Genomic DNA, 72,089 nt, shown 5'->3' with positions numbered 1-72,089 from the left:
TGTCAATTTGTTGCTCAACAAGTTCTAGACTGATCTGGAGACACTTTAGGCTCATCACTGCATGCTACCCTTGGCAATGAATCTGCCTTAATGTGTCTCTAAAACTTTTTCTTTATTGACCTAATGTTTTCTCTGCTTTCCCTCAGAAATAATGAACCCTTCAAATTCTAGGATTTCAGGATTTCTGTTCTTGAGCTGCATCTTGCTATTCATGGCTTTTTAGGCTTTGAAGAGTTTCTGTCAATTTGAAATCACTATTATAGATTTCTGCTGAGGCTGCACAGGGAACTGTAGAAGAACTGCACTATACAATAAATAATCTAGGGTAGGGTGTCCCTGCCCATGGCAGGGGGGGTGGAACGAGATGATCCTTGGGGTCCCTTCCAACCCTGACTGATTCTATGATTCTATTTCATTACTCTAATTTGAGTAGCCACTTTACTCAAATCACAGTGAAGAATCATTTCATGTTTTCCCTATATATGTAGGACATGCTGCTGCACTTCATTCCAGGTTCAAAAGTAAGCAGGTATCATTCATATCTTGGTTACAAAGATGAAGCTCAACAAGCAGCAAACCTTCCATAATTCTGCTGTGCAAAGATGTTAAAGATATCACAAGTCCACTTTTCAATAGGTCTCAATCCACTGCTTTATTCGTGAATACTAATATGATTTTGAGTCATGGTGAGCCCGTGTGTATGAGCCTATGTAAAAATTCTTGACTGGATTCTCTTGTGGTTTAAGATTTCTATTCTTTATGTCTGTATAAGTACAGGGACTTGTGCCAGTTAAGCCAAGAGGACATCAGTCCTGAAGTATGACTAGATAAAGGCAATTTGCTAGCCTGCTATGTGATGCATTTATTTCTCATTAAAAGGTGTAAGGAAGAAATGTTTTATGATAAGGTGGTGAAATACTGGCACAGGTTGCCTGGAGAGGTAGTAGATGCCTTATCCCTGGAAACATTCCAGGTCAGGTTGGATGGGGCTACAAGCAACCTCATCTAGCTGAAGATGGAATTATAGAATCAACCAGGTTGGAAGAGACCTCCAAGATTATCCAGGCCAACCTGTCACCCAGCCCTATCCAGTCATCTAGAACATGGCACTAAATGCCTCATGGAGTCTTCTCTTGAATACCTCCAGGGGTGGCATCTCCACCACTTCCCTGGGCAGCCCATTCCAATGCCAATCACTGTCTCTGTGAAGAACTTCCTCCTAACATCCAGCCTATATTCCCCCAGCACAACTTGAGACTGTCCCCCCTTGTTCTATTGCTGGTTGCCTGGCAGAAGAGACCAACCCCCACCTAGCTACAACCTCACTTCAGGTAGTTGTAGACAGCAATGAGGTCACAAATATGTCCCTGATCAGTGCAGAGAGATTGAACTAGATGACCTTTAAAGACTCCTTCTAACCGCAAGCATCCTATGATTCTATATGATAGAAGAAATGAGTACTACTCTGCTATGCCATGCATGATACAGGCTTGGCAATGTTAACTTCAACTCTATCTCTTTTTAGTCTCCCCTGAGTTTTGAAATCAGTCTAATAGAAGACACAGTCAAAGATCTCTGAGTAAGAAGTTCATGTTCAATACGTCATGGAGTCTACCATCATTTTAAACACCTTGGAGGTGTTTAAAAAAATAGTGGATGTGGGTTTAGTGATGAAGGATGCTGGGATGAAAGTTGGACTGGCTAATCCAGGTGGTCCTTTCCAACCATAGTGATTCATAGTGATTAGATGTTGTGCTGAGGGATTTGGTTTAGTCAAAGACTTGCCAGTGTGAAACTAAAAATTGGACTTGATGATCTTGAAGGGGTTTTCCAATCTAAGAAATTCTGTGATTCTGTGGTTCTGTGATCATCTCTGCAAACCCGTTGCATGACTTAAGCCAAAGTTGGCATTCTTCTGCAGGAAGGCCAGAAAATGGAAGCCAGCTTGAGCTGAGTCCCAAGGGATCTCAGCTCTGTAATTATGTCGCCACTTAGCAGAATAATGAACACTGATGGATTGAAATGAATCCTTCTCCTGACAGATTGAACTTTTTAGCCTGTCCTGTATCAGTAATCTCTTCATTTTTACATATAGAGTTTCAGTAAAGTAAAGGGCAAGGCCAAGTTCAGAGTGGCACCCTGAGCAGAGATTGTGTGGCTGTTTGAGCTAGATTTCTAGCTCAGACACAGGGGAGAGGTGAACGTTCTAGGGATGGGCCATAAAATGGCAGCAATGGATAAGTTAATGTAATTTCATTGGAGCATCAAAGGCTTTATGTCTAGAAGCACAGCTTGTACCTTCCCTGGCTTCTGCTGCTTCAGCTGCATCCGCTGCTATCTCCTCCCGCTGCTGTTTCGGCTGCTGTTTCGGCTGCTGCTGCTTTGCTGCTTCACCACTGCTTGACCTTTTCCTCATTCTCTAGTAGTTTATTTCTCCTCATACTGTTATGTTTAAGCTATAAGAAACACAATTTAATTTTCCCTGACTTTCCAAAAACATCTCTGTTGTGGTGAGTTTATTCTACCCGGGGAGGGATCAATGCCAGATTGGCATTAATAACATCAGCTTCACTCATTTCTCTGAGAGTGGGGTTTGCTTTTTTGTCTGCTTGTTTGCTTTCCCCTGCTGTTTATCCAGCTGGCCTGCAAACCTTCTGGCCAGTTTTTAAACCATTTAAAAAAATAAAATTCAGAAATTAATCAGAATAAAGCTGGATTTGCAGATTTGGTATGGTTGATATTCAATGCAAGTTATTCATTTCCAAGATCATTGTGAAACTTTTCTGTATTATATAATCTCTCTCTAATAATGGCATTAATGATATTTATCTTGCAGCTTAGCCCAGTGTTCATTTCTGATAGTGGCCTGATAATTTAAATTGCGGCATGGCAGAGGACTAGCATTTTCACTGTGGTTAAGGTGGGACCAGTTTACTCTCTGAGTCATGGTTTTGACAGCTCATCTCCACCCTCCCTTTTTCATGTCAATGGAACAGACACCGTCCACTGAAAATCACTGATGTGTGGCTAAGTGTGTGGCTGCATTGCCCTCTAGTGCTGACCCTCAGAGAAGAGCTAATGTTACTGCAATCAAGGACCAAAAAAATCAACCTTTTACCCAGATATGAGTCCTCAGGTCCACTAAGGAGAGGCAGTCAAGCTTCATCTCAGGAGATACTGTATGTCCTGTAGGTAAGATGTTCTAGTGTAAGTCCTAGCAGCCAGCGAAGAAATACCTGAGACTTGAGTGTCCTGTTGCACAAATGAGAAGGGGTATTTTGTTTGGTTGCTTGGTTGGTTTGTTATCGTTGTTTGGGGTATTTTGGTTGGTTGGTTTGGGGTTTTTTTTCCCCCTCTTGGGATTAAATAAAAGAGATAAAGGATTTTCAAATGTTTCTATTTTTTTTTTTTTAAAGAAAACACTGACATCTGAAAGCAGATTTTACAAGTGGGGACCATGGAGGGAATATATTGTTTAACAAGGATGGGATTCCTCATCGAAGTGGAGATCATCCTTCAGTAGCCCTCTGTCTCATTTCCCTAACCAGTATCCACAAGGTAAGAATATCAAAGGTCAAATAATTTTTCTGTTTGATTCAGCATAGGAAATTTCACCTTCTCTATCCCAAACACAGCACTCTAAATACAGGATTGATGGTGATTGTAAGAGTAAAGCTAGCAGTGTGTGGGGTATCTCTGGTTTTGAACATGAGTTCAATTTTTTCTTTCTTTCTGTTTTTCTTCTGTCTTTCATCAGTCTTGATTTTTTTCCCCCTGAAATTTTAAATTCTATTCAGTTCTCTAAGGAGAGCCATGACTTGTACTAAGATAAAGTCTCACCAGCTGTGTACTTAGAACAGTCTCCTAAGAGTACTAATACTATTGTTTAAAATCTGTCACTGCTCAATACAAGTACTACATAACAAAGATAGTTGTTTCCACAGTGAAACACAAAATACCTTTCAGAGTTCAGCTATGGTGAGACATGCCTTGGCCCAATGGAAGCCAAGAAAGGCTTTGTTGGTTGTTCTATTGGGGCAAACACAGCAGCTAAGTCTCAGACAACCATTTTGTGTTTCTTTTTGGCTACACATCTGTTTTCATAGCTTGAGACTTTAGCTGACCTGAATATTTGGTTTATTCATGTGTCTGAATATCTGAAAAATGGATAGATCTGTTCTTTTCATAGAATCATAGAATCAACCAGGTTGGAAGAGACCTCCAAGATCATCCAGTCCAACCTAGCACCCAGCCCTATGCAGTCAACCAGACCATGGCACTAAGTGCCTCATCCAGTCTTTGCTTGAACACCTCCAGGGATGATGACTCCACCACTTCCCTGGGCAGCCCATTCCAATGGAAATCACTCTCTCTGTGAAGAACTTCCTCCTAACATCCAGCCTATACTTCTCCCAGCACAATTTGAGACTGTGTCCCCTTGTTCTGTTGCTGGCAGAAGAGACCAACCCCCACCTGGCTACAACCTCCCTTCAGGTAGTTGTAGACAGCAATGAGGTCCCCCCATGAGCCTCCTCTTCTTCAGGCTAAACACCCCCAGCTCCCTCAGCCTATTCTGATAGGATTTGTGTTCCAGGCCCCTCACCAGCTTTGTTGCACTAGAGACAAGCTTCCCTGTCTCCCACCATCACCAAAGTGAATCAGTACCATCAGCCCTTACTCATTTAAGATTAATATATTTTTGTTTAACTAGGATAAACTCTCTATGGTAAGGAGTATGTCTTTTTGTGCACCACTTCCTTAAAATGCATGCTTTGAACAAAGGCAGTACAAGCCTCTAACATCTGCAGAACCATATCCAAGGGAGCATTTTAAAGTGTAGTGTTTCCCATAACAACCTCTCCTCCCCTTCCTCAAATCAAGTCAATATTTTTTTCATTTATGTAATTATGCTTTTTAGAATTGTTTATATAGTTACAGTATTATCAGGGCACATGCAACCAGATCTGATTAAGGGTCTTAAAGTCATAAAGTAATAGAATCTTTTCACATGAAAAAGATCATTAGGGTCAAGGAGTCAAATCTTCACAGTTGAGAAGTCATGGCTGTGCCACATACAACTCTGGTCAGCCATTGTGATGTGATGTTCCTAGTGAACATCTACCTGAGATTCAGTAAGTTTTTTCTGAATGAAACTAGTAATTCCAAGTGCCTGTGAACTTGAGGGTTCATTGAGAGCTACCTCAAAGGCTGAAATATTGTTGTTAAAAAATAATTCTCAAAAATAATTTTGCACAAATCATAGAATGACAGAAACATAGAATCAGTCAGGGCTGGAAGGGACCACAAGAATAATCTAGTTTCAAGTCCCCTACCATGCCCAGGGACACCCTACCCTAGATCAGGCTGGCCAGAGCCTCATCCAGCCTGGCCTTAAACACCTTCAGGGATGGAGCCTCAACCATCTCCCTGGGCAACCCATTGCAGCCTCTCACCACTCTCATGCTAAACAACTTCCTCCTCACATTGAATTTGAATCTCACCACCTCCAGGTTTGCTGATATCATAGAATCACACAGAACTTTAGGGATTGAAAGGGACCTCAAGAGAGCATCGAGTCCAACCTCCCTGCCAAGACAGGATCACCTAGAGTAGTCCATACGGGAATGCATCCAGGTGGGATATTCCACACACCATCCCCCCCTCTCTTTTTTATTTGTTTGATCTCACAGTGTCATTTTTCTCTGCACCCCTTAATTTCTTATCCTAAAAAAATCCCTCCCCAGCTTTTGTGTAGGCCCCCTTCAGATACTGGAAGGCCACAGTAAGGTCACCTTGGAGCCTTCTCCTCTCCAAACTGAACAGCCCCAACTCTTTTACTCTGTCCAAATAGGAGAAAATAATAATAAATCACTATTGTCTAACTTTGTTTCTCTTTTCTCTTTGGCTAAAAAAACCCACCCCAAACAAAATGAACCAAAACAACAAAAAGAAAACCCCAACCAACCAAACCAAACCAAAACCCCCCAAAACCCCTCACAACCCAAAAACAAGATGAAAAAAAAAAACAAATCAATGCTCAAAAAACTATTGAGAGAAGGATAATCTGTTAAAAATGAAAGAAGAAGAAGAAGAAGTACTATAAAAAATCCACATAAAACCAAACATATCCTGTAAGAAATTTTCCCCCCCACACACACACTCTACATTTTCACAGCATCACAGAACATTAGAGGTTGGAAGGTACCTCCAAAGATCACCGAGTCCAACTCTCCCACCAAGGCAGGATCACCCAAGGTAGCTCACACAGGAAAGCATCTAGGCACGTTTTGCACGCCTTCAGTGGAAGAGACTCCACAACCTCTTTGGGCAACCTGTTTCATTGCTCTGTCACCCTCACTGTAAAGAAGTTTCTCCTCATGTTGAGGTGAAAATCTTCTGTGCTGAAAATCTTTGCTGAAAACATGGATTATTTTTTTTCCCCCTAAATCCCCATTTTTTCATCCAGAAACAGTAGTACTCAACTATCTTTACTAGCCCCACCAGTGTTATGCTTTTTAAAATGGCAACCATTCACTTGATGTGATTATCACTTTGAGGACACTTTGCCATAGAGTCACAGGATAACCACCACGCAGGTTAAGTCACAGCATAACAACTGAAGACCCTTCAGAGGCTTGGCTATGTCACATAAGAGAAATGTAGGAGGAAAAAAAACACAAACATTTTCTCATGTTATCTGAAAGGTTCTCAGGGGAAAAATTCTTAGAGATGCTACCAGTGAACATGTCTGCACAAGACATACTGACTTACACAACAAGTTACTAAACCGTGGAATAGTATTTTAGCAGTTTGGTTATTATTAGCAAGGGACCATACCCCACATGAAACATGACTCGGCCAGCTGCAGATAAACCCCTCTTCATCCTCTGAGGTCTCTCTCTTTGATGCTCAACTTATTCCAGATACTTCCCACTGCCTGCCTCCAGTCTTGCTTTCGTGACAAATAGTTTAGAAATGATTTAAAAACACATTATGGACTATGGAGTGAGATAAGATGTACATCAAGCTCATTCAGTCATTCAATCCAAAAATAATAGGCTAGCATGGTGAGATATTAGGACTTCTGTAGGATCCCAAGTGAGAAGCCTTGAAATAAAATCAAAGGTTTTGTTGTTGTTGTTATTATTACGCTATGTTGAAGTGTGGAGGATCCTTTCCTATCTGCAATGGGCATCTTGTGTCAGGTTTCCCACACTTTGGAAGCCAAAGCAAACTCTTTGACTAGAAAGAATAATACACAGTGGTGTGGTCTACTGCTGCCTTGCACTGAATCCATGTTAACAAGAATGATGGGCAGGTTGACTTGGGGTAAGTGAAAGTTGAAATAAATTAAAACTACCATAAAAATCATCTGAAATAGATTAAAATTATCATAAAATTAATTTCAAACTTCCTTAGCTTAAATGCAAAAAAAAAAAAAAAAACCAAAAAAAAAGAGACAATCATGTCACAGGCTCACAGGATGTTAGGGGGTGGAAGGGACTCAAAGAGATCATCGAGTCCAACCCCCCTGATGGAGCAGGTCAATACTATCTAACACAGACCACAGAGGAACACATCCAGACAGGCCTTGAAAGGCTCCAGAGAAGGAGACTTCATGACTTCCCTGTGGAGCCTGTTCCAGTGCTCTGTGACCCTCACAGTAAAGAAGTTCCCCCTTGTGTTGAGCTGGAATCTCTTTTGCTGCAACTTACACCTGTTGCTCCTTGTCCTATCACAGGGAGCAGTGAGCAGAGCCTGTCCCCCCACTCCTGGCCAGACTTCATATACTTATAAACATTCATCAAATCCCCTCTCAGTCTTCTCTTCTCCAGACTAAACAGCCCCAGGTCCCTCAGCCTCTCCTCATAAGTCATGCCCTCCAGTCCCCTAATCATCCTTGTAGCCCTCTGTTTGACCCTCTCCAGCAGATCCCTGTCCCTCCTAAGCTGAGGAGCCCAAAACTAAACACAGTATTCAAGATGAGGTCTCACCAGGACAGAGTAGAGGGGGAGGAGAACCTCCCTTGATCTGCTGGACACACTCTTCCTAATACACCCCAGGAACACATTGGCCTTCTTGGCCGCAAGGGCACATTGCTGTGCCATGGGTAACTTGTTAGCGACCAGGACCCCCAGGTCCCTCTCCACAGGGCTGCTCTCCAGCAGATCACCTCCCAGTCTGTACTGGTGCTGTTAATTATTTCTCCCCAGGTGCAGGACTCTGCACTTGTCCTTGTTGAACCTCATCTGGTTCCTCTGTGCCCAGCTCTCCAGTCTGTCCAGGTCTCTCTGGGTGGCCACACAGCCTTCAGCTAGATCAGCCAAGCCTCCCAGCCTGGTGTCCTCAGCAAACTTGTCGAGCCGACTCTCTGTGCCCTCATCAATGTCATTGATGAAGATGTTGAACAGGACTGGCCCCAGCACTGATCCCTAGGGGACACCACTAGTCACAGCTCTCCAGCTGGACCTGGCACCATTGATTACCACTCTCTGAACTCTATCTTGCACTTGAACTCTATGCCCTGAAATTATTTGGTTCTTTATCAAGGCTGTAAGTTTGGAGGTTATAATAATAACTTGGTAGAAAAACATGATGAAAAGAAAGCTAAACCCAGTGCTGGAGAGCATTGAAGCTAAATTCACCAAGAGTAAAGATGAGTTATGGATAAACAGGATAAATATAATTCACCTGATCTACAACAGCAAGCATATTGAATGTTATATTTTACATGAACCATACAAACTATAATATAAATTAACAATGGACTAGAAAGTGGTAAGGACTGGAAGCTCTTTCCTTATAACTCACATGACTTATTATTTCTCTATTGACAAAGTCATCACATGTTGGTAGACATTCCTGTGAAAATAAAGCATAGAGTCATAGAATTAAGCAGGTTGGAAGAGACCTCCAACATCATCCAGTCCAATCTATCACCCAGCCCTATCCAGTCAACTAGACCATGGCATCAAGTGCCTCAGCCAGGCTTTGCTTGAACACCTCCAGGGATGGTGACTCCACCACCTCCCTGGGCAGCCCATTCCAATGCCAATCACTCTCTCTGAGAAGAACTTCCTCCTAACATCCAGCCTATACTTCCCCCAGCACAACTTGAGACTGTGTCCCCTTGTTTTGTTGCTGGTTGTCTGCCAAGTACAGAGAAGTCACAATCTGGGAAAGGATAATAAGAGGAAATAAAGGAAAATAAGAGGAATAGGCTGCATGTTAGGAAGAAGTTCTTCACAGAGAGAGTGATTTGCCATTGGAATGGGCTGCCGAGGGTGGTGATGGTGTTGCTGTCCCTGGAGGTGTTCAATAAAATCCTGGATGAGACACTTAGTGCCATGGTCTATTTGATTGGACAGGGCTGGGTGCTAGGTTGGACTGAATGATCTTTGAGGTCTCTTCCAACCTGGTTGATGCTATAATTCTACGAACAGGATTCTCTCACCTACTGAAAACATGAGAAAAGCAAACTGTGCCCCCTACACATAAAATACATGAAACTGAGGAGGAATCCAACTACAATCCTAGCTTTTGTGTTGAACTGGAAAGTTGTGGGTATCTGTTTGTGGTGGAGGGATGCACAGGCCTCAAATGACTATGTTTACAAATCTATTCATGCCCAGACACGTTGTCCCCCCAAAGGGTGTTGCCCTGCCTAAACTTGGGGTAAACAAGTTAAGTGGGACAATGGGACACAATAGCAGTGGTGCCTTCGAGTCTGGGTTGCCTTCTCGAAGGTTGAAGTAAACACATTGTGTAAGCTCACACACCTAGGGTGGGGAACCCTTCTGAGGCCTCTCCATATTTGGGGGTACCGGACTCTCGGACTTCACCTTATTTGGTATATTTTGGCTTGTTGCCAAGCCCTCATTGGACAGAATTGTGGCCCAAGGACCATCAATCGTGGGGTCAAAACTCATAAAAGGGACAATTCAGTGTCCCTGCTACCTCTCTCTCGCATCTCACACCTCGCTCCTATCCTGCCACCCTCTACCACCCACCTGCTGCTCCTAGTCGCTTCCAGCCGCTTTTGGGGACCACCACCGCTGCATGACTCCAGCCCATGGTGCCAGCCCAGGGAACTGACCAAGGCGCTCCCAGCCGGCCGCCGCTCCAGCCGCCGTTCCCAGCTTGACTGTGCCCATGGAAGCTCCAGACAGCTGTCCCAATAACCCTTGAGTTGAATTATTCAAACCCACAATATTTGGGACCATCGAAACTGACTCCAGCCAGTAAGTAACTGAGCAAACTCTATCTAAACCAGCATAAACTTTCAATAACTTACCAGTGGCACTTTCATGCCACAGACTCTCTTCCTAAATCCTTTCAAACCTTTGCTAAATTCCCAGTTTGCTGCACATAGACATTCTGTAAATAATCTCGGACCGCATACAAGGAACTTGTGTGGGGTAGCTGTAAATAAGTTTGGGGAAGGGGGATTCCTTGTGTATATAATATTAAATTATTTAAACCCTCTTAAAATTTGGCCTCATATTTCACAGTATCACAGTATCATCAGGGTTGGAAGAGACCTCACAGATCATCAAGTCCAACCCTTTACCACAGAGCTCAAGGCCAGACCATGGCACCAAGTGCCACATCCAACCTTGCCTTGAACAGCTCCAGGCACGGTGACTCCACCACCTCCCCAGGCAGCCCATTCCAGTGTCCAATGACTCTCTCAGTGAAGAACTTTCTCCTCACCTCCAGCCTAAATTTCCCCTGGCGCAGCCTGAGGCTGTGTCCTCTTGTTCTGATGCTGGCCACTTGACAGAAGAGAGCAACCTCCTCCTGGCCACAATCACCCTTCAGGTAGTTGTAGACAGCAATAAGGTCACCCCTGAGCCTCCTCTTCTCCAGGCTAACCAATCCCAGCTCCCTCAGCCTCTCCTCGTAGGGCTGTGCTCAAGGCCTCTCCCCAGCCTCGTTGCCCTTCTCTGGACACGCTCTAGCATCTCAATGTCCCTCCTAAACTGGGGGGCCCAGAACTGAACACAGTACTCATTCCCCCAAAACCCAGACGAACCTCTCCACGACACTGTTCCCAACCAATTGAAACTGCACTGTCGCAAAATACTTCATTAAGTGAAAAAAAACCTTAACCTCTGTCCTGCTCTGTCCAGATGAGATTGCTTGTGGTCATGCTAAAGAGAAGGTCACCTGCTCTGGTTGAGAGAAGAAACTAAACAGTCCTAACCCATATGTTTTGTTATGTGATGACTCACGCCTTAAACGGTGAATAACAGAAGTTGAATGTGATTCAACCCAAACAGAAGTTGAACTCTTTCCCAACTCTGCATTATTGTCAGACATTCCTGAATAAGTGGTACAACCTTATACAAAATCCAAACAAACCTAGCATGTGAAAATGGCATTTAAGCCTGAACAAAGTGTTAAAATAAACGTATTAGGCGGCAAGGATATGTTTTGTAAACACATCAGGATTTGCGAACAGATTGTCATATTATGTCAAAACCATTTAAAACCCCATTTGTGACTACAGCCATCTCATGACATCTTTTTCTAAGTGGCTAAAGAGACATATGTGTTTAGTCTATTAAAGGAGAAAGCAGGCATACACAGGGAGTGCTAGTTAGTGTTGCTGAGTCTGTGTTATACCCTGAGCTAAGTGTAGCCTGTGTCACCCCAGTAGTGCTGCTGGCTTACAGAGAGCACCCTTGAGCTAAGGATGGCAGCCACCTTGCTGAGCACAAGTGTCCTCTACTGCTTACATTTATTATTTTGTTTTTAACAGACTTCAAAATTGATGCTCTTGGTAAAATAGCACCCTGACTACCAAGCATGACTACTGGAAATCTGGCTCATCTAAGAAGTTAAGTATCCATACATTTGGTCCTCTTCTCATAGAATCAATCAGGTTGGAAGAGACCTCCTAGATCATTCAGTCCAACCTATCATCCAGTCCAACCTACCACCCAGCCCAACCTATCACCCAGTCCTATCCAATCAACCAGACCATGGCACTAAGTGCCTCATCCAGTCTCTCTGAGCAGTCTTTTCTGCTCAGCAAAACGTGAGCACATAAACACTCCCCTCCACACACATACATATTCAACACTATGTCGTGTATTGAATTTATATCACTTTGATGAATTAAGATCAAAGATCAGAGACCCTTCCACATTTGCAGTTTTCTTTCTCTGTTAGGATCTTTTCCACTCTCCATTAAGCACAGCTCTTTCAATGTCAATTCAGGCTGCCTCTGCAAATACTGATGAGAAAATGACATTTCCAGGGACCCTTTGAGGGGATGGTTTTCTATCCATTGCCTACCTATTGAGCGAAAGAATGCAACAAGATGAAACTTTCTGATACATTAAAATGAAAGAAATTAATTACACCTGCACATTTACTTGCTTGGGATGTTTTTGGTTGGTTTTTTGTTTGTTTGTTTGTTTGTTTGTTTCACTTTGTTTTGTTTAAAAAAGTGAAAAACCCTGTTACAGATCAAGCTTCTTAAATATCACATACTGGAGTAGTATAACTGACTTCTGTGAAGGTTTTTTTTTTAGGTGTCTCCCCCATTTACAATAGCTAAGGATCTGCCCCAGGATTTTCTTACTTAAAATGAACAGAAGTATTAATGTTAAAAGATTTAGCCATGGAGAGCTTGCTTATTCCAAGTTAGCTTTTGTCACATGGCAGTGTTGTGAATTTCATGCGCTCAAAATCAGGAGGTTGGCTTAAAACAAAATTAAATTGCAAAATAAGTGAGTAACAGGATCATGCTTATGTCAGAAGCACTTTATATACATTTAGATGTTTTTTCTGCTCACTGAAACAGAGAAATAGAATGTAAAATCTAAGCAGCAGCTGCAATGACCTTATCATAAACTTATTCCAGGAGCTGAGGATTTATATAAAATGAGGATCACCCCCATTCTCAAGCAGAATATGTAAAGACAAGTGTGTATTGCCACTCAGAGCTTAGCAACACTGGTCACTCAGCAGTGGGCCCAGAAGCAGCTCTGGCAGGTTGCAGTTTTGAACTGTGAAAGGCTTCATTACCAGTGTCTCAGTGAGATCCACACTAATTGTTTTACTCTCTTCTCAGCCTGGTGTTTCCAAGTTTGCTCAGTAGCCCCAGCCACCAAGTTTTCACAATAGAATTTCAGTCTAACTGACGTTAATTAATTTAAATTTGGCCCCAGCTCCTGTTCATCTCTCATTAAACCATCCCATTCCTCTGCCTCAGCAAAATCTTATTACCTCATTTGTTGAACTGATCCTCACAGAACAGTGTCCAGCCTGGATACAGATGTTAACAATGCCTCACTTGCACAATCCCCTTGCACAGTCTTTCAGTTATCTCTATAGTGATTTGTAAAGAAGGTTTAGAAACTTAGATTTTGATTAATTTTCTTCAGAAATGCTGGAAAAAGACACATAAAGTTTGTTTGTTTGATTACAGTACTTGCAAGAGGCATGAACATTTTAAAGGAGTCATGACAATACACAATGGCAGAGAAGCTGTCCTCAGAGGACTTATTTTGTGTTTGAAGTAAGGCTCCTTTATCTTAGAAGGTCATAGAAGGTCATAGAATCAACCAGGTTGGAAGAGACCTCCAACATCATCCAGTCCAACCTAGCACCCAGCTCTATCCAGTCAACTAGACCATGGCACTAAGTGCCTCAGCCAGGCTTTGCTTGAACACTCCCAGGGACAGTGACTCCATCATCTCCCTGGGCAGCCCATTCTAATAGCAAATCACTCTCTCTGGCAAGAACTTCCTCCTAACATCCAGCCTATACTTTCCCCTGCACAACTTGAGACTGTGTCCCCTTGTTCTATTGCTGGTTGCCTGGCAGAAGACACCAATCCCCACCTGGCTACAACCTTCCATTGCAGAATAATGCAAAAGCAGAGATACATCCTTGTACCAACTGAGGTTTCTTCCAAGGTAGGTGGGATACTGACTTCAGGAAGCAGACTCCAAGTGTCTGTTAAGCCATAGGCAGAAAATAAAAGCTAACCAATCCAGTAACCAATCCCCCTTCCAGTTCTTTCTACACCTCCTGATTCCAAGACTGCCTCTGCTTTAAATTTCCAGAGCATGCTTTCAGAGATGTCTTTGAAGCTCAGGAGCTCCTGTTTGGAATATTAACTGTAAATAACCTTCCAAGATAAGCTTTTTATGGTAAGATGGAAACACTGCCTTTGTCTTTTCCTTGACAATGCAGCACAATGTGCCCTTACTTTAATGTTCTCCTGTTCATGTATGCTGCAGATATGTCTAATGAAACGTCTTTCAACTGCACAGACACTTGCTCTACACATCCCTGTTAAACCACCCTGCCTAGCCTCAGCAGACACATCTGCTGGCACAATAGAGTGATCCAAATGAGGTGGTGTTGTGTTTCTCAGCTGCCACCGTCAGGAGGGATATACAATGTGATACAGATGAGAAGTCAATTAAAATAGCCATTTTAATTCAGATGGTTTAAGAATTTCCTTCTACTCCTAAAGATGGATAAAGAGGTTTCCTATCTTTACATTTCAACCTGCTGACTGATAAATTCAAGGCACTTCTTGTCTGCAGATACAGCTAACTACAGCAGCTGCCATGCCGTCAGAAATGACTTGAGAGAGACAGCCAGGGATTCAAGCTGCTTCTTAGCACCACTAAATAGGTTGATGCCTATAATTCCTAAAACCATAACAGCTCACTAGTAATTTCTGTCATTCCAACAATATAGTTTTAGAAGAGATTTAAAAATGTATCACCACTATTTCATCAAATGCCACATTTCACCTTCTGTAGCCACTATTTTGTATCCTTCTTTGCTATTAAATTGACTTCAGTTCTTCAAATGACACATCTGTTTAAGCCTTATCTGTTCAAAGAAAGCTAATAAGCATAGCTAGGTTTAAAAGGATTAACTTGGATGGGAATTCTAAAAGTTTTCAAACATTCTTGATAGTATTTGCTATTAAAAAGGGGGGAAATGAGAAAAAAAAAGCATTTACCTTCTTAAAAACTCTCTCAAACTTACAATGATGTGAGATTAACTCCTTAGCAGGTCAAATGGATGAGGATGACATTTCTGTGCTTAAGGAAGCCCCTGATAACTATCTAATATTTCCCTGAGTACTTTCAAGATTAGTACTGGAAAAGAGGAAAAGTTGTATTTTTTATTTTTTACTAATAAAATTCAGAATAAAACCTATATAGGTGTGAACACTCTCCTCACTTCTATTCAGACACATCTGAGTTGCTACAAAACCACAAATAAAACCGCTGTGAAATAAAATGTAGATGTTTGATTGTATCAGGAACAGTGTGGCCAGTAGGACAAGGAGGTTATTCTGCCCCTGTTCTCAGCACTGGTCAGGCCACACCTTGAGTGCTGTGTCCAGTTCTGGGCTACTCAATTCAAGAGAAATGTTGATGTTGGATATAGTAGTATTAACTGCAGTGATTTTATAGAATTGTCTCACTGTGGTGCAGTATGTTGAGGTGCTGGAACGTGTCCAGAGAAGGAATACAAAGCTGTTGAGAGGCCTGGAACACAGCCCTGTGAGGAGAGGCTGAGGGAGCTGGGGGTGTGCAGCCTGGAGAAGAGGAGGCTCAGGGGAGACCTCATTGCTGTCTACAAAACTACCTGAAGGGAGGTTGTAGCCAGGTGGGGGTTGGTCTCTTCTGCCAGGCAACCAACAACAGAACAAGGAGACACAGTCTCAAGTTGTGCTGGGGGAAGTACAGGCTGGATGTTAGGAGGAAGTTGTTGGCAGAGAGAGTGATTGGCATTGGAATGGGCTGCCCAGGGAGGTGGTGGAGGCACCGTCCCTGGAGGTGTTGAAGAAAAGCCTGGCTGAGGCACTTAGTGCCATGGTCTAGTTGACTGGCTAGGGCTGGGTGCTTGGTTGGACTGAATGATGTTGGAGGTCTCTTCCAACCTGCCTGATTCTACGATTCTATGACTTCCTTGTTCAAAACAAACAAACAAATCCCACAAAAAAACCCCACACAGAACCAAACCAAGAAAGTTATTTCCCTGTTTTCCGGCCTATGCTTTTATGCTCTTTAGTGCATAAGATGTGTTTCCAGCACGTTTTTGGTGAGCATGTGTGCCAAATTTAAACACTAGGAAGTAACCTGAAATGCATTCAGAATAATTTTAGATGTGAAAGATAAAATCATCAGTGGCAGATAAACATCACAAACTACTCTCTAGGGCCTAGATGGGGCTCTCAGTTGTGCAGGAATCAGCCTTGTCTGTCCAGTGAGTTGTTGTGATGTGATGTGGGATGGTACATAAGGAGAAAGCTCTTTACTATGAGTGATAAAATACCGGAATGGGTTTTCCAGGGAAGTGTTTCAGACCCCATTTCTGGAGACATTCAAGATCAGACTTGATGTGGCCCTGGGCAGCTTGATTTAGTTGGAGTTGTTCCTGTTCAGTGAAGCAGGATTGGACAAGGCAGCTTTTGAATGTCCCTTCCAGCTTGATGCAGTCTGTGAATCTATGAATCTGTGAGTTGATTAACACTGAAATACATTCCCCATAAAAATGCTTGGATAAGAGATGGATGAACTGTGTAGAACTGTGTATTAAAGTCACACTCACTTGAGAGTACAAGGCTGCAAAATTTCCACTCAAGATGTGTTCCTTCAGAGATCAGAAATCAGACATAGAGAAACCATTCCAGATCATGCGATAGTGAACTTTAATATATTGAACCAAATAAGAAAGAGCTGACACTTGAGAAATAGCAAATACTGCTAAATTTACTTGCTGCCTGCACCAGCAACAGATCAGCACAAGAATAAAAACCTAATTTACTTTTTGAAATGAAAATTGAAGGCAAAGCAATCGCCGCCATTTCGCCAGGAGAGACCGACTCTGATGAGTGACTCTGACTCTCTCTGTGTATGGATTTTAGATGCAATTACAACTGAAAGAGAGAGAAGCCAAGCTAGGCAAACACAGGTGCTAATACTGTATCTGTCAGTCACAAAGATGAGCGGCTCACTTCTAGCTTTAACCAAATTAACACATCAGTGACTTATGCATAACTTTGGCGCTTTAATTCACAGCTTGACAAACCACAAACAAGAAACCCAGGCACAGATTTCATTTTTTTTCACAATAAATTCTTCAAAGGCAACTGGAGTTGCACCCAGTGGTGCAGTAGATGTATTTGGAGTGGCAGAATGTCCCAAATCCTGATACTCTGGGTTTCCCTACCATACAGAGGTAGGACAAGAGACAGAAGAACAGGAGCCTGTCATATAAATCTGTTCTACATATCCATGAAGAGTCAAGATGCAGCTGTTTTGTTCACTAGTGTGGCATTTAGTTGCAAAGACTCTTGCTAGGTCTCAAGGCCATCCAATTAGAAACAGTGCAGAACATCAAGTTTTGCTGACATAAAAAAATGAACAACTGGCTGCAAGATTCAGCCTCGCTAAGTCAAAAGTGATACCAAAAACTGTCTAGCTTGCAAAAGGAAAATGCTCTGTCATCTAAAGAGGCTACAAATGCAAAACTCACATCAGGCAACTTTGGTATTTTTCAGTATGGCTGCTTTTAAAAAGAGAAATAACAGGAAACTATGGTTTCTCATGATTCCTCCTCTACTCGTGCCCTAGTGAGACCCCATCTTGAGTACTGCATTCAGTTTTGGGCTCCCCAGTTTAAGAGGGACAGTGATCTTCTGGAGAGAGTCCAAGGGAGGGCTATGAAGATGGTTAGGGGACTGGAGCACTGCCTGATGAGGCCTAGTCGACTGGATAGGGCTGGGTGATTAGACTGGATGATCTTGGAGGTCTCTTCCAACCTGGTTGATTCTATGATTCTGTGATTCTATGATAACATACAGAAATGCATGAAGACAAGACACAGCTTTTGATTCAGCTTTAGGTTCATCACAGAGATTATCTAGAAAGCTCCTTATGTGTTTTTCCATGGCAAAACTGTATAGAAAGTGAATCCAGAAAATAAACTTGTATCATTTTTGGATGTGAACAAACATATATCATAAGTTGGCTCAACTCCAAAGGTTCACAACAGTATCTACTTTGATCGGAAAGTCAGAGTGGGAGGCTGAGATCCTGCTCTAGGTCCTTATTCATGTGTAGGCACTAGGGAGAGGTATGAATGCACTGAACATCTAATCAAGAATCTTTATAAACCTTGTTTACTTTCCTTTCTTACTTCTGCCTTTTTTAACCCTCTGAGGGTTAGAGACCTTGGCTTTGTAATCTCACTACTGACTTCAGTGAGTTTATCATCATCTGTGCTAGGTTAAAGGGGCTGGTCTTTTCTTTAACCTAAGATGACTATTGTTTTCAAATACAGATCATTCAAGCAGACATTTTTTTTCTGAATCAGCAGCCTTTTGAAGTAGGCTGTAAAGCTCCATGAGAACAGTACAAAAATAAGCCTTCCCATAAAAATCTGGGTTTGGTTCAATGTTGAAATTCTTATCCATTCCTCTGCAAAATTCATCATTGTTCATCTCCAAAGATATTGCATCACTTTAATTAGTAATGGGAAATGATAATTTTACCCAGTTAATCTGGTTTGTCTTTGAAAATGTAATAAAGTGCTATCTAATAATAAACTATGTGCTTATCATCTGACCAAGCTTCTTGCTAAAGTACTGTTTACTGATCTAATGATCTGACTTTACTTTAAACAATGACATCTAAATATAAACATTGATTCTTCCACTTGTTCTCCTACACATTTGATTTTATGTAGGGCATTAATGATGTTTGTGAGAATGGGCTCTAATATATTTGAATAAAGTGGGAGAAGCATGTGGGAGAATATGAATTTAGCCCAGCAGATGAAGCTTGTTGAGTAATAATTTCAGCCAGTGTAATGTTTAATAGCTGCCTGCCCACAAGACAGGTGTGTTATTTGGATAGGATCACTCCCAGCACATCATGGGCTGGAGATGGACTGCAAACTGCAAGCCAGAAGACCCATCAGTACCTAGCTGGACATTCCTAATGCAGTGAATAGGTTTACTCATTGAAGAAAGCAGCTGCATTAAAGCATTATGTGAACAGGTGTATAGAAAGGATGTGAAATGAAGTTGAGAATAGTAGCTCTTTTTCTTGTGCTGAGTCCAAGAGATTGAATTATGGCCACTTTGAAGCTTCCAGCAAAATTCCATTATCTTCATTAAACCAAGGCACCCATGATATTTGTGCTGAGAATCCAGCATGTCAGTAATCAAGACATTGCAGTAACTTTAGCTTAGAGAAGAGAAGGCTCAGGGGTGACCCCATTGCTTTCTACAACTACCTGAAGGGACATTGTAGCCAGGTAGGGGGTGGTCTCTTTTCCCAGGAAAGCAGCAATAGAACAAGGGGACACAGTCTCAAGTTGTGCCAGTGGAGGTCTAGGTTGGATGTTAGGAGGAAGTTCTTCCCAGAGAGAGAGATTGGCACTGGAATGGGCTGCCCAGGGAGGTGGTGGAGGCACTATCCCGGGAGGTGTTCAAGAAAAGACTGGATGAGGCACTTAGTGCCATGGTCTAGTTGACTGGCTAGGGCTGGGTGCTAGGTTGGACTGGATGATGTTGGAGATCTTTTCCAACCTGGTTGATTCTATGATTCTCTGCTGTGAACCTCCTTCTATATAATAGAAGCTGAACTGTCGTGAGGAAAATTATTTGGCAGCAGAACACTTACACACCTCAGAAACTGTGTGAAAGTCTTGGAAGTCCTAGTGATGGTGCTGCCTAGCCAGCCTCTGTCCCTCAGAATGAGAGATGTGGCAGTATCAGGACAGATTCCCTGAGCCTCTGTGATGAGAAAAAATATAATTCCATCTCATCTCTATTTCCTACTTCAAAACTTCCTTTCATTAAAAGTTTGATTTAAAAAATGAACAACCCTGTATGAGATTCATACAGAGTCCCATTTAAAGGAGCTACCAGGTACTAAATCTCTTTCCAGATACTTGAGGAAAAGTGATTTGATTCCATAAGTTAAATGGACTTCTGACAACACCAGTCAAGACACTATGAAATCTGTGCATCTGGGGGAACTTGTTGCTCTTTCACAACAGACAAAGTGCAAGATTCTGGCAACACACTGAGAGCCACCTATGGTGGGACAGAATGTGGCCTTGTGAATGAAGCAGATATATCCCATACTCCCAGAAAATCTATGTCACTGTATGGCTGTCACTGAAAACACCACTGAAAGACACCATTTTAGGTCTCTTTGGAAAAAAAAAAAAAAAAAATTAAAAAGCAAAAAAAAAGGGCAAACCACAGTTCTCCATAGCTTGAGGGTCACACAGAATCTGTTCCCACAGTTCTATTTAGCTAATGAAGTCATACAAACCTTGCACAAAGTTGCACTGGTGACCCCTGTGTTGCTGGATGTCAAACTTTAAAGGTAACACGAGAATGGTTTTGGGTTTCGAAACAAAGAAAGTCTATGTGCATCCACATAAGCAAGAGAATGACAAACAAAGATTCTATAGACTGGAAACAGATAATTTCAGGCAAGGAGAATGTAAAGTAACCACTGCTGCCAGTTTCACTGCTCATTGCCATATGGGCTTGGCTTTCTGTCCTCTTCTGCTTTTTCACCTTTTATACTCAATGAAGAGATTTGTTTTGTAACACAGAACAAAACCACATAAACAAAGTTACTAATTCCCCCCCAGTTTTCACATACAGTCAAACACTCAGGTGTCCTACTCAGGGCTGTGAGACATACTGTGCTCCAGCTTTTGAAACCTTGACATGAGATAGTCCAAGACTGCCTCATTAAGCATTTATTTTTTTCTCCTTTGTGTGACAAGTGCATGTTTTTCTTGCTCTTTTTTCTTCTCTTTCCCCCCTTCCATTACTCTTTCTGGTCTCCTGATTTCTTGCTCCTTCTTGGCTTATGAACTTTGAAAATAAAATGTAATTTTATTCTTAGTAATTATCTGTAGTATCCAGTATCTGAAGAGGGCCTACAAAAAAAGCTGGGGAAGGAGTATTTAGGCTGTCAGGGAGTGAGAGGACTTGTGGGAATGGAGCAAAGCTGGAGGTGGGGAGATTCAGACTGGATGTGAGGAGGAAGTTGTTGAGCATGAGAGTGGTGAGAGGCTGGAATGGGTTTCCCAGGGAGGTGGTTGAGGCCCCATCCCTGCAGGTGTTTAAGGCCAGGCTGGATGAGGCTGTGGGCAGCTTGCTCTAGGGGTTTAAGGCCAGGTTGGATGAGGCTCTGTCCAGTCTGATCTAGTGTAGTGTGTCCCTGTCCGTGGCAGTGGGGTTGGAACTAGATGATCCTTGTGGTCCCTTCCAACCCTGTCTGATTAATTCTATGATTCTCTGATTCTAATTCTGCTATATATTTAGGCAGTTTGTTTTCAACTTGAAAACTTGAGGAATCTTTGAATGTAAAAAATGACTGGCATTTTGAAAGTAAAGGAGAAAACACATTCCCTGGAATTCAGAGTGAATACAGAAAGATGAGGGTTCTGAAGTATGTCAGAGGACTAAGAATATACAAATTTCAACAGCAGTTTTGTGAATTTGCAGGTACAACAGTGTAATTCACAAAGGAAAATACACTAAAAAAGCAAATATGATAACTTGATTGCTTTTACTTTTTGGTTTAGCACAGCATTTAAAAATGATTTAAAGTAAAGAGAATAAAAATGTTTATCTGCTTACTTTGGAAATTGTAGTAGCCTGTGATTTCAACTCACAAATAGACACTAAAATAAAGTTTTTTGTTTTCTATGAAAGTTGTGCCTTTTATTTTTTAATGGACTTAGTTTTAGAGCTCTCATTCTTAGTAAGGGTTTGTTATGGTCCTCATCTTAAAGGTGGAAGCCTGAGAGATGGCAACACTCATACAGCACCTCTGTAGCACTAAACCACGCAGGTGAACCTTGTGCTCCAGCCCTGAGGCCAGGTGGCACAGCCTGACTCATGTCCACATGCCTTACCAGGGTGGCTGGATCCAAATAGCCTATTGAGAACAATGCCTGGCTTGTGCTATCCCTCAAATTATGTCTGAACATTATTTGGGAGACTTTTAGTTCTCCCAGCTCAGATCCGTGCCATGAGGACTGGTGATGGCTGGGCCAAGCAGACAGCAGGCAGTGGCACTACCTGCTGCAGGTAGTTCAGTGGCATAGGCACAGACACAAGAACTCCTAGAGATACCAAGAGTTGAAAGTTTAAGACTCAAACTGTTATTCCAAACTGAATAATCTTTCAGACCCTTTTCCTATATAACTGGAACACCATTAGCATTGTAACACCGTTGTTAGGAAGACAGACTGAGACAGCTGAAGTTGTTCATCTTGGGGAAAAGAAGGCTCCAAGAAGATCATATTGTAGTCTAAGAAAGATGAGTACAATCCTTTTAGCAGGGCCTGTTATGACAGAACAAAGGGTGATGATTTTAATCTAAAAGAGGGCAGGTTTAGAACGTGTCCAGAGAAGGGTGACGAAGCTGGTGAAAGGCCTGGAACACAGTCACTATGAGAGGAGGCTGAGGGAGCTGGGGGTGTTTAGCCTGGGTTAGAGGAGGCTCAGGGGGGGACCTCATACCTGAAGGAATGTTGTAGCCAGGTGGGGTTGGTCTCTTCTCCCAGGCAACCAGCAATAGAACAAGAGGACACAGTCTCAAGTTGTGCTGGGGGAGGTCTAGGCTGGATGTTAAGAGGAAGTTATTGCCAGAGAGAGTGATTTGCCATTGGAATGGGCTGCCCAGGAAGGTGGTGGAGTCACTGTCCCTGGAGGTGTTCAAGCAAACCTGGCTGAGGCACTTGGTGCCATGGTCTAGATGACTGGCTAGAGCTGGGTGCTAGGTCAGACTGGATGATGTTGGAGGTCTCTTCCAACCTGGATGATTCTATGATAAGACATTTTTTTTACATCGAGGTTGCCCATAGAGTTTTTAGATGACCCATTCAAGTTCAGGATGGATGAGGCTCTGAGCAACTTGATCTAGTTGAAGATGGTCCTGCTTATAGCAGGGGCCTTGGACAGGCTAACTTTAAAGATTCCTTCCAATCCCACAGAGGGGACTGAGTGCAGCCTCGGTAAGTTTGCAGATGACACCAATCTGGGTGGCTGTGTTTACCTGCTAGAGGTTAGGCAGGCTTTGCAGTGGGACCTGGACAGGTTAGACTGATGGGGCAAAGCTAATTATATGAAGTTTGACAAGGCCAAATGCCAGGTCCTCCACCTGGGTCATTAAACATGAGTCAGCAGGTGGCCAAGAAAGCCCGTGGCATCCTGGCTTGTGTTAGAAACATGGTGGCCAGCAGGAACAGGGAGTTGATCATCCCTCTGGATACAACACTGATGAGGCCACACAAGTGTTGTATTCAGTTCTAGGCTCCTCACTACAAGAAGGACGTTGAGCTTCGGGAGCATGTCCAGGCTCATGTAACCATGCAAAAAGGCTCATGTAGGGCCTGGAGCACATGGACTAGGAGGAGCATTTGAGGGAATTGAGGTTGTTCAGTCTGGAGAAGAGGAGGCTGAGGGGAGACCTCAGTGCTCTCTAGAGCTATCGGAAGGGAGGCTGGAGTGAGGAGGATTCAGCCTCTTCTCCTTGGTGTCAAGCAACAGGACTGAAGTAAATGGTTTCAAGGTGCACCAAGGGAGGTTCAGGAGGGATACTAGGAAATATTTCTTCACAGAGCAAGTTATCAAACATTGGAATGGTGGGCCCAGGGAAATGGTGGAGTTACTGTTTCTAGAGATGCATGTGGACTTGATGCTTAGGTACCTGTCTCTAGAGATGCATGTGGACCTGATGCTTAGGGACATGGTTTAATATTGACTCTTCTGTGCTGGTCAAAGGTTGGACTGGATGGTCTTTGAGATCTTTACCAACCAGATGTTTTCTGTGATTCTGTGATTTTATGATTCTCTAATTCTGATGTAAACTGGATTTGACTCCTTCAGAACTGCTATACTCTTGTTTAAAGTGCTTGTAAAGGCAAAGAACAACTTTGCTGTGCATGACCTAACTTTAAGTTGAAAAGCAGCTTGGATTCATCATCACAATACTGCATACAATCTTATTTAGAGGCCCAAGCTGAGAGACAGCAGTTTAAGCTCACACAACTGTACAGTTTTTCCAGACCAGAGCTAACTTCCAAATGGCCATCTCTCAGCAACAGGAGGAAAAGATCACATCTGTCTGTGCTCATCTTTGAAGGTGAGTACTCAGCTTTCTAGTGTTAACTACATTGGAGTTATGGTAGAAAATAACATTTTAACAATTTTAGTCAACTGCCTAATTCTTGGATATATCTAATATCAATGTTAAAATCAATCTATATTGCTATAAATAAAGAGTCATTGTCATGAGACACAAAGCAATGTATCACTAAAACTCAACAAGCTTGTCTTAATAAGATACGTGGTGAGTTTCCTGTATGTGGCATTGAAAATAGTGAATGTTTCCCAGTGGACCATTTAACTACAATAAATCCAGACTTGTTCCTTATAAAGAAATGTTGTCAGCAACAAATTGTTTAACAGTTGTTTTAAGGTCATGCTTTCTAAACCCACTTACTTCCCACAGTATTTATGGCACCAATGTTTAGTATAGTTAAAATGTGATTGATTGTATGGGGGGGGGGGGGGGGGGGGGGGGGGGGGGGATTGTAGTGATTATTTTTATTAAACAAAATAGTTCTCTTACAATCTTATCAGAAATTGCAGAAAGAACGGAATGAAAATGAACCAAATTAATAAACTGAAGGAGGATTGTGCAACACTGGGATTGCTACTAAAGGAGAGTTGAGCTTGAACTGGAATGGTTCTCAGAACTGCTTGGTTTTGGAATGCATTTGGGCTTAGTTTTGTCTATTTTTGTTTCATTTTTCTTTCTTTTTTTTCCCTTGTGGGATAGTAAATTCAAAAATCATAGAATCATAGAATCAATCAGATTGGAAGACACTTCCAACATCATCCAGTCTAACCTGGCACCCAGCCCTAGCCAGTCAACTAGACCATGGCACTAAGTGCCTCATCCAGGCTTTTCTTGAACATCTCCAGGAATAGTGAATCCACCACCTCCCTGGGCAGCCCATTCCAATGCCAATCACTCTCTCTGGCAACCACTTCCTCTTAACATCCAGCCTAGACCTCCCCTGGCACAACTTGAGACTGTGTCCCATTCTTCTGTTGCTGCTTGCCTGGGAGATGAGACCAACCCCATCTGGCTACAACCTCCCTTCAGGTAGTTATAGACAGCAATGAGGTCCCCCCTGAGCCTCCTCTTCTGCGGGCTGCACACCCCCCTGTCCTCACAGGGCTGTGTTCCAGGCCTCTCACCAGCTTTGTGTTCCTTCTCTGGACACATTCCAGTACTTCAACACCTCTCTTGAAGAGAGATATTCTTGTGTACAGAACTGGACACAGTACTCAAGGTGTGGCCTGACCAGTGTTGAGTACAGGGGGAAAATAACCTACCCCTCTAGGGACATGGAAGTGAATGGAAACAATTCACCACTGTGAAGAAAATTAGGCACTTCAGACTGAAATTTCCTAGGAAGTGCTTGTGACTGAGTCCTACCACAGCAGGTTTTGTTTGTAACAGCAACCAACAATTCCTGTCATCACAGCAAAATAAATGTACCTGCTGCACACACCTGATCCTCAGCACACCTCTCTCAAACTCTTCATTATGCTATTTCCCATCTTTACATACAAGGCCAAAATTGTCCTAGTCCTTATCCTGTCAGACATCTTATCCTTCCAGAGAAGTTATTTGCTTTCCTGAATTTAAACAAATATTTTCCTGAGGTGTTGTTTAATGTCTGTGTGCTGTACACAAACACCAAATATTTACACACATAATAAACCAGCACAATTTTACCCTACCATGCAGCCACCTGACTCCAATGTACCAATATTTTTTACCACTGCTGTAAAGCTGAGTAACTTAAATAGCCATTTCACAGAATGGTTAAATCTAGAGCTAAAATAATGAAAATTGGGTCACACTCAGCTTTAAACTAGTCATGCATTTGCCTAGCTTTAAACTAGTCATGCATTTGCCTACTTGAGGCAGCTACTTGACACTTTTGGACTCCAGATGCTTTATTCTGCATACTCAAGTTTGAAGCTATTGCCCTGTGAATTTTGAGTGTATGTGGAGCACCTCTATCTGTCTCTGTGCACCAGACTGAAGATCCTGCAACTCTACTCACCCTCAGCCTATAATTTCTTACTCCATGATAGAACTCACAAACCATTCCCATGCACATAGGGAGTATTCAGGTGAGACAAGCAACAAGTCCAGACCTCTTCTATCCCACACAATTAACTCGGTTTTATTGTTGCTTCGTTCTTCACACTCCCAGGCCAGCCCCCACTTGTCCATTCTCTCTTGTTTATGGCATCCCCTGTCCAGTGGGACTCTGAATCTCCACTGGACTTTTTAGCCTCCTCTCTATTAAAATGAGAAATAATAAAATGCATCAAGATTTTGCACAATTAACCTTGTAGTCCTTAGTAGGTGGGAAAAACACCCAATCCTTCACATCATGTCTTTATGATTGTTTCTACTACTTTTGCAACTGTAGACCACAAACTAGACTCAATCTACTGCCATCTACCACAAATCAGAATAATTCTATCCAACATGTTTCAAGCCAAAAAAAAAAAACCCCACCAAGTTAAAATAACACCATATTTGCTTGTGTAACACCCTCACACATACAATCATCACAGAATGTTAGAGGTTGGAAGTGACCTGCAGAGATCATTGACAGAGAGAGTGATTTGGCATTGGAATGGGCTGCCCAGGGAGGTGGTGGAGTCACTGTCCCTGGAGGTGTTCAAGAGAAGACTGGATGAGGCACTTAGTGCCACGGTCTAGTTGACTGGATAGGGCCGGGTGCTAGGTTGGCCTGGATGATCTTGGAGGTCTCTTCCAATCTGGCTGATTCTATGATTCTATGACTCCAACTCCTCTGCCAAAAGCAGGATCACCCAGGGTAGCCTGCACAGGATTGCATTCAGGTAGGTTTTGAATGTCACCAGAGAAGGAGACTCCACAACCTCTCTGGGCAGCCTGCTCCAGAGCTCTGTCATCCTCACTGTAAGGAAGTTCCTCCTCATGTTGAGGTGAAACCTTCCATGTTCCAGTTTGTATCCATTTCTCCTTGTCTTATTACTGTGCATCACTGTAAAGAGATTGGTCCCCTCCACTTGACACCCACACCTCATATTCACGGTCATTGATCAGATCCCCTCTCAGTCCTCTCCTCTCCAGACAAAACAGCCCCAGGGCCCTCAGTCTCTCTTCACATGAAAGATGCTCAAGATCCCTAATCATCCTCATGGCTCTCTACCGGACCCTCTCCAGCAGATCCCTGTCCCTCTTGAACTGGGGACCACAGCTTTGCAGGTGTGATCTCAGCAAGGCAGAGCAGAGGGGGAGAAGAACCTTCCTAGACCTATTGGACACACTTTTCTCAATGCAGCCCAGGATGCCATTGGCCCTCTTGGCCATAAAGGCACATTGCTGGCCCATGGAGAACTTGCAGAAAGACCTCACACTCTGTGTGTATATATATATATATATATATATATATATATATATATATATATATATATAAAATTAGTATTTGTTTTTCTTTTTCATTTTTATTTCTTAGTTTTCCTCTTAATTCCCTCATTTTCTCCTCCTAGACAGGCATGACTTCTCTTCTCCAGCCAACACAATGAGCCAGTGAAGATGTCTTGTTACTACTCCAAGCAGAAGTGACATGAGTTGGTCATGAAAAGAGTGGTTTCAGTGCAAACACTATAGTCCAGTTTTCATTGTTATCAATAAGTCTTTTGTTTTCACTTCTCCCCCATCTTCCTCCTTTACTCTCCATTTCGTATTTTCCCTCAACTTTGTCCTTTTCTTTCCATCTCCTTCCTTTCCTTCATCTTCTTCTTTCCCCCTCATCTTCCTTCTTTCCCCCCCATCTTCCTTCTTTCCATATCCTTCCTTCTCCTCTCCATCCTTTTCCTCTCCATCTCCCTCTTTTCCACCCTGTCTGCTCCTTTCCCACCCCACCCCACGTTTGCCCATTTTTACCCCAAACCCAGAGCACCTGGGTGCTGTTGGAGACTCCTCCCACCCCAGGTGTGATCACTTTGCCCTCCCTGCTCACTGCCCTTTTTAAGTGGCTCCAGAAGGCAGAAGCCCCACGTTTGCCCATTTGGGCAGAGGGATCCTCCTCTCATCATCATCATCACTGGTGAGTCCCTGTGGTGGTCACACTGGGTGAATGGGAGTGGGATCTAAAGGCCGGGGGGCCTGGTTGGCCCCCCGGTTATACAGGCTAGAAACTCAATACTTGTTTTAACATCACCTATGGGTGCTGGCTGGGCTCCTCTCTGTTTGACTGCTGCTTTATGCTCACTTGTAAAACTTTAAAAGTGCTGGAGATAAACTGAAATATTTTGAGAAGCGTTGAGCTGGCATGGAGGGATCATAGAATTGCCAGGGCTGGAAGGGACCCTAAGGATCATCCAGTTCCAAACCCCTTGCTGCAGGGAGGGACACCTCATACCAGATCAGGCTGCCCAGAGCCACATCCAGGTATGAGGCCTCCACCACTTTCCTGGGCAACCTGTTCCAGTGTCTCGTCACCCTCATGGTGAAGAACTTCCTTCCAACATCCAATCCAAACCTATGCACCTCTAGCTTTGCTTCATTCCTCCTAGTCTTATCACTACCTGAGATCCCAAAAAAGTCCCTCTACAGCTTTCTTGTAGGCCCTCTCCAGATATTGAAAGGCCACAATAAGGTCCTCTCAGAGCCTTTTCTTATCCACATTGAATAACCCCAAGTCTCTCAGCCTGTGCTCATAGGAGAGGTGCTCCAGCTGATAACTTCACAACTGGTTGTAAGCAGTTTGACATTCAGATCACTAATGCTGAAACGTTTGCCATTCAAACACTGTCTGTAATTTGTAAAGCTCTGGAAGCAATTACATTTGTTTTGAGCTTGGTTGAAAAAAAAAGCATCAATTTAATTAGGCTTAGGTATCTTCCTATAATTGGCCTGTTAATTTAGGTTCAGGTTTCTTAGGTGTTTCTTTTTCACTTATGTCCTATTAAGGTCTTGAAGCCACAAGAGTAAGACAAAATAATATAACATTGTAAGATAAAATATGAACACTAGTCTTTCTTTGAGACAAGAATTGTGGATATGGGCTTTATGAATTCTTCTGGTGGCAGATCCCAAACTGTTGAAAGCTATACTTGAAATAAAGCCTCTGGGAATGTAAACCACAGAGACTTTCTAAAGGGTGGGTTTGGGTTGTCTTTTTACTTCGTGTGTGAGTGTAATAATCTTCCTTGACTTTGCTACCCATAAACTGGTCCAGTCTTCCCCAGAGCCTTCATAAAATTGGGGCATCCACAATAACAATATCAAGAAGCAGCATAGATTAATCAGTGCCTTTGGTTTGTCATGGAATCATAGAACGGTTTGGTTTGGAAGGGACCTTAAAGATCATCTAGTTCCAACCCCCCTGCCATAGACAGAGACACCTTCCACTATCCCAGATTGCTCAAGGCCTTGTCCAACCTGGCCTTGAGAACTTTTAGGAAGGGGACACCCACAACATCCCCGAGCACCCTGCTCCAGTCTCTCACCACCCTCACTGGAAAGAATTTGTTCCTAATATACAGTCTAAGCCTACCCTCATCCAGTATAAAGCTATTCCCCTTTGTTTTAGAAACAGTGGCCAGCAGAGACAGGGAGGTGGTCATCCTTTTGTGCTTGGCATCAGAGAGGCCACACCTGCAGTGCTGCATTCAGCTCTGGGCCCTTCACTGCAAGAAGAATTTTGAGGTGCTGAAGCACATCCAGAGAAGGGCAGCGAGGCTGAAGAAGGGCTGGAGCACCTGTGCTCTATAAACCACACCATCTGACTGGTCAGGAGCAACACTTTGAATAATGATTACACTACTAGTTTTTAAGGGAGAAATCCAGGGAAACATAAGTAGTCATTATGCAAGGAAATATGCTAATCATATCACATGTTAACAGAAAACAAATATGGGGCATCTCCTTTGATTAAACTCCTGGAGTAAGAAGCTGACTGGGGGTTTCATTGCTAGCTGTCAGGGCATAGAGCTCTCATTGTGATAGGCACTATGTATATGCAAAATGAGATGCTATTCCCTTCTCACCCAAGAGCTGGCAATCTTCAGCCATAGACATATTGTCTGGTCACACAGTCAATCTGTGCCAAAGCTTTCAACTCAGTAGACCACACTCCTTCTCTTGTATAAAATCTGTAATAATGTCTATATTATTAAAAATGGACTTTTGCCATAAAACAAACCCAGCACATTAAGCAAGACTATGTGAGGAAAGCAGCTTGCTGCATGACCTAAAAAGCTTGCAATGCCAGCTGCAACTGTAAGCTATCTCTTTCTGCTCAACAGCTCACTAATAATTCAGACAACCCTTGTTCTTGCTAAATTATTTTTGTGAGCTGAACTGGGAGAGCACTTGCAAGAGGAGAGCATTTTGTTAGTCTTCAATGCTGTTCTGAATGTGACTGGCAGCGTGTTCTGGCAGTGCTCCATTTGGATGGCACAATGGTGTCACTTCTAATAGTAAAGAATGTGCAGATGCTTCATGGGCTTTAAAGCATCATTTTGCTGCAGAGTTCAGAGCCCTCTTATTTCCTGAAAGTGTTAATAAGTATGCTGAAACAAAACCTAGGCTTTATTAAAGGGAAATTCAAGTGTTAGATAATCCAACACAACCCGGTTTTATTTGAAAGAGGATGATAATATATTTTATCTAGGGCTACCTTGATTTTTTTACTCAGACTTTGGGCTGCTTTCTAATCACACCCAAACTGTTTTGTGACTATAGGGCATATTACTTTCAAGAGGAATTTGCTTTTCCTCTTTCCTCCTGATTTTTGGTTGCTTTGTTTAATTATTTAACTAATTTGCTTAATCTTAATCTGTGGAGATACTCAAAAGCCATCTGGACATGGTCGTAGATAGCCCTGTCTGTGTTCATTAGTCTGAAGAGAGGGATTGTTACTGCATTCAGGTAGTCTGACCAAACTGTTGGATTAACTCACCTGAGAAAGGGAAAACAAGTGACACATGAGAGCATATTTTAACAAAGGGCTGATGACCAGATCTTCAAGAACATTAGAGCCCAAGTATCATTAATAAACTTAGAATAGTAGAATCAACCAGGTTGGAAGAGACATCCTCCCCCTGTCATCCACTTGCCTTTGATATACAGCTTCAAATTTCAGTGTTTACACATTTGTGGCCATATGGTTTTTTCTGAAGCATATAAAAAGCTGTGCAGTTTGCTGCAGAATTTACATTAAAGCAAGCTCTGAGCTTTTGTATCTGCTATGTTCATCCCAAAATATTTGCTCCTCTGGCCTGGCCCAAGAAAATCATAGTCTGTGTTGAGCATTAGGTATATTTTAATGATCTTCCAAGCAGTTTCCATGACCAGTGTTTTAGCAGTGGGTGTTTACCTATACCCTTCAGTCTTATTAAAGCTGGTGCTGAAGAAACCCATGTCTAACACCTATACTGTAAGAAAGACAGAACTTTTAGCCTGATGGCAACATTACTTCTTTATCACTAATTCATATTCTAATAAAGGTGAAATGCATGAAAAATAAACATACCTTGCCAGTATGTAAGGTGATCTAAAAGTGATGCATTTCCAAGCAAGGTTTTGATGGTACCCTCAGCCAGATAAAGCCTTGAGGTTTTGCATGTATTCAGACCCAAGCTCCCGTTGGTAATTCAAGCTACTACATTGTCCTTTTAACTAGCACTTATATCTGACAGCTGTAAAGGCTTTCAGCCATAATAAATCTCTCCCTGACTTCCCAAAGCAAACAGTGTTGAAGTGAGTGATCCCTCCAATAACATTTTGTCAGCTCAAATCACCACTGTGTTGTGAATTACTCAGTCAGTCTATGCTGACTGTTTGCTTCCCAGATTTCTTAAGGTGCTTTTTTTCCTACATTTTCTCTGATCCTGGTATGTTGTCAATCCTGCAGCTATACAGCTTGATTGAATGAATTACTCTGTTACTTGTAACTCTGGGAAGTTTTGACTTTGAGCAATACATCAAATGCAGGTCCTGGTATCCTCCCCAAAGACACTTAGGTGGGTTAATAGATTTTGTTGTAGAGAATCTAATCATTTAGCAGGAATTGGGGGAAAAAAGCATGAAATTAATACAATAAAGATAATTGAGTTGTTCACAACTGATCTAAAGGCCAGGGAAAGCCAAACCAAATGAACCAAACCAAAACATAACCCCACAACCAAATAAAAAACTCCTAACCACCCCAAAAAACCCAAATCAAGTCCTTCTGCTCCTGCTAATACTGCAATATATTTCACTACTTATCATAGAATCAACCACTTTGGAAGAGACCTCCAAGATCATCCAGTACAACCTAGCACCCAGCCCTAGTCAGTCAACTAGACCATGGCACTGAGTGCCTCAGCCAGGCTTTTCTTCAACACCTCCAGGGGCAGTGACTCCACCACCTCCCTGGGCAGCCCATTCCAATGCCATTCACTCTCTCTGGGAAGAACTTCCTCCTAACATCCAGCCTAGTCCTCCCCCGGCACAACTTGAGACTGTGTCCCCTTGTTCTGTTGCCTGGCAGAAGAGACCAACCCCACCTGGCTACAACCTCCCTTCAGGTAGTTGTGGACTGCAATGAGGTCACCCCTGAGCCTCCTCTTCTCCAGGCTGCAGGAGATTTCCATGTGTCAAGTGGATTTGTGCTGCTCAAAGGAAATATTTCAAGGGGAAAGAAACCCTGTTGATTGCTTTAAGCACTGGTAGCTCCTTCTCATAAGAAAGCAAAATAAAAGGTGGTTGACCTTGGCCAGGTAAGCATACTGTTCTGTTTTAGGCAAAACAGAAGGAAAAAAAAACCCATGCCCTGGTTAATTTTTTATAAGATAAAGCATTCAAAGAAGAGAAAGTGGTTTTGAGCAGTGTCAGGAAGCTGCCTATAAAAAACAATGAAGTCTAGTCCAATATTTTAGTTACATATATTTGTTTTATGGTAAAGAAGTTATAGAAATATATAGAAACTGGGATTTTCCTTGGGTGCAGTACCTCTCAGATCTATTTTTCATTCTCAGGTAAACAAAGAATTATCATGCATTTGCCCCAGGCTTAAATTCATCATTTTCATAGGCAGGTTGTATTTTTCCCCTAGTGTCCTGGATTAGGGTGGATCCCTCCCCCAGTAGAATAAACTCACCCCAATACAGAGTTTTTTTGGAAAGCCAGGAGAAAATAAAATTATAGTTCTCATAGTTTAAATGTAACAGTATAAATATAACAGTATAAGGAGAAATAAACTACTAGAGAAATGTAATAACCTTAACAAAGATAGGGAAGAGGTCAAGCAGTGGCAAAGCAGAAGTAGCCAAAACAGCAATAGGGGAAGATAGCAGCGGATGCAGCTGAAGCAGCAGAAGCCAGAGAAGGTACAAGCTGTGCTTCTAGACATAAAGCCCTTGATGCTCCAATGAAATTATTTTAACTTATTCATTCTTACCATTTTATGGCCTATCCCTAGAATGTTCACCTCTCCCCTATGTCGCTCAGCTACAAATCTAGCTCAAACAGCCACATCCCAGCAATGAACTTCCCCCCCCAACAAACCAGAAATGCATTTGTTTTATATGCTTATTTGCTCCAGAGTGATTGAGCTGGAGGTGAATGATGCTTTGTTTTTCATGAACCTGTAGAAACAGGGCTTTTTTATTCTTTAAACCAGGAGTGTATTGGTTATGAAAGAATTCTTTCAGCCTCAAACAAAATGTTGAACAGGTTGCAGCCACAAATGTCTCCCACATCTTAAGAGAAACAAAGAGAAGGGAAATCTGTTGTAACTGAAGTATTGTGCATAAAAACACATAATTTTTTACTGATCCTTCCTATAAAATTCCTTTCCTGACACATGCTCCCATGGGAAAATAACTTGTGGCACTTTTGATCAGTCAAATATTGCATCATCACCACTTGCACAACTTCACAGGGCAAAGGGAAGTTGTGCCAAATTTTGTCCCTGTCCATTCTTCTCTAATCAGAAAGGAACCTCCTGGTCACAGAGCACAAGGAGCAAGTCGTATTCATGCTGCAGATGTGCAAGGCTGTATGCGCCACAGCTGTCATCTCAGGGTGTCCTGTCTGATTGCACAGGCTAAGCTAAAAATCATAAGGCCTAGGACAAGGGAGGTTATTCTGCCCCTGTACTCAGCACTGGTCAGGCCTTGAGTCCTGTGTCCAGTTCTGGGCTCACTCAATTCAAGAGAGATGTTGAGATACTGGAACATCTTCAGAGAAGGGCAACGAAGCTGGTGAGGGGCCTGGAACACAAACCCTATGAGGAGAGGCTGAGGGAGCTGGGGGTGTGCAGCCTGCAGAAGAGGAGGCTCAGGGCTGACAACATTGCTGCCTACAACTACCTGAAGGGAGGCTGTAGTCAGGTGAGGATTGGTCTCTTCTGCCAGACAACCAGCAACAGAAAAAGGGTTTCAGGTTGTGCCAGAGGAAGTATAGGTTGGATGCTAGGAGGAAGTTGCTGGCAGAGAGAGTGATTGGCATTGGAATGGGCTGCCCAGGGAGGTGGAGTCACCATCCCTGGAAGTGTTGAAGCAAAGCCTGGATGAGGCACTTAGTGCCATGGGCTAGTTGACTGAATAGGGCTGGGTGCTAGGTTGGACTGGATGATCTTGGAGGTCTCTTCCTACCTGTGTGATTCTATGACTGAAGGAAATCTGTCCCTGGGACAAATTCCATCAGCAGCAGTAGTGAACTTTGTTCAGAGCATTTTTAACACCTACCTGGGTAGTTAACTGTGTTTTAACTAGTTCTGATAGGCAGATAGAGTCGACTCCAAAAGCATTTCCAGCTTTTAACAAAGTTTAAACCAAGAATTTCATAAATTATCAGATATAGGGGACTCAAGGAAATATATCAGCTTACAGTAAAACCTAGCACTGCTTTCAGAATAAATGTTTCAAAGGTGAGCATTTTTGGATCTAGGATTTATGTTCCTCTTCAGCTTTTAGGGTGAAGGATGTAGTAGGATGTAGGTCATCAGATTTCACCTGCTTCCAGGTTGTTCCCCTTTCCTCTAAACAATGTGGCAGCACTGACTTGGCCAGAGGCACAGTGCTGGATGTGAAGGGCACAGTGCTGGATGTGAAGGGCACAGTGCTGGATGTGAAGGGCACAGTGCTGGATGTGAAGGGCACAGTGCTGGATGTGAAGGGCTTTTCCTGCCCATTTCATGTTACTAATTGCAACAAAGCTTTGACAAATGAAAATATTATCTTTAGCCTAAGCTTTCAACCTTCTTGTGTCACCATTCTCTTTGCTGACTTGCACCAAAAAAATATTGTCCCCTGGGCCTGAAACATGCTCTCTAAAGATCTCCAGCGATGTTGCCATATGGAGGAGAAAAAAAAAGAGAGACTGTGTTAACAGAGGGGAGATACTTCACCTAAATTGGAAAGGATTCCTTTATAGGTGTTAGAAGAAATATGTGACTTGATGTCATGAACAGTTGAATATGGCCACAAGGATGATCAGAGGGCTGGAGCACCTCTCCTCTGTGGACAGACTGAAAGAGTTGGGGCTGTTCAGTGTGGAGCAGAGGAGGCTTCCAGGTGGCCTTCTTGTGGCCTTCCAGTATCTGAAGAGGGCCTACAAAAAGGCTGAGGAGGGACTTTGTAGGCTCTGAGGGAGTGACAGGACTGGGGGGAATGGAGCCAAGCTGCAGGTGGGGAGATTCAGAGTGGATGTGAGGAGGAAGTTGTTCATCATGAGAGTGGTGAGAGTCTGGAATGGGTTGCCCAGGGAGGTGGTGGAGGCCCTGTTCCTGGAGGTGTGTAAGGTCAGGCTGAATGAGGCTGTGGACAGCCTGCTCTAGGGTAGAGTGTCCCTGCCCATGGCAGTGGATTTGGGACTAGATGATTCCTGTGGTCCCTTCCAACCCTAACTGATTCTATGATTCTGTTCTATATCCTTTCAGAATCATGGAATCAGAATCACAAAATAATTTGAGTTAGAAGAGACCTTTAAAAAACAATCTAGTCCAACCCCATTACAGTGAGCAGGGGTATCTTCAACTAGGTCAGGTTCCTCAGAGTTCCACCTGACCTTGAATATTTCCAGGAATGGGAATCTACCACCTCTCTGGGCAACCTATGTCAGTGTTTCATCACCCTCAGTGTCATCTTTATATCCTATCTAACCTACTATCTTTCAGCTTTATATATTGAAGGACCACAACAAGGTCTTTTTGGAGCTGCCTCTTCTCTAGGATGAACAAACTCAACTCTCTCAGCCTATCATCATAGAAGAGGTGTTCCAACCCACTGACCATTAATGGTTCTACTTTGGAGTCACTCTAACAGGTACGTGTCTTTCTTGTGCTGAAGGTCTCAGAAATGGACACAGAGATGGGGTCTGACAAGAGCACAGAAGAGAAAAGAATCAGTTCCCATGGCCTGCTGGCCACACTTCTTTTCATGCAACTCAGGATACTTTTAGGGAAGAAGGACCTAACCTTTTTGGCTGAAACTGTTGATTCCAGTCTATGGACTCAGGTAGAACCATCAGTATTTGTTTATAAGATTCCCACTCTGTTATCTTGTACATTCTAAATAAATCACATAATTGATCAGAGTTTGTTACTTCAGTACTTCACAAAAATGTGGGTCTTATCTTCATCCCCCTCCTCTCTTTCTGTCCACGGACACATTCTGACTTACACATGTTAAAAACCAGCCTGAAACACAAAAGTTTTACCTTCTAAATACTGGTGGGTGAAAAACACTTAGTATTGTGATCCTCGTTTCACAGAGGTGGAAATGAGACACATGGAGGTTTAGGGACTTGCCCAAGGCAAGACAGGAAACATGCAGCATGACCAGGAATCAAACCCACATCTCTTCTGTGCTTTAGCTGGATGACTACTGTTCTTCTTGGTACCGAGCACAAATAAGATGGGAAGTGGCACTTTGAAGTGCTTCTCTCAAGATAACGTCACTGTTTTTGTTCTAATTCAGCAATAGATGTTATCAATGGAAAAGTAAAGCCCGTTGTGATTTGAGTTTATCCTTGGTAATGACTCACTTCTTCCATACTGCCCACAAGAAGCGAACTAATAACCAATTATTCCCCCTGGATTTCTCAATATGAATTGCCCCTGTGTTACTTGCTTTTAAGATACAAGTCAGCTTTCCAAGCCACCCCAGTAGAGTCGTATGGTAGTATCAAACCCCCCATTAGACCTCTTGATGACCTCTTGAGGGAAAGGAAGCTGCAGACACATTCAACTCTAAGATGTTGTTCCTTGATGTCCATTACTGGCCTGGAACACAAACCCTAGGAGGAGAGGCTGAGGGAGCTGGGGGGTCTTTAGCTTGGGTGTTTACCTACAACATCGTCCAATCCAACCTAGCACCCAGCCCTATCCAATCAACTAGACCATGGCACTAAATGCCTCAGCCAGGCTTTTCTTCAACACCTCCAGGGAGAATGACTCCTCCACCTCCCTGGGCAGCCCACTCCAATGCCAATCACTCTCTCTGCCAATATCTTCCTCCTAACATCCATCCTATTCCTCCTCCAGCACAACTTGAGACTGTGTCCACTTGTTCTCTTGCTTCTTGCCTGGCAGAGGATATCAAACTCCACCTGGCTACAGCCTCCCTTCAGCTAGTTGTAGACAGCAATGAGGTCACCCCTGAGCCTCCTCTTCTCCAGGCTAAACACCCCTCAGCCTCTCCTCATAGGGTTTGTGTTCCAGGCCCCTCACCAGCTTTGTTGCCCTTCTCTGAAGATGTTCCAGTATCTCAACATCTCTCTTGAATTGAGGAGCCCAGAACTGGACACAGGACTCAAGGTGTGGCCTGACCAGTGTTGAGTACAGGAGAAGAATAACCTCCCTTGTCCTCCTGGCCACACTGTTGCTGAGCCAGGCCAGGATGCCATTGGCTCTCCTTGCCACCTGAGCACACTGCTGGCTCATCTTCATCCTACTATCTACCTCCAGGTCCCTTTTTTCCTGGCTGCTCTCCAGATCTTAGTGATTCACTGAAACATAACAATATCAAGTGACAAAACCATCTGTGTTTTGCTATTCTCTTTGAGTAATCCACTCCCTGGAATATAAAGCCCTCAAATGCTTTCTAGGTTTAGAATATATTGCATTCAAAACATGTGCCACATATAACCAACTTTGAAAAAGTGATTTCTCCTAACTAACAGCTTTGAAAAACGTCACAAGCCAAGTCTGATACAGGGAATTTATGTGGGTTTTCCTTATAGGTGGTTCTTTTTCTGTGTGTGTGTGGTTTTTTTTTTGTCTGTAATATATATTTATATATACACCCACAAGTTTAATATATTCCCCATCCCCCCCCAAATTTTAAAAGGTAGTTTCTCAAAGTGTGACATTTTGCAGATTATCACATGAGTCACTGAAGATTTGTTGTGTTTTTTTCCCAGAGACTGGTAAAATCACACTGGCTCCAGATGTTCAACTTTCTGCCCCTGCTACAGGAGGTCATCAGTAGCATGGAGTCAGCTTTGGATATCTCCCAATCAGAAACAAATAGAAGTTAGCCCAGTGGGACCTTAGCTAGGCTGTGTCTGCTCTTCCACTGAACAGTTAAGCTTTGTAGTGTGCCTGCTTGAGAAACAGCTGTTTGTCTAACCTCTGAACTACTCAATACATTAATCTGAAGTATAATTTAGCTCTGTCTGAGCTTCTGAATATGACACAAATAACTGGTAGCATAGTTTTACCAGCCTTAGATATAATGATTCCTGAGGTTAGTTAAAAAATAGTTCTCTTTTGGTCTTAGATTAATTAGAAGTGATAATCTTTGGCAAGAATGTACCCAGCTGAGAGAACAGTTCCTAGGGTTCTGGGCAAGATGCTCCCCCTCAAAACCTTCATGTTACAGTTTGTCCTGGTGCTTGTGAGTCAGCTGTAGAGGCAGACCCTGTTTTTTGTTGGCCTTCTGTTTGGGGAGTGTGGTTCAGCTGTGCATCACCGCGTTGTTCCTCTGCCAGCTGAGAACAAAGTTCCAGTCAGAAGGATGGGAAAATACAGAACTGTTTCAAATGAGAAGGAGCCAAGCCTTGATCAGATCTGGCTATCATCAAGCTTCAAAGTTAGGAGGCTTCTGCATTCAGTGTGGGTTCATAATCTGTTTCTGAACTCCAATTTAAAGTCAGTGAGAGTCAGCAGGATCATTGAACCCTGTGAGAGAGAAAGTCTTATAAAAGAGAAGAAATACAGGAAAAAAATAAGGAGAGGAACAAATGTTTGTGAAAAATATTAAGTGACACACTTTTGGCTGTTGGAATGCTGAATAATGCAAGAGTCAATATTCTCTCAATCACAGATACTCAGTTCTTGCTTCATTTCATCAGCATACTTCATTCCCCAGATTGCCTCAGAGAAAAATGGCAGAAAAAGGATAATTCTTTGAAGAATTTGGCTTCTGAGAGATAATTTTTGCATATCTCTACATCTAGCTCATGAAATATCTGGGCTACTTCAGTACTGAAATGGTCTAGTAACTTGCAGTCATTAGGGGTTTGCTTCTGCACCATCAGGAGAGACAGCGGGCTCCAGGCAGAGGCAGTTTTCAGTGAGAGAAATTCAGGATGATAATTTTTCCACTCAGTATAACATGCAGGGATCAATTTTGCAAGAGGAACTGTAGATACTCACAAATGAATCTCTTGATGCCATGCTACCACATAAGATGTTGTACTGGTTCAAATAAAAAGACAATATGGAAAGTATGAAAACATTAAGTATTATGGAATTACTGGGTTCTGCTGTTGGTTTTGATGACTTCCAACAGACTGTCATTGCCAATGACTACAGCATGAGGTTAGACAGCTTGTCCTCCTTAGATGCGTGTAGGCAACTTCTGTTTCAAGTTCCTCCTCTGTGTGCTTTCTTTTTCCTAAAACTCTAACTCCATCAGGGCATTATGACAGAGCATTCAATTTTCCTTATAAATGAGTGTAAACAGAGCTGTCAAATTTTCACAGTCAAAGGAAGATGAGCCAGCAGTGTGCCTGGGTGGCCAAGAGAGCCAATGGCATCCTGGCCTGGATCAGGAACAATGTGGCCAGGAGGAAAAAGGAGGTTATTCTTCCCCTGTACTCAACACTGGTCAGGCCACACCTTGAGTGCTATGTCCAGTTCTGGGCCCCTCAATTCAAGAGAGATGTTCAGATACTGGAACATGCCTAGAGAAGGTTGACAAATCTGGTGAAAGGCCTGGAGCACAGCCCTGTGAGGAGAGGCTGAGGGAGCTGGGGGGGGTTTAGCCTGGAGAAGAGGAGGGGGGACCTCATTGCTGTCTACAACTAGCTGAAGGGAGGCTGTAGCCAGGTGGGTGTTGGCCTCTTCTGCCAGGCAACCAACAACAGAACAAGGGGACACAGTCTCAAGTGGTGCCAGGGGAAGTGTAGGCTGGATGTTAGGAGGAAGTTGTTGGCAGAGAGAGTGATTGGCATTGGAATGGGCTGCCCAGGGAGGTGGTGGAGTCACTGTCCCTGGAGGTATTGAAGAAAAGCCTGGATGAGACACTTAGTGACATGGTCTAATTGATTGTCTAGGGCTGGGCGCTAGGTTGGACTGGATGATCTTGGATCCTGGTTGATTCTATAAAATCCTGAAAATTTACCCTAGGTTCAGACATATTCTTGGATGATGCAAAAGTCTGAAATGAGATGAAATAATGTGATTCTTTTGCATTATTGTTGCAGAAGGTGTAGCATTCTCAGGTCAGGGAGCATAACAGGTAATAGACAATGCTGGAGATCTGAGAACTGGGTATGGCGTGGACTGTGTTATGAACATTCTCACCTTTGAAATGAGTTTACAATATAGAAAACGTAGGATAAGATGTCCATGGACAAGTTAACAGGGAACATGATGATATTACACTTTCTTCCACCAGATTACTGATTTACTGTCAGAAAAGACCTGAATCTTAATGAGGGATTTAATCAGGATGTAATTTTTCATCTGGAACCCCTTTGGTGGAAATGTAGGTTCGACAACATTTATTTTCCTGTGAATTTCTGGACTAAATTACTCATTAATCAAAGCTGAAAATATCTTGGGGGGGGAAAATGTAATTTATTTTTTGTAATTTTTTTTAAAATCTAAGTTTGTTTAAAAACATAGTTTGAAAATTAGGAATTAATTTCAAGTTCAGTGACGTTTGTTCATAAGTGTATTTTCAATGCCTGCTTTGTGAAAATATCTCAATCTTTGTCTCACTCAGCTTGATGATGATGATGGTAATGAAGATTATGAAAAATAAATAGCAAAGCATAAAATGTCTTATTTTCTCAGCAGGCTTTGACTTGAATAAAGGGAAGATGCTTTTTGAGAAGGCAAACTGTGCAGGTAAAACAGGACCACCTGAAGAGACTGAAAGTGAGGATATTCAGCATATCTGTTGTGAGAGGCCAAAGTGTAATGATTTTAAACTAAAAGAGAGGAGATTCAGAACAGATATAAGGATAAAAATCTTTTACTTTGATGTTAGTGAAGAAGTTCTACTTCATTCTGGATTAGGCAATTGAAAAACATGAGGAAGGCAAACAGTGACAGAGAGCCTAAGTAACTTTTACTCCTGGGTTTGTGTTTGCCTCTCATTACTTGTCCTTTTATTTTTTTTTTAAGAGGGGGTAGGGAGGCAATGCTAAAACAGGAATGAAATTTACTTGGGTACTTCTACAAGGTGTGCAGTGAAATGAAGGACTAATTTCCTTTCCTGAAGCCTTACAACCCCTTTTGAGATGGAACCGAGTCTCCTTTTTACAACTTTTTTGGATGGGAACAACGATAATCCCCCAGCTCACAGAGGAAACAAACCTAAAAGGATGAGTTTCTTAGCTGTGATGGATTCTGGATGGCGATGGGAGGGGGTAAATACCTGGAGACAGAAGATGCTTTGCTATGAAATTTCTATAGACGTGCTGTCAGTGTCTGAAACACAGAGCTCTGGGTGGGGGAAGCAGCGCCAGGCTGTCATCAGCGCAGTTACAGCACCCACACCTACTGAGCCTGACAGCCGTTTAGCCAAAGTGCATCGCTTTCCCTGCTGCCCTCGTTTTGCTTAATCTGCATTCTTGCAGCTCAGTAATCCTCATGGGAGACTTCCTATAAATAGTACTTTGGCAATTAAACCCGCTTTCCTTGCAAACTAAGCTTTAATTGCTATTGGCAGATAGCTTGCAGAAGTACCTCCCGTGGAAGAACTAGAGGATGAAACACGTTTTAAACAATAAGGGTTTATCTTTGTGAAGAAAGGAAAACTTATCTTTAATGCTAATGCTATTATCTAATCAAGCATCTAATGTTTTCCTATGCAGTTTGCCCCTCTGAGAGCACCGTGGAGCAGAAATGTGAGCTGTAAAAATCCTGCTGTGCTCTTGCACATTTCCAGAGAAACCAGGTCAAAGATTACACCTCTGCAGTATTTTTTTTTTTCTTTTGTGATAGACATTCATTATTTTTAATGCATTTTACTCAGATTTCAATCAGCATGATACTTAAAGAAAACAGCAAACCATAATAAACCATCAGCCTTCTGCCCTCAGAAAACAGGTGACTATACATCCAGGTCAAGTCCACTGGTCAGCTTTGCTGTGCAGAGCAGCTGGGGTCATTTATTTCAGAAGCAGGTTTAGCTGTTTTGCCTCTTGTTTCAGGAGCACTTCACATTCTTAAATGACACCTGGAAATCTGAACAGGCGCAGTGGAGCCTATCATAAAGGGAAAAGGGGATTTGGACTATTCAGAAGTAAATCCTGAGATTATTTTTGCATGAACCTGTAAGAATGATATAGTATGTATGTAAGTGTGTATAAACCAGATGCTGCTCCTGTCTCCTTCCATGCTGAGTGTACTTTGCTTCAAATCAATGTTCTTATGGGCTTCTAGGGGGGCAGGAGCAATCCAGCTAGGCACAGAAAATGAAGGCTTTTCAAACCAAAGTATGGCATCTGATTATGTGAGGTTTAAATAAAACCACAGATGAGACAGCCCTGTTTTAGCATTAAAAGGCACAGCATTATACCTTATTCCCAGTTTGGGCCAAATTCTTTGAAGTGCTGAATTTCTTAGGTGTGACTAGTTCTGTTGGGGTCTGAAGTCACATCAGGCCCATAGAAATGAATGGGTGATCTATTTCTGAAAGGACTTGGCACATACAAGGGGAGATACTGTAAAAACTTATCTTGTACACTGTTAGTTGAAATAACCTGCAGAATTCATAGAAATGGCACACACTCATCCATTTTCTGCTCGCTTTTAATAACTAATCAAAAGAAGAGGTAGGTCTAGGCTGGATATTAGGAGGAAGTTCTTTACAGAGAGAGTGATTTGCCATTGGAATGGGCTGCCCAGGGAGGTGGTGGAGTCGCCATCCCTGGAAGTGTTCAAGAAAAGCCTGGATGAGGCACTTAGTGCCATGGTCTAGTTGACTGGATAGGGCTGGATGCTAGATTGGACTGGATGATCTTGGAGGTCTCTTCCAACCTGGTTGCTTCTATGATTCCATGATTCTATCCAGTAGGACACACCATGGTGGCACCGAACTCCATCAACCTTCAATTGGAGGCTGCCTCAGAAAGTTCTGAAGACCAAGAGCAACCAACAGTTCTATTTTAAGAAATGGTTTTGAATAAAAGATCTCAAAGAATTTAACATCTCAGTTTTGGCCTCTTTTTTTTTTTTTTTTCTTCAAGAAATCTGGGGTTGAAATTATTCTGTGCCCTATGTGCTACCTCACTCTCTGGCCTGAGTGTGCTGGTTTGAAGCAGGCTAGAATGTTTTGGTGAGAAGAACTAGATTACAGGCTGTGGAAAGAAAACAATGGTGATGTCTACTTTGCTCATAGGCCTGCTGAGATGTATGAAAACATAAATCAAAACATAGATGACACACTCAGCACCACTCTTGCTCGAGCTGCTGGCTGAGCTGCATCTCTCTACCCTCCATTTTGGACCAATACACTTTGCTTCCTAATCATTTGGCCAAACCTCCATTCTTCCTTGGGACTGGGGTGAGGTTGAGAGGTGCAGGGGGAAGGTGAAGGGGTGGTTGAGAGCCCCTCCTGGGGACTTAGGTTTCTGGGAGGGGAGTTGTGTTTCTGTATTACCTTTTTACCTTGTATATTTCGGTCTATAACTGTCTATACTGTAAATATCTGCTTGTATATTGTGCTAGCTGTAAATATAAGCTTCATTCATATGTCCAGAGCTGTCTGAGCCTGGTCTGGGTGTTTTCTAAAGTGTGGGGGGGAGGGGGGGGGGGCAGGGAACACCCAAACCATCACACTGAGACACCTGAGATCCCATACTTTGCCTGTTTAAATTTAAAACACAGCCCTAAACCATGTTAGCACTTGTAAAGCTTTGTCCCACCCTGAATTTGCTGTATTACTTCGTGCTCCCAACCTAACCCTCAAATACCAACCTACTCCTTGGTCCGTTCACCTTTTGCAACACGGTTCTCTTTCGCCGCATAAATCTGATACCTTAGTGTGCTTCAGTTGCTAGCTGATCCACTGAGCTTTCCATCCCTAAACCTGAATTTCCCTCTGTCTCTGTAAGAATGGTCCTATTTTTTTTTTCAGGATGTGAAGGTTTGGCCCCTGCTCCCCCCACCCCCACTTTGGAAAATCACCCAGAATAGACTTAGTGGCTCTGGAAATTAAATGAAGCTTTTATATTTACAGCTTAGCAGAAGATACAAGCAGATAGTTACAATGTATACAGCCACAGACAAAAATATACAAGTTAAAAGGTAATACAGAAACACAACAGCCCTCCCAGAAACCTGAGTCCCCAGGAGGGGCTCCCAACCACCCTTTCACCTACTTCCCACCTCTCTACCTTACTCAAGATCTTGCTTTGTATTCAAGGAAAGTTTGGAGGGTTGGCCAGGGTGGGTTAGGAAGCAGATGGATTAGTCACACAGATAGCAGGTTAGGCTAGAGAGAGAGGTGCAGCCCACAAAGCCCAGAGAATGACTCTGTTATCTATATTTATGTTCTTGTTCTTATACATCTCAGCAAGCCTGTGAGTGAAGTAGACATCACCACTGTTTCCTTTTCACAGCCTGTAATCTAATTCTTCTCACCAAAACATTCTAGCTAGGCTCAAACTAGCACACAGGCTGACTTCACTGTTGTATGCAAGTACATACATAACAGAGACAAAGTAAGATTTCAGTCTGGCTTTGAGTAAAAGGCAGAAAGAGGGTGGGAATCAGCAGAGTTCCTCCACTTTTTGTGAGACTGATGAAAAAATAAATAAGTCCTTAGCACCCTGCTTCCATTGCTTAGGCACTTCTTTCCTCACATTTCCATCATACTTGGTGCCATGGTCTAGCCTTGAGCTCTGTGGTAAAGGGTTGGATTTGATGATCTATGAGGTCTCTTCCAACCTTGGTGATACTGTGATACCACAGCAAGGTATCCTGGCACAGCAAGTGTCATTAAGCTGTACTAACTCTCAGGTTGTTCCCTTCCACTCTGCAATTCACTCATTCAGTGTCAGTTGGATTGAATCTTGTAGAGTAAGGTTATCAGTTGGACTTGGTGATCCTGAGGGTCTTTTCCAACCTGGATGTTTCTGTGATACTGTGATTAGCAGCTCTTATTCTGTTCATATATATAACTTCTGGAAGCCTAAAGGTCATGTGTAGCAGTTATTTCAAAGAACTCATACTTCATTTGACTTTTTCTTTGCCACATTCCTCACACTGCAAGTATACTGTGTGCTCCTCCATCAAGACATGGACACCCAGGATATAACTACTGGGTTAGAACCTCACATAAGACTCCACATACTTTTCCCTATTACTCATTCTTCAATATGTCAGAGGAGCTGAGATGTTCAGCATTGCCACTGTTAACTCCCAGATTGCTCACCTTTACAGTGACATCTACAGTCCTGAGTTCTGGATTATGCAGCAAGTCAGACTATCAAATACAGAATTAAGATAGTATTTTATGTCCATTTGGCTCAGAGCTGCAAGAATCATGCTTTGGAAATGCTGCTTTTAATATATGAATTTATGTATTTCAAAGAGCAATCTTGAAGATGCAACTTGAGGAACAGTACAGGTTAATACATTTACTGTATTTCAGATATTGAATTGCATAGAGTACATGGAAATAGCAAACTCCACTTTAAGCTCTATCTCTTCTTAAGTGAAATCAAAGAGACATCCTCCACTTTGTACGAGATGTCCTACATCTTCTTGTTATGGCACCACTCTGGAGACATTTACAAAGATTGAGAAAAAGAGCTTTCATCATTAACATCAAACATTCCAAGCAACAGACTAAAGTCTTGTACTTCTTTTTAGCTCTCTTTCTGAATCAATAAATCTATTACTTGTGAGCTGCAATACCTTCTCGTCTAGTCTAATCTAGACTAGCTTATGTATATGCATGGAATGTGTTGAAACACTTCATAGAATCAAACAGATTGGAAGAGACCTCCAAGATCATCCAGTCCAACCAAGCACCCAGCCCTAGCCAGTCAACTAGACCATGGCACTAAGTGCTTCAGTCTATTCTTCAACACCTCCAGGGATGGTGACTCCACCACCTCCCTGGGCAGCCCATTCCAATGCCAATCACTCTCTCTGCCAACAACTTCCTCCTAACATCCAGCCTATACTTCCCCCTGCACAACTTGAGACTGTCCCCTTGTTCTGTTGCTGGTTGCCTGGCAGAAGAGACCAACCCCCACCTGGCTACAGCCTCCCTTCAGGTAGTTATAGACCCCTGAGCCTCCTCTTCTCTAGGCTAAAACACCCCAGCTCCCTCAGCCTCTCCCATAGGGCTCTGTTCCAAGCCTTTCACCTGCTTCAAATGGTTCTGTTCTGGGATTCAAAAATGTCTCATCAAAAGTCCTCAATCAGCTTTCAGGCCAAACCCTGTGGGCAGAAGACCTCTAAGTTTTGGTTCAGGTACAGTAAAAATTCTATGAGGCACCCAGCTATGTTCATACACATTAAGAATGAGCTACTCTCTGTATGCTTCTTGAAATGTTGGTTTGCTTTATCCCATCTCATTTTGTGTGTGTGTGTGTGAAAAGAATCTGCACAATATGTTTTATTGTCTTAATTTTAAGCACCCTGTGACTGCATTTCCTACTTCTGCCATAGCAGAAGTACAAACACTGGCAATACCTTTTTGTGTTAATGTGAATGGTAGAAATATTTTGTTTGGTTTTTTTTCCAGGAATATTTTTTTTCCTGTTTGCATTTGCAATTTTAAGAAGGGAGAAAACACTCAGAGAGAAAACAGAGAGGTATAGAAAGAGTCACAGAAGTGTAGTCAAGAAGAGTAATGGGTATTAAATCAATATTTGTAAGCATAACAACTAATAGAAAAGCAGACTCATAGCCATCTGTTTTAAAAATAGGTTACTGCAGAAACATGTAAATGAATATTTAATTCAATGATTTTTTTTTCTATATCAAGTATAGTTCCCTTTATAAAAGCCCATGAACAATGACAATAATGTGCAATAAATATTAATAATTATCCCTAATGGCTAATTAAAGTTTAATAATTAGTATGAAAATCAAAATAACAAGAAAGGATCACTTGATCACATTCAAAATATTCAGTATTTGAAGGATGTTGTGTAATCATTACAGCATAGGTTAATGATTGTCCATTTGAAGTCTGCACTCATTTACGTTCATGGTTATTGGAATGTAACAGTTGATAGAGCATTTTGAGATAGAAAAAATTGAATATGTAAATATGATTCCAAATATGAGTCCACTGTGATGGGGTTATCTCAGCAAATGTAGTTCAAATTGGTGGTGTTCTATAAGGAGGTTGCTTTTTGAAGTGCCTTCATGAAAATGGCTTTAATTTAGGGGAGTTCCAGCCAGCATCCTGCACAGAAATAGAGAGGTGTGGTACTTTAAAACACACCTTTAGTTTAACATGTCCTACAGGTTTACATAGCTAACATCTCTAGCATAACATATTGTGAGGACAGGCTACAAGAGTTGGGGCTCTTCAGTCTGGGGAAGAGAAGACTTCAAGGAGACCTTATAGTGGCCTTCCAGTATCCAAATGGGACCTACAGGAAAGCTGGGGAGGGACTATTTACAAGGTCTTGTAATGACAGGACAAAGGCTAATGGGTTTAAACTGGAAGAGGGGAGATTGAAACTAGATGTTAGGAGGAGGTTCTTTGCAGTGAGGGTGGTGAGACACTGGCACAGACTGCCCAGGTTGGTTGTGGCTGCTTCCTCCCTGGAGGTGTTCAAGGCCAGGTTAGATGAAGCCTTGAACAACCTGATCTAGTGGGAGGTGTCCCTGCCTATTGAAGGGGGTTGGAACTGGATGATCCTTGAGGTCCTTTCCAACCTAGAACATTCTATGGTTCTATGACCCACAGATTTAGCCTAACCCCTACAGCTGAGGCTCTGGATCACTTTTTCCAGTATTTTGCAGAGTTATGCAATACATTTTGGCATTCTGAGTCATTGACACACTTCCAGGACAGTGGAGAGAAACACTTAGTTAAAAATGCACTTAGGCTCACAAGACTCACTTGTAAAGATGTAGAAAAGAGAACAACTCGAAATAGACCTCCCACGGAGTAGCATACTGTGTATTCAAAGTGTACCCAGTCCTTTTCTCCATCTTGTGAGGGTTTTTTTTGATGAAAAAGTCCTTTGAATAAAGATCTTCCAAAAGAGTCAATTTGTTCTTAATTACAAAGGTTCATTTTGCTGAATACTATATTTTTTGTGTTATTAATAAATTTAAAATGTTATTGATAGTTTTGAAAGAGGCAAGGAGCAACTGGAGAGAGTTCAGTGGAGGGATACAAAACCAGTGAAGCATCTATCTGTTATGAAGAGTCCCTATTACAAGAGGGATGTGGAGGTGCTGGAGCATGTCCAGAGAAGGGACATGAGGATGCTCAGAGGGCTGCAGCAGCTCTGCTACGAGGACAGACTGAAAGAATTTGGGCTGCTCAGTCTGCAGAAGAAAAGGCTCTGATGTGACCTTCTTGTGGCCTTCCAATAGCTGAAGGAGGCCTGCAAAAACACTAGGGAGGGACTTTTTAGGCTCTCAGGGAGTGAGAGGACTAGGGGGAATGGAGCAAATCTGGAGGTGGGGAGATTCAGACTGGACGTGAGGAGGAAGTTGTTGAGCATGAGCATGGTGAGAGCCGGGACTGGGCTGCCCAGGAAGGTGGTTGAGGCCTCATCCCTGGAGATGCTTAAGGCCAGGATGGATGAGGCTCTGGCCAGCTTGATCTAGGGGTAAGATGTCCCTGCCCATGGCAGGGGGATTGGAACCGGATGATCCTTGTGGTCCCTTCCAACCCTGACTGTTTCTATGATTCTAAGAAATGCTGAGAGAGCTGTGGCTATTTAGCCTGGAGAAGAGCAGACTGAGAGGGGATTTATCAGTGCTTAACAATATCTAAAGGATTGCTCTTTCCTTTGAGGGTAATAGAGGACTGGAACAGGCTGTCCAGAGATGTTGTGGAGTCTCCTTCTCTGGGGACATTAGAAAACAACCTGGATATGCTCCTGTGCAACCCTGCTTTATCAGGCAGTTGAACTAGATGATCTTCAGAGTTCCCTTCCAATCCCCACCATTCTGTGCTTCTGTGATTTTAGTTCACAGGTCCAGGAACTTAATTTTTGCTAGCAGTCAGCATCTCCTGTAAGTCCTCCATGTCTTCCACATTTTGAGCACCATACCTGCCAACCCATTTCCATCTTCTCAAGGTCAGTGTGAGATTTGTGGCCAGCTTGACAAGCCAGCTAAAAACATTTGTGGGATTTTGTTCTTGGGGTTTTTTTTTGTTTGTTTGTTTGTTTGTGTTTTTTTTTTCCTTTAGTATTTTTTCTCATTAAGTTTTAGCATTTCAGTTTCCTGATGTTTTCCTGAGTGATGAAGCAGGAAGAATTCTTCTTCTGTAGAAATATGGTAACACTTTGCACATTTTTAACATTATGATAGTACAAGGGGACTGTAGTCAGAGACTTTTCACATGGCAATTCCTGTATCTAAGATCATTTAACTGAAGCTAGTGAGGAGTGCAGATAAACAGGATAATTGCTAAACAAGCAAAGGCGTTTCTGAAGCAATATGTAACTACTTACAGTAACAACCAATCTCTGTCTTCTCATTGCTTCATGCCCTGTGGTGCTATTGGTGGTCAAGATGTTTTGCAATAGGTTTATCTTGCATGCCTCACTAATAACTTGCTGGAGGAGGCAAAACAAGTCCCAGGCAGTGCCCAGAGACCTGTCAGGATGTGAAATACCCATGAAAACTGAAATCTTAAGTCAAAGGAGAGTGAGAGGCTTTAAGACAACTGCAGCATGCATATTCAGAACTGGAGAAACTCCAGAATGATGTATTTTGCTCTATATGCTGACCTAGAGGCAGCAGTAGTGGTGTCCTACCAGTGTCTTGTCTGGTCCTAAACAATTCTCTACCTCATTGTTGTCAGGTGGGGGTTGGTCTCTTCTGCCAGGCAACCAGCACAGAACAAGGGGACACAGTCTCAAGTTGTGCCAGGGGAGGTACAGGTTGGATGTTAGGAGGAAGTTCTTGCCAGAGAGAGTGATTGGCATTGGAATGGGCTGCCCAGGGAGGTGGTGGAGTTGCTGTCCTTGGAGGTGTTCAAGAAAAGCCTGGCTGAGGCACTTAGTGCCATGGTCTAGTTGACTGGACAGGGCTGGGTGCTAGGTTGTACTGGATGATGTTGGAGGTCTCTTCTAACCTGGTTGATTCTATGATTCTATGATCATACTGTTGAGGGACAACTTCACAATGCATGACATGTTGGGAATTACTGTGACATATGTCCTACTATTCTGAAGTAGGAAGAATGTCTTATTGTCTTGGGAAGTCACCATTTTCCCTGTTGTTCAGAGATGCAGGAGAAGGCAAAAGGACTTGTGACACTTTTTTCAGGCAGTGCAGGAAAGTAAAGATGCTTCTAGTATGTAAAAGCAACAGCAATCCCCACATGCTTTGGTTTAAGTAAAGCATGCAATAGAGGAAAAAGACTGAGGAAGTCTGTGTAAGTGAGTGAAATTAGCTTTTTCCTAAAATGGAGAATTAGAATGTTTCATGAAATTAATGGAAAGAGGATCTTAGAAAGAATAAAGAGGAGCCTGGATAAATTAAAGATTTTATCAGAAACCAAACTGGAGTAATTGACTAAATTAACTTGTCTTAAAGAGACATGTACTGAGACATTGCAAAATAAAGAAAAGATAAAAGGAAATTAGAGAGTGTAATATGGCACATAAACAGCACTAGGAAAAAAAAAAACTGAAGGGAAAAGTAAAAATGCTATTGTCAAAAGGGAAGAAAAAAGACTTTACATGTTTATAAGTGACTAAGTGTTCCATTTTATTTTTCAGCCAGAAATATTAAAACCTTCCTGTTGTTTCCCAATAAAATAAGAAATCAGTATTCAAATCACACATCTGAGGAAGCAGTTCACAAATAAGTAACCCTCATAGTCATTTCAGGCTTACTTTATCAATTGGCACTTCAAGAAAGGACTGGAATGCCCTGAGATGGTGCTTTGGTTTTTTTTCTACTTGTACGTAGAATAACTATTGAAAATGGATCATGGCCAATATTTTTTTCATCAATACAATTGCACAGAAAACAAATTCTAAGGCTTCTGTCTCTGATCTGAAAAAGGGGGAGGACAGGTGTTCAAGAAAAGACTGGATGAGGCATTTAGTGCCATGATCTAGTTGACTGGATAGGACTGGGTGATAAGGTTGGACTGGATGATCTTGGAGGTCTCTTCCAACCTGGTTGATTCTATGTTTCTAAGCTTTTTAAAAATACATTTCATTTGCAAAAATAGCTCACACAAGCCTGCTAAAGAGGCAGAAATTGTCTGCATGGTAGAAGAATGAGTATCTGGTGCCCTCAGTTTAGATAATATTACTATCAAGGAATAATATGAATGATGTAAAACTCCTGCACAAACTAAGAAATGCTTTTTTCCACAACTACTTCTTCATTTCTGATCAGAGCCTTAAATTAAGGTTGTGTTAAGGAATGGAGAAAAAGTGGTTTTGATATTCTTGCAACCTTAGTTTCAAAGTCCTTTTCCCCCCTCCCCCCCATCTGTATATTATTTATTCTTATTACTGTTTAATAGAATAGCTGCAATTAGTGGCCCAAATCTGAAATTTAATATACTCCATTAAAAGCTTTATGCATACACATACACAATTTGCTCGCCCCTCATCTATTAGTGTTGTGACCTGTTCATAGAAGGCCTCCAAGTTTGCCAGGCAGGATTTGCCCTTGGTGAAGCCATGCTGACTGTACCCAGCTCCTTCTTCATACCATTTGAAAATGGGAGTTATGTTTCCCCTTTTCCAGTCAATGGGGACTTCATAATAATCACAGTATCACAGTATCATCTGGGTTGGAAAAGACCTCACAGATCATCAAGTCCAACCCTTTACCACAGAGCTCAAGGCTAGACCATGGCACCAAGTGCCACGTCCAACCTGGCCTTGAACAGCTCCAGGGACAGCGACACCACCACCTCCTCGGGCAGCCCATTCCAGTGCCCAATGACTCTCTCAGTGAAGAACTTTCTCCTCACCTCCAGCCTAAATTTCCCCTGGTGTAGCTTGAGGCTGTGTCCTCTTGTTCTGGTGCTGGCCACCTGAGAGAAGAGAGCAACCTCCTCCTGGCCACAACCTCCCCTCAGGTAGTTGTAGACAGCAATAAGGTCACCCCTGAGCCTCCTCTTCTCCAGGCTAAACAACCCCAGCTCCCTAAGCCTCTCCTCGTAGGGCTTGTGCTCGAGGCCTCTCACCAGCCTGTCGCCCTTCTCTGGACACGCTCAAGCATCTCAATGTCCTTCCTAAACTGGGGGGCCCAGAACTGAACACAGTACTCAAGGTGTGGTCTAACCAGTGCAGAGTCCAGGGGCAGAATGACCTCCCTGCTCCTGCTGACCACAGCATTCCTGATGCAGGCCAGGATGCCATTGGCTCTCTTGGCCACCTGGGCACACTGCTGGCTCATGTTCAGGCGGGTATCAATCAGCACCCCCAGATCCCTCTCTGTCTGGCTGCTCTCCAGCCACTCCCACCCCAGCTTGTATCTCTGCATGGGGTTGTTGTGGCCAAAGTGCATCACCCTGCACTTGGAGCTATTGAACTCCATCCCATTGGACTCTGCCCATCTGTCCAGGTGGTCAAGGTCCCACTGCAGAGCCCTTCTGCCCTCCAACCCAGCCACATCTGCCCCCAACTTAGTGTCATCTGCAAACTTGCTGATGACTGACTCGATGCCCTCATCCAGATCATCTATGAAGATGTTAAAGAGGATGGGGCCCAGCACTGATCCCTGAGGGACACCACTAGTGACAGCTGCCAGCTGGATGTGGCACCATTCACCACCACTCTCTGGGCTCGTCCCTCCAGCCAGTTCCTAACCCAGCACAGAGTGTTGCCATCCAAGCCATGGGCTGATAGCTTAGCCAGCAGTTTGCTGTGGGGGACAGTGTCAAAGGCCTTGCTGAAGTCCAGATAGAGCACATCCACAGGCCTCCCCACATCCACCAAGCGGGTCACCTGATCATAGAAGGAGATCAGGTTAGAAAGGCAGGATCTGCCCTTCCTAAACCCATGCTGGCTGGACCTGAGCCCTTTGCCATCCCTCAGGTGCACTGTTATCTCCCCCAAGATAACCTGTTCCATCAGTTTCCCTGGCACTGAGGTCAGGCTGATGGGTCTGTAGTTCCCAGGTTCCTCCATCCGACCCTTCTTGTGGATGGGGACCACGTTGGCAGTTTCCAGTCTCCTGGGACCTCTCCGGTGAGCCAGGACTGCTGGAAAATGATGGAGAGTGGCTTGGCCAGCTCAGCTGCCAGCTCTCTCAGCACCCTGGGATGGATCCCATCTGGTCCCAAGGATTTGTGGGTGTCCAGATGGCTCAGCAGGTCCTGAACTAATTCTTCATGAATTTCCAGGGGAACACACTTCGCCCCGACCCCATCCCTCAGTTCAAGAGGCCACTTGCCTCCTCCTCCCTCCTTGCTGTTGAAAACTGAGGTGAAGAAGGCATTCAGGACCTCAGCCTTTTCTTCATCATCAGTTATAGTGTTCCCCTCCTGGTCCAGTAAGCAGTGGAGGCTCTTCTTGCCCTTCTTTTTAGGACTGATGAATTTATAAAAGTGCTTTTTATTATCCTTCACAGAGGTGGCAGCCTAAGTTCTAGCTGGGCCTTAGCCTCTCTAATTTTTCTCCTGCATAATCTGGCTATCTCCTTAAACACGTCAGGAGAAGCCTTCCCCTCCTTCCAAAGGTGATACACCCTCTTTTTTTCCCCCAATTCCTTCAGGAGCTGTTTGCTCATCCAGGCTGGTCGCCTTCCCCGCCGGCTCATCTTTCGGCACATGGGAACTGTCAGCTCCTGTGCCTTCAAGAGCTCCTGTTTAAAGTAGGTCCAACCACCCTGGACCCCCTTGTTCTTAAGGACTGCTGCCCAGGGGACTTTGGAAATAAGTTTCCTAAGCAAATTGAAGTTTGCCCTTTGAAAGTCCGAGGTGTGGGTTTTGTTATAGTTCCTCCCTATCTTCCTGCATATTGAAAACTCCACTAACTCATGATCACTACACCCCAGGCAGCCTCCCACTGTCACATCTCCCACCAGCCCTTCTCTGTTGGAGAGCAGCAGGTCAAGCTGAGCTCATCTTCCTCTTTCCCCCTAATCTTCCTCCTTTTCACTCTATCTCCTTCCTTTTCCCCATCTTCTTCTTTTCATCTCCATCCTTTTCCTCTCCATCTCCCCCCTTTCAGCACCACCTCCCCTTTTCCACCCTGTCTGCTCCTTTCCCACCCCACCCCACCTTTGCCCATTTTCTCCCAAACCCAGAGCACCTGGGTGCTGTTGGAGACTCCTCCCACCCCAGGTGTGATCACTTTGCCCTCCCTGCCCACTGCCCTTTTTAAGTGGCTCCAGAAGGCAGAAGCCCCAAGTTTGCCCATTTGGGCAGAGGGATCCTCCTCTCATCATCACTGGTGAGTCCCTGTGGTGGTCACACTGGGTGAATGGGAGTGGGATCTAAAGGCCGGGGGGCCTGGTTGGCCCCCCGGTTATACAGGCTAGAAACTCAATACTTGCTCTAACATCACCTGTGGGTGCTGGTTGGACCTCCTTGCTGAGGCTGAGCTCCTTTATGTGGCTTCTTGACTAGGTGAGGGTTTTGACCCAAGTTCTGGGATGGGTGCAAAAATGGTGGTGGTAGAGAAGGAGCTGATTAGGCAGAGTGAAGGGGGTGGTGGTGGAGCAGGGGCTGCTTTGGGAAGATAAAGGGGAGGTTAGGGGAGCAGAGGCTGCTTTGGGAACATGAAATCTGATCTTTAATGCTTTCAGGGAAGGAGCTTCAACCACACTCCTGGGCTGTCTGTTTCACTGTGTCACTATTTGCATTTTGCAGAACTTCCTCCTGATGTCTAACCTAAATCTCTCCTGCTCCAATTTGAAGCTCTGGTCCCTCATCCTAACACTACAAACCCTTCTAAATGGTCTCTTCACAGCCTTCCTGTGGGTTCCTTTCAGACACTGAAATGCAGCTCTAAGGTCTCCACGGAGCATCCTCTTCTCCAGGCTGAATGGCCTCAACTCTCCCAGCCTGTCCTTGCAAGAGAGGAGCACCAGCACTTTCATCTTTGTGACCCTCCTCTGGACTGACTCCAGCAGATCCTCGTCTCTCTTCTACTGGGGATCTCAACAGCATTTTCCAACCAAAATGATCCTATGAAGCATAGAATCAACCAGGTTGGATGTGACCTCCAAGATCATCCAGTCCAACCTAGAACCCAGCCCTAGTCAGTCAAACAGACCATGGCACGAAATGCCTCATTCAGGCTTTTCTTGAACAACTTCAAGGATGGTAATTCCACCACCTCCCTGGGCAGCCCATTCCAATGCCAATCACTCTCTCTGTCAAGAACTTCCTCCCAACATCCAGCCTAGAACTCCCTCAGCACAACTTCAGAATGTATCACCTTGTTCTGTTGCTGCTTGCCTGGGAGAAGAGACCAACCCCCACCTGACTACAGCCTCCCTTCAGATAGTTGTAGACAGCAATGAGGTCACCCCTGAGTCTCCTCTTCTCCAGCTCCCTCAGCCTCTCCTCACAGGGTTGAGTTCCAGGCCCCTCACCAGCTTTGTCAGCCTTCTCTGGACATATTCCAATATCTCAACATCTCTCTTGAATTGAGGGGTGCAGAACTGGACACAGTGCTCAAGATGTGGCCTGACCAGTGCTGAGTACAGGAGAAGGATAACCTCCTTTTTCCTCCTGGCCACACTGTTCCTGATCCAGGCCAGGATGCTGTTGGCTCTCCTGGCCACCTGGGCACACTGCTGGCTCATCTTCAGCTGCTATCTACCAGTACCCCCAGGTTCCTTTCCTCCTGGCTGCTCTCAGCCACTCAGTTCCCAGCCTGTAGCACTGCTTGGGGTTGTTGTGGCCAAAGAGTAGAACCCTGTACTTGGCCTTGTTAACTCTCATCCCATTGGCCTCTGCCCACCCATGCAGCCTGGCAAGGTCCCTCTGCAGAGCTCTCCTACCCTCCAACAGATCCTAGTTTGGTGTCATTTGCGAACTTACTGATGCTGAACTCAATCCCCTTGTTCAGATCATCAATAAAGAGACTGAACAGGACTGAGCCCAGCACTGATCCTTGGGAAATACCACTAGTGACACCAATCACCACCACTCTCTAGGCCTGGCCCTCCAGCCAGTTCTTGACCCCCCCCAAGGAGTTATTTCTGACTTAGGTACCAATTACTAGGACAGATGCCATTTTTGTTCTGGAGTTCTATCTTTCAACTGTTTCTGCTACAGATAAATTTATGTTTTTTAAATTACTTAATGAGGAGTTTCTGATTCAGACACATAATTAAGAGAATTGTGAGACTTCCACAGCTTTTTAATTGCGAGCAAAGGATTTATACTAGCTTTAGTCTACTGACTATAAGAGGTTTATCATGAAATGGTAGGAATTGAAAGGGATTTTGAGGGATCATCAAGTCCAACAACCCTTCCAAAGCAGGTTGTCTAGGGAAGGTCATATTGTAATACATCTGAATGCCTTCAGAGAAGGAGACTCCACCGCCCCTCTAGCCAGCCTGCTCCAGTATTCCATTATCCTTAAAGAAGTTCCTCCTCATGTTTAGATGGAACTTCTCATGTTCAATTTTGTGCCTATTACCATTTTTCCTGTGAACCACTGGGAAAAGCCTTCACAGTCCCATACTCTTGCCACTCACTCTTGAAGTATTGATCAACATTGATGAGATTCTTCCCTCAGTCTTTTTTTTTTCCAAGCTACCTCCTTGAACCTAAATCTCCCCTGGCACAGCCTGAGGCTGTGTCCTCTTGTTCTGGTGCTGGCCACCTGAGAGAAGAGAGCAACCTCCTCCTGGCCACAACCACCCCTCAGGTAGTTGTAGACAGCAATAAGGTCACCCCTGAGCCTCCTCTTCTCCAGGCTAAACAATCCCAGCTTCCTCAGCCTCTCCTCGTAGGGCTGTGCTCGAGGTCTCTCACCAGCCTCGTCGCCCTTCTCTGGACATGCTCGAGCATCTCAATGTCCTTCCTAAACTGGGGGGCCCAGGACTGAACACAGTACTCAAGGTGTGGTCTAACCAGTGCAGAGTCCAGGGGCAGAATGACCTCCCTGCTCCTGCTGACCACAGAGGAGGATATAATGTAATATATCTTAAGGGTAAACAAGCATCTCTAATTTTTGGTGGGATCTCAAGTAAAAAAAAACAAACAACAAAACAATTGAAATAACTTTTTACCACTACTCTTCACATCACTTGGTTAGAAATACCCTCCTGCATAGAAAATACACTGGTCTTTTTTCTGTTGTTGCTGTTGTGATTATATGGGAAACATGTTCAACAGCTTAATTAATATTCTGCTCTGATCTAAATAGCAGTTTTTATTCCAAAGAACTACATCTAAGGTTGCTGCTGGGGAAATTAACACCATCCATTTTACTGGATGTCCTGTGTGTTTTGTTGCAATGAAGCCAGTTCTGTGATAGATCTCCACCAAGAAGGCATCACAGCTCTAAAGGGCAGAAAACAACCCAAACAGGTCAGGAAAAGACCAGAGAAAGAGTTATCTCTTTGAGAATGGGGAATGAAATGTCAATCTGTTGAGAACAGGCCTGCAAGGAGATGCTCACTTAAAGTTTTATAATCTCTGTGTGTTTCACTCTAGTTCCAGGGTTATGAAACAAACGTGACCTGCAGGGCTGGCCACTCTTCACAGCAACGAGGGGATCTGCACTGAGAACCTCCTCCCTAGAATGGATGGCTGGAAGTAATCATCTGGAACGTGCCCATCTGTCAGACCTATTTCAGAGCAGTGCTCATGTAACCCTAATCCAAATCAGTACCAGTACAATAAATACTAGCTATGAAGTTCACAGCACCATGGAAATGCAACCACAAAGCTATTCCTTGGTATTTTTACAACCTGAAGATCTTCCTCCACAAGATTTTATTTCTGTGACCATCCAAACTCAATTTAATCCTGAGAAGCAGTTACATTTTATTCTTGAAAGAGCATGGGAATTTAAGCAGTCTACTGTAGCATATCTGAGCTGAAGGGACATGGAAGCTGAGAGGGGTCCTGCTAGATGCTGCCCTATCTGCAGTGCTGTGGAAGGCCAATCTTACCTTCTTGCATAAGTAGCCCCTGTTGGGTTAGTGACTGTCTCTAGTTCTTTGGAGGAGTTCTTGATTCCTTGCACAGACAGACAAACACATCTCTTCAGTTTGCTTCAACAAAACAAGCTGTGGACTGACAATATTTTGGAGCCTGGCAACCCTACAGCTTACTGGAAAACCTCCATGCTATTTTGGTATGGAAAGTATTCAAATCCTAATTCCAATGAGAAGCAAAGTGCAGAGATTTCTGTACTCCTCAGTCTCCAAACAGTTAGGGTCAAGGCTAGCACCAGACAGGAAAAAAAAAGACTCATAGTGCTTTCATGGTCTGAAAAGAGATGAGTGGTGGTGCTGGAATCACAACACAATTTTATTGTACATTGAACAGGGTCACACACTGGACCTTACACTTTTCCTGTTAATCTCGAATCCTGCCAAAATCACCTGCTCCTGGCGTCACTAACTTTTATTAGTCCCAGTGAGGTTTCAGTGGATTCTCACTTATAATGACTGGAACTTGAGACATCCACTCTCCTCTTTTTCAATCTATTTCTCTTTGGAGGACAAGGGGGATTCTTTAGTAAAGTTCTCTGTATGTGTAACTATAAGATTATGTCCCTCAAAATATGTTGAACTTATTTTTAATGCTTGCCAGAATACTTATGTTCTGGTGAATTAGCAGAAATCAGTAAGAGAAGACAGGGAATATTATTCCTCCCATAAAAGGGAAAGATGCCCAGGGAGGTGGTGGGGTCACTGTCCCTGAAGGTGTTCAAGAAAAGCCTGGATGAGGCACTTAGTGCCATGGTCTAGTTGATTGGACAGGGCTGGGTGCCAGGTTGGACTGGGTGATCTTGGAGGTCTCTTCCAACCTGATTGATTCTATGATCCTTAATAGGATCTTAGAAACCTAAGCATTAACATGGGAAGCAGATCTTAGATATAGGTGAATTCTAGGAAAAATATAAATGTTCATAGACACCAAAGCAGGAAAGACATCAGTGAGTGGTGAAGTAATAAAGGTGGGGAATTGAGGCAAGACTTTCCACAGTATTTAAATGCCAATTTCATAGAAATAAACAGCATTCAAGCCAATGAGTTAGTTTCTGGCTTTCTATTCAAAGCTTTGTGAGAAAGGAGGGACTCAAACCTACATTTCCTCAGCCCCCAGCCACCATTCCTATAACTGGATGAGTTTTCTTTGCTGCTTCTTTTCACAACATCACCATGACAACAGTGGCTGCTTGCTTTTTTGCTGGTGCTCATTGTGCATATTGATGGTGATCAACAATGAGGTACTACCAAGATGAGTAAATAGATTAGACCCATGTGTTACCCTATGGTCAACATACACAATGAGCAGATCTGTAGCTTTCAGATCACTGTTGTTATTTCTTCTCCTGAGTCCTGCAGTGTCCTTTCTACTGACACATAAGCTAGTATGTGATGATAGTATTATTTACATTTTTAATTACATTGTGTGTACTGGGTATTTACTCTGAGCACAAGTGGCAAGCTGTTTGGGAGCTAGTGTTTCTGCAGTGCTACTAATTAATTGATGATAAATAGGTAAATAAAGAGCCCAGCAGAAGCAAAAGGAAAGACTATAGCCTGCTGCTTTCCTTTCCAGAAAACTCTATCCTCCCTACTTTTTTTTCTTCTCTGTTTCACACACACACCCCCCTCCAGTTATCATTCACCTTTTAATTGAAACAAGTTTGCCATTTGGCTGCTAAACCTTCCCCAGCAAGTAATGCATAGCATTGAAGACTAGTCTAAGTGCTTTGGTTTTTTATTTGTTGTTTTTGTTAGTTTGTTTGTTTTCTTTCCTTTCTTTGTTTTCTGCACTGGAAGAATGGGTCTTTAAGTTGATCAGAAATTCCTTACACTCATATGCCCGGATAAGACAGGTGTGGGAAACATTTTGCATGTAGCATGTGCCATCATTATGAATTTGACTCAAGAACAACAGTAAGAAAGAGACCTGGGGGTACTGGTAGATAGTAGGCTGAACGTGAGCCAGCAGTGTGCCCAGGTAGCCATGAGAGCCAATGGCATCCTGGGCTGGTTCAGGAGCAGTGTGGCCAATAGGACAAGGGAGGTTATTCTTCCCTTGTACTCAACACTGGTCAGGCCACACCTTGAGTACTGTGTCCAGTTCTGGGCTCCTCAATTCAAGAGAGATGTTGAGGTGCTGGAACGTGTCCAGAGAAGGGCAACAAAGCTGGTGAGGGGCCTGGAACACAAACCCTGTGAGGAGAGGCTGAGGGAGCTGGGGTTGTTTATCCTGAAGAAGAGGAGGCTCAGGGCTGACCTCATTGCTGCCTACAACTACCTGAAAGGAGGTTGTAGTCAGGTGGGGGTTGGTCTCCTCTGCCTGGCAACCAGGAACAGAGCAAGGGGACACAGTCTCAAGTTGTGCCAGGGGAGGTCTAGGCTGGATGTTAGGAGGAAGTTGTTGCCAGAGAGAGTGATTGGCATTGGAATGGGCTGCCCAGGGCGGTGGTGGAGTCACCATCCCTGGAGATATTCAAGAAAAGACTGGATGAGGCACTTAGTGCCATGGTCTAGTTGATTGTCTAGGGCTGGGTGCTAGGTTGGCCTGGATGGTGTTGGAGGTCTCTTCCAACCTGGTTGATTCTATGATTCCATGAAAGGGGAAATGTGGCAAACACAGTAAAAGAGCTGGCATGAAAGCAGAGCAAGAAGAGCTCTCCTGCCTAATTTTTTACAGGGCATGAAAGAATATTGCACCCTCTTTGCCCCAAGTAACACTCACACTGCACAGATAGGGAACAAAGTTTAATAAAGTGCAACCACAAGAGCTAAGCTTTCAAATGCTACACCTATCTCTGCCAGCGGTTTCCCAAGAAAGAACATTTCATTGAGCAAATCTGGCTGCTTTCATTATGTGACTAAGGCTTTCTTCAGCCTATCAGTATGTACCTAATGCCCTGTTCATTTGCTTATTTTTTTTGCCTTTAAAAATCTCATCAAGATGAGACAAGGTATAGATTATAACTTGTGTTTAAATATGAACTGGTCCAATGAGTGCTTTAAGAGGAGTGGATAGTTGGTTTGTTTTCATTAGCAGGTGGAGTAACCCAGTAAAGGATTTGGGAGATGAATTATGTAGCAAATGTGAGCTTTCTAGAACTGTTGATGGTTTTGTAGCTGCTTTGCCTAGATGGGAATGATTATACAAAGGGCAGGCCCAGGCAATATAAAACATCCCAATGAGTGCTAGTAGAAGAAATAATAAAACCTCTAAAAGTATCAGACATATAAAAAGACTACTGGAAAAGGAGGCAATTTTAGAAACATGCCTAAAGAAGACGTTCTTTAGTTATAAAGGTTAGATTCTGCGGAGAACATCCCCAGGTTCTCACCTGAATGACACTTTTTGGTGTGACTTGACAATGAAGTGACAGCAGTTTCTTTCTACTGTCTTTATGATAGCCTCACTCAGTGTTCTGTGGAGTGCAAAAGCCAAAGCACATGAAGCTGCTCTTTATTATGTTCCTTTTAATTCACAGGGGTCAATCATTAAGGAAACTTAAAGATCACGATATTGAGCAATATCTTGACCAACTTCATGTAGCTGTAAGCTGTAAGCTGAAGTTCTAATTGCCTATCAATAAAGACCACAAAAGCCATCATATTCAACAAAAACCTGCTTGATTCTGTCAGAAAGAAATGGCTGAGATGGTAATTTATTTCCTACCTATTCCTGTGGATTTGCAAGTCTTTTTGTGCTGAAGCTGTGTGTCCAAGACCGTTTCTGAATTAAAACACCCAGATCTTTTCCAAGCTACTTGAAATAAAGACTTGATCCTTTCTATTCAAAAATCTTACAAAATATAATGTATTTGAAAGGGAAGGGAAGGGAAGGGAAGGGAAGGGAAGGGAAGGGAAGGGAAGGGAAGGGAAGGGAAGGGAAGGGAAGGGAAGGGAAGGGAAGGGAAGGGAAGGGAAGGGAAGGGAAGGGAAGGGAAGGGAAGGGAAGGGAAGGGAAGGGAAGGGAAGGGAAGGGAAGGGAAGGGAAGGGAAGGGAAGGGAAGGGAAGGGAAGGGAAGGGAAGGGAAGGGAAGGGAAGGGAAGGGAAGGGAAGGGAAGGGAAGGGAAGGGAAGGGAAGGGAAGGGAAGGGAAGGGAAGGGAAGGGAAGGGAAGGGAAGGGAAGGGAAGGGAAGGGAAGGGAAGGGAAGGGAAGGGAAGGGAAGGGAAAGAGAAGAGAAGGGAAGGGAAGAGAAGAGAAGAGAAGAGAAGAGAAGAGAAGAGAAGAGAAGAGAAGAGAAGAGAAGAGAAGAGAAGAGAAGAGAAGAGAAGAGAAGAGAAGAGAAGAGAAGAGAAGAGAAAGGAGGAAAGAAAAGAAAAGAAAAGAAAAGAAAAGAAAAGAAAAGAAAAGAAAAGAAAAGAAAAGAAAAGAAAAGAAAAGAAAAGAAAAGAAAAGAAAAGAAAAGAAAAGAAAAGAAAAGAGGAAAGAAAATGAAAGAATTAACTTAATCTCTTCTCTCTTTGGAACTGTTTTAACTCTTGTTCAACACCTCTTCTGAAGTATCCTGCATTGTGAAGTACAGGAGGAAGTTCCCATAGTCTTTTTCCTCAAGGCTGTTTCTCTCTGCATTAGTTTTTATCAATGCAGTTAAAGGAAAAGCACAGTTAAACACAGATCTATAGCTTAATGACAGGAGAGACTCAAGTTCCCACTACATTGCATACTTAATAGCAAGTATTGAAATATTTAGTGACTTCCAGGATAGAACCCAAACTCTCCCTCCCTTCATGCCAGGTAAGTCCCTTAACTAGGTTAAGAAAGAGCACAGTACAATATCAAGATATCTTCATAAGCAAAATCCACACAGCAACATGCACCTTGGAGAGACAAGAAGAGGGGGAACTCTAGGGGTTAAATGGACACATTAACTGCAGCTTCCCTATTGTGCTCTGATACACTTTTATTTAGGGCTTAAGGAATATTGAAGTATTGTCTAGAAACTGGAATGGCTTAGGCCAGGAAGTCTGAGATCCCTAGAACACTTCATGTGCCTAGAACAACTCAGGTGCCTTGAACACCTCAACTAATTTATACTATGCTTTGCTTACAACCAGTCATAATCAATTAATCATACTACAGATCTTGGGATAGTAATGAGAGCTCTGTAATGTGTTTCCCTGCTTCATGAAAGATATGTGAACCCTTAAGAAAGGAGAAGCATTGTTTATAACCTCCTGGTTATGATGTCAAGCTTCTACATGAGAGGTGTGGAAAGGGGACAGAAATGATAGAATCACAGAAAGCTTTGGGTTGTGAGGGAGCTTTAAAGGTCCTCTAGCACACTCACTCTGCACTTATCAGGGACATCTTCAACAGGTTGCTCAGATCCCTGTCCAAGCTACCTTGAATATTTCCAAGGAGGGGTCACCTACCACTTCTCTCTGTAGTATGTTCTAATGTCTCACTACCCTCATTGTAAAAAATGTCTTTCCTATACCTAGTTTGTCTGCACTCCTTTAGTTTAAAAGAATTGTCCCTTGTCCTGTTACAGCAGATGCTGCTGAACTGGAGTGTAGATCCTTGGCAGAGCACAAAATGGGACTGCAGTACCTACTTTGAATGTTGCAGCTCTACTTTGAGCTCATGTAATATGAATATATTGACCAGCTGGACCCCTGTGAGAAAAGTAGAACATATCATTTGTATTTCCCCTTGTGGGTTAGGAGTAACATAGAATCATAGAATCAACCAGGTTGGAAGAGACCTCCATGATCATCCAGTCCAACCTAGCACCCAGCCCTGTCCAGTCAACTAGACCATGGCACAAAGTGCCTCATCTAATCTTTTCTTGAACACCTCCAGGGACAGAGGTGCAAGCCAGTCTCCAAAGTCTTGATGAGACTGAGGAACTTCTGAGCACTTGCACATTCTGGAGAACATTATTACCAAGTAGCAGCAACACCAGACAACTGATGCTGATAACTAGCTCCTAAAGTCCCTTATGAATCTCTTGAAAGAGCTTTTCTAAAATATCTGCTAAGGTGCCATGCTTCCAGAGGCATTGATCACAGGAGTAGACCCCTTCTGTAAAGAAGCAGTTGCCCTATCATGAATCATAGAATCATAGAATCAACCAGGTTGGAAGAGACCTCCAACATCATCCAGTCCAACCCAGCACCCAGCCCTGTCCAGTCAACTAGACCATGGCACTAAGTGCCTCAGACAGGCTTTGCTTGAACACCTCCAGGGATAGCAACACCACCACCTCCCTGGGCAGCCCATTCCAATGGCAAATCACTCTCTCTGGGAAGAACTTCCTCCTAACATCCAGCCTAGATCTCACCTGTCACAACTTGAGACTGTGTCCCCTTGCTCTTCTATTGCTTCTTGCCTGGCAGAAGAGACCCACCCCCATCTGGCTATAGTGTCCCTTCAGGCAGTTGTAGACAGCAATGAGGTCAGCCCTGAGCCTCCTCTTCTTCAGGCTGCACACCCCCAGCTCCCTCAGCATCTCCTCATAGGGTTTGTGTTTCAGGCCTTTTGCCAGCTTTATTGCTCTTCTCTGGACACATTCCAGCACCTCAACATTGCTCTTGAATTGAGGGGCCTAGAACTGGACACAGTACTCAAGATATGGCCTGACCAGTGCTGAGTACAGGAGAAGAATAACCTCCCTCATCCTACTAGCCACAGGCCAGGATGCCATTGGCTCTCTTAGTCACCTGAGCTATAATCCACTTGAAAGGTTGTCAACAGGCCCCTGAAATTTCAAGTTTTGCAAGGCATAAGAGGGATTAAATTTCCAAAGGCTGGTGTTCATTTCTGAGGCCAAGTTTTGAGATTTAGGTTATTAAAACACAGTCTGAGTTTTAATTTAAAGGAAAACAACAACAAGAACAACAAACACCCCACCCACACGTGGTAAAAAAAAAAGCAGTAAAGGGCAAAACAAAGGGATGGAGTGACACTCCAATCACTGGAATGTAACCAAGTGAAACCGTGTGATCCTGTGTAGGGAATATTTGCTGCTGTTTGCTTCTTAGTTAATTAATTGTTGCTGGCAAGTTGCAGAGGGTGTGGGCCGGTTCTTGGCTGCTGCACTCTATGTTTGATGCTGAGGCCAGGGGAACTCCAGAGGGTATTGTAAAAATTCCTTGCCTTGGGAGTGAAATTGGGGGGAAAAAAAAATCTCTGCATGTTCACTGATGATGTTGTTGTTGTTGTTTCAAATCTTGTCCCTCATGGTACTTTTCTGGCGGTACTTGATGCTCTAAACCACTAAAGGTGGAGGCTGCAAGTTTTGCCCGTCTTAAGATGCTAGTGAAAGGTTATGACAATGTAGTAGGCATGTCCTTGTTGAGGTCAGGGGAAGAGATTAAAACCTAGAAGAGAAGTTTAGATACCCACATGGGTGATAGCACATCTGGGCTTCATTCCCGCATTTGTTGTAAAATGTCACTGTGATCTGAGCCAAATCATTTTGGGATGGGTTATTAAAGGGATTTAGGTACCTAAATGCACCATGACATTTGACATTTTCAAAGCTGAAGCTCATAGAATCAACCAGGCTGGAAGAGACCTCCAAGACCACCCATCCCCCAGCCCTATTCAGTCAACCAAACCATGGCACCAAGTGCCTCATCCAGTCTTTAAATACTTAAATATTTTAAAGCTATAGAGTTAAGGTACTGCCTTGTCTTCATTCTCCCTGCTGGTGCATAAAACTCCTGGGGATGGGTAAATATACCTTCCTACTGGAGGCTGTGAAGCCAGAGAGAAGTTTTTCCATGTCATGTCGCTCTTATTTGCTTTTTATTTTCTGCATGTAACTCAGTCCAATATGGGACTGTGAGGTAAACTGGATCAGGCAATCAATGCTGCTGAAAAATATGCAGTCAAAATGTCACCACAAACAAGAAAAAAACAACTCACTTTAGTCCAGAGGGATAAAATGTTGTTCATAATGTAACATTATTATTATCTGATAGAAAAGACTGCCACTGAACAGGACCAGAAACCAAAAATGTAGACGAGAAAGGTAAGACCAGCAAAGATGAGCACTAATCTAAGTAATTTGCTTTGCTTTTATTTTGGCAGGTTAATTTTTGTGTAAAACTTAAGAGATTTCACTGTGCTGGTGCTTACAAGGTGACTAAAAATGCACCTTGAGTGTCATATGCTCCAAGAATGTAAATGTAAAGGCTGCCAATTAATTTACTTTAGTTATATCATATATATATATATATATATATATATATATATATATAAGGTAGATAAGTATCACAGAGTAGCAGAGGTAATTGCTGATAGCTGAATAATAGCTGAGTCATTTACAATGAAGTCACAATATCACAAAGGAAGGCTGAAAATATTTCTATCCTCGTGGACAAAAATTAGAGCTGATCAAAAGGCTTTTTTTTTTGTTGTTGTTTTATTTCATATTTATTTACTGCTTCACTATACCTGATCTGGTTACAATTATGATTTTCTCTGTCTTAAACTAATAGCAAAAGAGTTAAGTATTGCCTGGAACCGAAGCCATGTGAGGAGAGGCTGAGGGAGCTGAGGGTGTACAGCCTGGAGAAGAGGAGGCTCAGGAGTGACCTCATTGCTGCCTACAATTACCTGAAGGGAGGCTGCAGCCAGGTGGGGGTTGGTCTCTTCTGCCAGGCAAGAAGCAATAGAACAAAGGGATACAGTCTCAAGTTGCACCAGTGTAGGCTTAGGCTGGATATTAGGAGAAAGTTGTTGCCAGAGAGAATGGGCTGCCCAGGGAGGTGGTGGAGTTGCTATCCCTGGAGGTGTTCAAGAACAGGCTGTCTGAGGCACTTAGTGCCATGGTCTAGTTGACTGGACAGGGCTGGGTGCTAGGTTGGACTGGATGATGTTGGAGGTCTCTTCCAACCTGGTTGATTCTATGATTCTATGGAATGTGTTGCCCAAGGAGGCTGTGAATGCTCCCTCCCTGGAGGTGTTCAAGGCCTCATCCAAACTAGCCTATTCCAGTGGAAGGTGTCCCTATCTATGGTGGGGGCTTGGAACCACATGATCTTAAAGGTTCCTTTCAACCTAAACCATTCTCTGATTTTCAGATTATCTGTTATTAATTCACAATAACTGTTCATATAGGCAGAGTTCCATTAATTAAACATATGAAATTAATGTAATGAATCTATGCACATATAGGCTCAAATTCACAAGTGGTTATCAAAGTATAAGAAGTTATGATGCTTTACCTGACCTATAATTTATCTGTCCCTGTGTGTGATTTTGGCTGTCCCTGGAGCTGTTCAAGGCAGGATTGGATGTGGCACTTAGTGCCATGGTCTAGCCTTGAGCTCTGTAGTAAAGGGTTGGACCTGATGATCTGTGAGGTCTCTTCCAACCCTAATAATACTGTGATACTGTGAAGTGAGAGACATAACAAAAAAGCAAAGTCTGTCTTAGCACACAGAAGGAAGATGTTCTAATTCAGCTTTACATTCCAGTGAGAATATGGTGCAAATGCAAAATGAGTGTAAATACAATTAGAAAATCTCATTCTGTATGCTCTGCTAAGAGGTGCAAGAGATTTCTTGACTTCCTGGGGGGAATTATAGCTGAATCTAAGGTTTGGGCATTTGTTTGCTCTTTTTCACCCCACTGAACTTTATTTAAAACTGAAAAAGGAAAAGTCCTTTAGGAAAACTTTTTTTTTTTTGGGGGGGGGGAGGGGGGGGATCTAGAAAAAAAATAAAGTGATATTTTAAACCCATTTAGCAAACCCATTCAGCAACTGTTTTCTCAAAATGGCTATTAAAATTTTTCTTCCACTGACTGAAACCAGATGCCTGCTAAGTCAATAACTGAAGACTTCATGACTGTTTAAAGAAAAGCATCTAAAAAAGTGGGCCTAGGGGAAAAAAAAACCAGCCTATGGGGAAATTTGGACAAAGCAAAGAGCTGTACAATTTCTCTTCTGCAAAGCAGCCCTTTGGAGTTATTATGACTTCTTCATTTTGCCATTTTTTACTCCCTCTGACAAGTGCTATCAAAAAACAATGGTCCTCTAACTGACTGAGGTAAATGAAGTCACTTCACATGTTCCTCCCTGGTACAGAAAAAGGGATCATAAACTTGAAGACCGTGACTAACTTTTATTTCTGAGTGTATAATATTCATAAGCAGATTGCAGCTGAGTTGACTACCTGTTCAAAATGTTGAGTATGCAATACTTGACCAGAAAGTGGAGAATGTGACCCAAAAAAAAAAAAAAAGAAGAAGGAAAGATTTCATTTCTCAGCCTCAGTCAGCTGAGATTTACAAGAGTTGCTTAAAAACAGTCAGTGACTGCTGACTCAGAAGTTGCCCTCTGCTTTGACAGCATGAAATCAGTAACAGTTGGGCATGATGCATGTCTCTGGTCCACTCTTAGGCAAGGATGTCTCCTGCAGTAACCCAAAGGCTTTGAAGCCTCATGTGGAGAGCAAAATCCCCAAGGGAAAGGTCCCAATTTAAGAGGAGCAGCAGTGTTCTGATAAACAGGATAAGGGAATTTTAGAAACTTCAAGACTTTGGGGGTTGGTTTTTTTTTTCTAATTCCTTCCTTTCCGGCCCACACAGGTATTGCTCGAGGCATCAGTCCTAGAAAAATTAGGCTACTGTAAGATTTATTGGCTGAGTGCAGAGTTTACATTACATTTTCTCTCATCACTTTCTCCTGGAGTAATTGCCTATGCATGCACAGTCTTGGCTGCAAACAGTGTGGTCTGATCCTTGGGTGGCTCATTCTGAGACTGATCCAGCTAAAGGCTGATATCACCCATGAGCAGCTGAGTCTTTTAAAAGGACTCAGAAGCTTGGGACTTTATAAGAAGATAATGTTGTACTTTGGAAGACCAAACCCTCACTATAGAGCTGTCGCAAACATTGTCTCCTACTTATTTATTTCATACACAGGAGATTTTCTACAAGTCTTGTTATTTATACTGTAGTTTTCTTTCATCAGCAGCCACTGTAATTGATATAAAATACCTGTAGATGTAGTCTGGGTTGTGAAATTTGTGGTTAAATCCTTGTTTGTGGTTGAATCCTTGTGTAAGTTTGGTTTGGGGCTTTTTTGGGGTTTTTTTTTTTTTTTTTTAGTTGTTTGGTTTGGTTTTAGTGTTTTGGGTATTTGTCTTTTTTTATTTCCAGTGGGTTTGGAAACTCTGGCACAGGGATTACAAAAATCTCTTTCTTTGCCATAATAATTCCAGAAAGCACTCAATTTCAGCTGGAAACACCTGAGTCAAGTTTGTAGACATGTGAGTGAGTGTAAAAGGCAATCTGCTCTCCACACAACACCCCAAAGAGGCAAAGTCTTGCTAACAGGTACAGACCACAGTACTCACAGAATATCTGTGGGGCTTTTATCCAAGACCGTGGCTGAGCAGGGATAAAGATCCAACATTGCACAAGTGTATTCCACAAGCCCCTACGCAGGGGAATTTTGCAGTGAAAATATTTTATCAGCTCTGAGAATTCACAATTTTGAGACTAATGATGGTGGTTGGAAAAGTCATAGATTCATAGAATCAATCAGGTTCAAAGAGACTTCCAACATCCTCCAGTCCAACCTAGCACCCAGCCCTAGCCAGTCAACTAGACCATGGCACTAAGTGCCTCAGCCAGACTTTGCTTGAACACCTCCAGGGATGATGACTCCACCACCTCCCTGGGCAGCCCATTCCAATGCCAATCACTCTCTCTGTGAAGAACTTCCTCCTAACATCCAGCCTAGACCTCCCCTGGCACAACTTGAAACTGTGTCCCCTTGTTCTGTTGCTGGTTGCCTGGCAGAAGAGACCAATCCCTACCTGGCTACAGTTTCCCTTCAGGTAGTTGCAGGCAGCAATGAGGTCACCTCTGAGTCTCCTCTTCTCCAGGCTGCACACCCCCAGCTCCCTCAGCCTCTCCTCATAGGATTTGTGTTCCAGGCCTCTCAAGCAAGAGCTTCATAATATGTTAAGCACCTGTGCATTCTCACCTGTTTTGTGCTGTGATTAAATCCTTGAGTTTATCCTTACCTGGTAGAACACCAAAATGCAAATACTAGAGGAAAAAAAAAAAATCCTCATGGAATCTTTGCTGGTAAAATCAGAGCCAGACTGCAGTTTGACCTGTGGTGAAGTCTTAGCTGTTTAACTCATTTTGAGTACTGCAGTGTGATACAGAGAAAGGTGAAACCCAAATAATTTCTTTTTGCAAGAAATTACAGTCCTGTAAAGCTGCAACAACAGCTCCTCTAACAATACAGTGGGAAGTGAGCCCTGCTGCTTCAAAGGCCAGTTGTATTATTCTCATTGGTTCCCTGAAAATATTTCATGACACATGAACCTCTCAAGCAGCAGAGAGACATCCAGCTTTGAAATAATAACTGAGGCAAGAGGGTAAACCGAGCCATATTTATTCAAGCATTCCAGGTGCCCTTTGCAATTGGTGACCTAGTCAAGTATGAGAAACAATACAATCCCAAGGGCCTGCAGCCAAAAAGATCCACAGGCACTAAATGCATTAAGACATTAATGTCTACTTTGGGATCAGTTCTCAACTTAACAGGTTAACCTCTGGCCCACAAGGGAATAAGTAGCAAACAAGATTTAGCCAAAGCTTGTACTCAGTGGGTAATTGATAGCTGCAGCCCACCCATCTGATACATTTTTTTGATGGAGATAATTTTCCTCTCATAAGGGAACTATCCATAGAAATAATTTAAGTTGACATCTTACCACTAAATCAAAATGCTGTGGTATGACATAGGTACTGCTAGATGATCTGAGCCTTTCCAGTTAAGGAACAGAGTGAAGTGGTGGGGGGCAGGGGATCGTGACAGAAATCTTGGTTTGTTATTTTGGTCCATTTTGAGGAGGGAAGTTTCCATTTCAACATCAAGTAACTCATTTCTTCTTTGGATTAATAAGGAATCACTTCTTTGTGCCTTTTCCATTAGACATATTTTAGACCACCACAAAATGACGTTTTGTATAGTACCCTTTTCTTTTATTCCTTTAGTTATGATGAACTGTAGGGGATTTTTAATTGATTTTTTGGTACATTACTATAAGCAAAATTTGCTTGTATGGAAGATAACATTGATATGAGCCTCCCCTCCCTGCTCCTCTCCTCTCCTCTCCTCTCCTCTCCTCTCCTCTCCTCTCCTCTCCTCTCCTCTCCTCTCCTCTCCTCTCCTCTCCTCTCCTCTCCTCTCCTCTCCTCTCCTCTCCTCTCCTCTCC

General features: G+C 43.1%; 1 long non-coding RNA gene across 9 annotated transcripts; it reads left to right on the top strand.

Moving 5' to 3' along the window:
* Window positions 1-28,190: 28,190 nt before the first annotated feature.
* On the top strand, window positions 28,191-43,782 carry LOC135174958 (uncharacterized). 9 transcript variants are annotated; one of them, XR_010302161.1, is made up of 8 exons: window positions 28,205-28,227; window positions 36,440-36,631; window positions 38,538-38,699; window positions 41,021-41,110; window positions 41,425-41,475; window positions 42,447-42,681; window positions 42,786-42,877; window positions 43,649-43,782. It is a non-coding gene; the product is annotated as an uncharacterized LOC135174958 (long non-coding RNA). The 9 variants fall into 9 exon arrangements; XR_010302165.1 differs by lacking the exon at window positions 42,786-42,877 and having other exon boundaries at window positions 42,447-42,529; window positions 43,652-43,782; XR_010302167.1 differs by lacking the exon at window positions 42,786-42,877 and having other exon boundaries at window positions 43,652-43,782.
* Window positions 43,783-72,089: the final 28,307 nt, after the last annotated feature.

Source organism: Pogoniulus pusillus, chromosome 4 (genome assembly GCF_015220805.1).
Source record: "Pogoniulus pusillus isolate bPogPus1 chromosome 4, bPogPus1.pri, whole genome shotgun sequence".
NCBI classification, from domain to species: domain Eukaryota; kingdom Metazoa; phylum Chordata; class Aves; order Piciformes; family Lybiidae; genus Pogoniulus; species Pogoniulus pusillus.
Note: the sequence above shows the minus strand (reverse complement) of the source record. Positions and strands in the feature narration are given on the sequence as shown.